The sequence below is a fragment of the Cyprinus carpio genome, chromosome A12 (assembly GCF_018340385.1).
Source record: "Cyprinus carpio isolate SPL01 chromosome A12, ASM1834038v1, whole genome shotgun sequence".
NCBI lineage: Eukaryota > Metazoa > Chordata > Actinopteri > Cypriniformes > Cyprinidae > Cyprinus > Cyprinus carpio.
In genome coordinates, this window is record NC_056583.1 from 9689035 (window position 1) to 9761123 (window position 72089).

Sequence of the window (72089 nt, forward strand, 5' to 3'; positions counted from 1 at the left end):
CCTTAAAGTTTGTGATTAGTAACATCTGTTATGTGGCTTTTCACTGGGTGATCTTTGGACTTCACTTCTTTTTTTAAAAACTCTTGTGGGAAACATCACTATATTGATTCACTGAAGAAGGCTTGCTGCCAAAATGTCTGATTGTTGTTTGCTCTGTTGCAAAATTAAAATAAATTGAAAGTGATTAAGAAGATTAAGCAAGTGCGGATCCCTTACTAGAATATGATGTTGCTGATTGATCTACACACCCAAGACTAAAGTTGAGCGCAATGAATTTAATTTTTTCAGGATTTTTACAGTTACATCTTTAAAATAAATAGTCATAAACTTTTAGGTAAGATATGGTTTCAGGCTTGTAAATGGGGCAAAGTCCTGGGGTTTCAGACAAACAAAATGTTTGAGCAATATCAATATAGTGCTGCCAAGCAAACATTGTAGCAAGCAACACCCTAAACACACCCACACACCAGAAGTCATTCTGAAGATGTGACAGGAAGAAAGATATACGGTATGTGGGAGAGGAGGACACAGAGGAGTTAGAGAGACAACAATAAGAAACAGCACAAACCCACAGGTGACCTTCATACCTCACAGCATGTTATAAAGATAGATCTGTGTTTTGATTGAACCTGTTATGCCAGTCAGTTCTAATCGTGTCTGTCATTAGGTTGTGTCTTAATTTCTTGTTCCTTTTGTAAACATGCTGATACTTCACAGCTACAGAGCAAGGTGGATATGCATGATATGTTCGACAATTCCTTGTATATGGTTAGAAAAAGAGCTGAAGACTGAACGTGTTCAGTGAGTGACTGTGTATGGGTTTGGGTAAATACCATGAATTGGTTTAATTTTGTTGAACGAGGGAAGGATATGTCTTAACAGTAATATATTTCTGGTTCACCGATGTAAGCACACAGCCAGCCCTGTCGACATCCCCTCTCTCCTTACACTGCTGAAAGCAGGAAGATGAATGTTGTAATACAATGAAACCTATAACAGTGTGGGGCTCATTTTAACAGCTCGTAAAAGCACGCCAAGGCCTTTGGGGAAAGAGAATTTCCCTCACTGGTGAGGAAAGGAAGTGCAAAAATAAAGGCAAATAAAGGAAGTGAAAGACCTTGAAGGTCGCCTGGTTAAAATAACTGAGTGAATGAGAAAGGCATCTGTAGGCATAAAGGAAACTGATCTTTGCTTAAAAGAGCACAGTTATAGACAAAAAGGACATCATATCTGATAATCTGAAATATAATTTACAAGTATAGACTACCGGTGAATATTTGGAATTATTTTTATTTTTTTGATAAAAGTTTCATATGCTTACCAAGGCTGCAGTTAAAACAGACACACTGAGTATCAAAGTTGATAACTGAGCACCAAATTATCATATTACTGGCATTGAAGATTGAATTAATGGCTGCTGACAATTCAGCTTTGCCATCACAGGAATAAATTACATTTGAAAATATATTCAAATAGAAAACAGTTATTTTGAATTATAATATTATTTCACAATATTGTAATGTATTTTTGATCAAATAAATGCAGCCTTGGTGAGCATAAGAGACGTTTTTCATAAAAAAAAAAAAAAAAAAAAAAAAAAAAAAACTAGACGTATTCCAAACTTTTGACCCATATTATTGTAACTATTATTATATTATCTGTAAGATTATTACATTAAAATTATTTGTGCATATAGCATTTTAATATAATAATATAATGTATTTTAAAAATAGCAAATGGTATGACAGCAAATCTATATTTACATATTCATTAATATGAATATTATGTTTTTATTACTGTCGTTTGCTATGATTATGTTCTATGAATATATTACTTTTGAATTACATTTTTTAACAGCTCTCAAAGCATTCTCATAATATTCTGTGCTATTTGTTGGAAACTAGAAGAAGATAATCAGCAGAGATAATCTTCAGCAGGACTCTTTATTGAGAAAGCGCTGTGTGGCGCTGCAGTCATCAAAAGTCTAACCAAAGCAGTGATACTTTGGAGTTTATATACATTCAAGGGGGAGGGATACATACAGTAGAGGTGGAGACAATCTACACAATAAAATACAAACGCAATACAGGAATCATCCAGACACGGGCATTTTCCCAGCCTTGATCTCATCAGCACCAAATGCATAGGTGCTAATCCAATCAGTCTGACAGTATCGCCATACCTTAACATTACCATAGAGACAAAGGCACAGCTGTGCCTTGAGTTTAACAAGCCAAATTGTCAGGAAAAGCATAAAGACAAAAGGTCATTAGCAAGACACCTGGGCTTCCTGATTTCATCTTTTATAAATGTCATCCTTCTTTACCTCAAAATTTAATACACAATGTACATAACTTTTTGTTTATATACTATTACATTGGAACCTAGATTTAACATTTTATAAATTTGTAATCCCACAGTTTAAAAGTCAACATACTGCACTGTTTAGCAAGTGAGGCATGAACTGTTACTGAGTATCTCAAAATTAGCTCAAAATACTTCATTTGAAATAGACTAATGAAAGGTCAGGCCCTCAGATGCTTAAAATACAGCTGTGACACAGATCTAGCTTGATTTGCTCCTTCGAGACCTGTGAGGAGATTGATTTAAATGCAGATTAATTCTCTTTATGCTTAGTTCCTGCTGACTTATCATTCCCTCCATAAAGTGACATGATTTTTCCACATCAACAGAAATGAAACACACCTAATGGCTTGGAAGATGATATATACTATACTGATTCAAGTAAAATTGAAATTTTCCTCTGCTACCTCTGTGCTACCTCTTCTGAATTTGAGGTGAGGTGTCCAAAATTTACTAAAATTGAAGAAAGACACCTGATACACATTTCTTGTGTTTTGGCAGGATGGACAAACACATAGCCAGGGAGAATCTACAATCTGAAGATAATTTGAGATAATCTTACAGGATCAGCTCTCAGTCACTTACATCAGCTAAGATATACGGCTGGAAAATTATGGCTGTAGTACACCATCTATCTACTTGCATGTGATTTAGGTCTCCATTTACAGGGAGTCACAACAAACATGCCATAAACTGTGAATAGTTTTGTTGATTGTTCAAGTATATATTTTTTGTAGATTAAGATTTGCCCTGAGATACTCCAGATGACTGTAAATTGTTGCAGTGATTCACTTTAATTGAGCTATTTACTCAATTAAACGTTTTCATGTATTTTTAGTATGTGTATGATTAACTGCAATGCTGCTTGGTCTTGTTTGATATCATAATAATAAATTGTAATGATGTCTTGCAAAATGTTTTTGGGTGAGTTCTGTGAGAATTTTGTTTAATCCTAAATTTCATAAAAAATAAAATCCTAAAAAAACTACAATGTATCATTTAAAAGTTGGTAAGATCTATTTGAAAGAGGTATCTCAGGCTGTATTAAAAAATACAGTAAAAAAAAAAAAGTAATATTGTGAAATATTTGAATATAATTTAAAATGTCTTTTGGCAAAGCATTACTCCAGTTTTCAGTGTCACATGATCCTTCAGAAATCATATGCTGATTTGGTGCTCAAGAAACATTTCTCATTATTATCAATGCTGAAAGCAGCTGTGTTGCTCAGTATTTGTTTAACTATCATAATTTTCTTTTTCAGGATTGATAGATATTTCAAAAGAGCAAATTAAAAAAGATTTTATGTAACAGTGTAAAATTTTTACTGTCACTTTTGATCAATTTAATGCATTAAATTGCTGAATTAAAATATTAATTTCTAACCAAAAAAAAAAAAAAAACCTAGCATTGCAATTCTTAATATCTAAATGCCACTGGGGATATAGTATGATCTAATGAAAGGACAACAAAATGGTTAGGGGGAAAGAAAATTATGACCCAGATCCCGATTAGTATAATCTGCAATTTCAAAGGATCCACTTGTCTCACTTGTCAGAAAGATCATGTTAAAGTGTACGTTTTTGTTGCTATTCTAGTTTTCTACATGTGTACTACAAATGCATTTTATTATGAAAAGTTACAAACACTAGGTTTTTGATGTAATAAGTACAAAGCTCTGTCCAGATTCAGCGGCGCTGCCGACCAGCTCTTGCCATATCACACTGAGCATCATTAGAGGAGAGAGAGAGGAAGAGGACCAGTGGGGGGATGGTGATAGAGCAAGAGATTGAAGAAGGGAGGGCTGAAGACTGTATGTGAGAGCGAACGAGGGAGGGGGAAGTAAGAACCGAGACAACTGAGCCACTGTAGCAGGAATCGCCACAGAGATGCCGAGGGTCTTTCCATGAAAGCGGAAACACTATCACGCACGTACGGGCGGTGAAAGGTAAGACATACGGGGGCGTTCTCCCTTTTGCATGCTGGGTGTATAATCCTCTCTGCAGACAGAGTGAACAGCAGGGGGAAAGGATTCAGCACTTAAAAGGATCTCAGCATCCAGTGATGCATTTTTCACTGGCCACATTCTGTGACGGACAGTTTCGGAGAGACTCTGGGATGCATGTCCACTGGAATGAGGTAGAGGGATGCTGGGTATACCTTAATATTTCTCAGATTCCCTTTAGTTTGTTACAGTAAATGCATTCAAAGAGCATTACTGAATTAGATGAATGGAAAAATTGTGATTTAAATGTTGTATTTAGTGTTTCCTAAGTTGTTTCTCCCGAGCTTCTGCTTTTAGACTGTTTCGCGCCTTTTTGAAGGTATTCCCTTGCACCTGTGATTTGTTTTGTCATGACTGTGTGTGTGTGTGTTTGTGTGTGTGTGTGTGTGTGTGTGTGTGTGTGTGTGTGTGGACCAGATTTTACCTACATTATGGGTTTTAAGAAGGAAAATGGCTCAATAAACATACCAAATAATGACTTAGTGATAATATAAAAATGAAAAATGGTTTATATAAGATGTAGGGGATAGAAAATATAATGTGTTCTGTATAAAACCAGCAGAAGTCAATGAAACGTCTACAGCATGTGTGTGTATGTACAGGCAAGATCATATGCAATATTGTGATATGTTTTTGATTTGATGGACAGGCTGTTTTCTGATAATCTGCTAAATTGGAATGAATTAGACTCTATCCCATAGGGCTCACTGACTCCTGCTGATGTCATTTACGATAATCTTCTCCAAAGAGATTTAATTTGATGTGTTTGTTTGTACAAGCATTTATATATAATGTGCTCACACATACACATACCAAAAGAGAGCTAGAGCTGTCAGCACTAATTGTGGCCTTTAGCAGTGCGTGATAGTGAAAGAGACAGATGGTGGCAGAATGGTGGCTGAATGACCTTGTCCCCCAGCAGGGCATGTTTTCAGCCTTACTTGAATCATTCTGTAAGGGCGAGAACTGGGCAAAAGATTCCCTGTTCATCTGGAGAAAGAAAGAATGATAAAAGGTCAGACAGAATAGGCCCAAGGTCTTCGGACTGTAAACCAAAAGAGACCATTGGCAATTTGGCATTTGTACCATTCAGGTTTTGTGTTTGGATGGAGGTGGGGTGGCATTTTCTATTTCTCCAAAGGTATTTTCAAATGGTAAGCTTGGCTGCAAAGTATTAGTAAGATTACTCTGATTTGAGCATATGTCTAGTGAGAATCTTCACAATGCAGCTGCAGCATGTGAGGAAGATGGAGGGAGACATAGAGCAACGTAATCTTTCCATCACGCACATCATAATCAGTTCAAAAGGGGCAGAGAAAGAGAGAGATACTTCTGGGCCTTTGAGAGAATCAGCATGGATTAGAGGGCTTTCAGAAAACCAAAAGTCTGTAGTAAGGTTACAGCTGGTCTGGTACAAGCCGTATCAAAATTTCAGATCATGACACCCCTCAATATATCTTCTCTTGTACTGAGGGGTTTAAGCCACTGTGTGTGAATTATACAAAATTCAAAATATATTTTATTGAATTGAATGTTTAGGGCTATTTTGTTTGAGTTGTATAGCCCTAAATGATTTAGCCATACACTACGCTTGCAATCAAACTAAAAATCAGCATTTTTAGACTAGGTTAAAGGGAACTTCTTTCTTTAGTGCAGAGTATACTATTTCTTGTGATGTCTCTCTGGATGAAAAGCAGTGATAAAGTATTGATTGTTGTTGCCATGGGGATTATTTCCTGGGGGACTCATTTTCGAGTGAAGTGATCATATTTCTACTTACTTCACTTATTTACTGTGAACTGTGCAGACCACCAGAATCTTTATCCACTCTAAAGAGAGATGCTTTTACCTACATTCTATCCTGATTAAACTGAGATGACTTAATTTAATTTAATTTAATTTAATTTAATTTAATGCTATGTCTAATGACTATTGTCATATCTTTCATTCTCCCTCTCTCTTCTCTCTTTCTCCATGTTTTGTTAACTGGGTACAGTCTATTTTTGTCTCATCTTTTTTTTAAAGCAAAATTCCACTATTAGGGGGTTTGCTACTTCATAACACAGCAAACTTCACCATGCAAACAGCATTGATATTTAAAGCCATTTCAAATGAGCATAAAATATTATTACCTTCTAATTGTGTCATACAGGATTTGCCTCATTGATTTGATGTGTCAAATCATTATTGAACAGCTATTAAGGGAACAGTTATAATGTAGTGTTAAGTGTTTCCTAAAGTTGGCTTGTGTGATTTTTTTCTAACAGGCTTTTCAGATGAGCCCATATTTTGAGTGACCCGAGAGAAGAGGAGAACCATTTTCCTGCGTCTCTGTCTGTCTCATGAGCAGCCATGCCTGTTCTCTCACCTACCACAGGTACGTCATTAATTAGCTGTGATTGTAAATTGAACTCCCTTGATAATCATAATAAAGAACAGTAATTTCATCCTCATTAAAAAAAGAAGTGTAAAGAAGAAAAAAAAATTGTGTACCTATTAAAAGCTGTTTTACATTGGAAAATGTTGAGAACACATGATCAATTGAAAATTTTTGTTTTAATTTTGTTTAATCCCCTCTTATGAAACATTATATTATGAAGCAGTTTTGCTGACAGAATAGTTTAAATATTATTAAAGCCTTTTTCAATACTATTAGTAAATTAAAATCTTTGTTTTTATGTGCAACAACATTCGCACTAATAGGTGTCAGTAAATCCTGATGTGTTGGTCAATGCGACATCCTTATATTATTTATGTTTCAAAAAAGTATACAGATAAGGAATAACTTATACGCTGTATCATTTGTAAAGTATGATTTTATAATATAATAATTTTTTATAATTTTATCTTGCAGGTTTACATGAGATGCTAGCCCTCCTCACTTCCCAGCTGCATCCAGATGCTAATCATAAAGAGGACACGGTTTTCCTCAGGGAGGTCTTCAGTGAGAGGAGCCTCAGCTATCTTATGAAAGTGCGTAAAGAAATAGATAATGTCTAACATCCTAATCATTTTTTTTTTTTTTTTTTTTGTGAATGATTTTCCATATGTACTGACCTTTCATGCAGATCCATGAGCGACTCAGGCAGTTCCAGCTCCAGAGCCCGACCCCAGTGCTCCACAGCGCATCCTGCCTGGCCGAAGATGTAAGTGGCATCTCTACCTCAACGGCAAACAATTAAATCTTCATCATATATCTCATTTATGACTTAATACTATATTATATATATATTATATATCCATTCAAAAGCTCTTCAAAATGTTGGTAGGATTTTTTTAATGTTTCTGAAATATTTCTCTTTTGCTGACCAAGACTGCTTTTACTTTACGAAACAGATCATCAAACAAAAATACAGTAATATTGTGAAATATTTTCATATTTTTTAAAATAACTGTTTTCTATTGTAATATATTTTAACATTTTATGTATTCCTCTAAGGAATAAGCTGAATTTTCATTCACCTTTTTCATTGTCATATGAGCCTTCGGAAATCATTTGAATATGCTTATTCGGAGAGCAAGAAACATTTCATATTATTGTCAATTTTGAAAACAATCACACTGACCCTAAACTTTTGAAGGTTAGTGTATATATAAAACAGAAACATATTTTTAAGGCTAGATGTGTATAATGGAAAATAAAAACAGTGATTAAGTGTATGTGGTGTGTTTTTTTTTTAGTTTTTTTTTTTTTGGGGGGGGGTGGTGTTGTTCGCTGTACTAAGAAATGTTTCGCATTTTTAATGACATTGGTCTTGTGGTTTGAATTGACAGGTCATAGAGGAGCTACAGAACGGACCATTGGAAGAAGATGAGCGAGAACTCTTAACACTTCTTACTGCTCCACATGTGAAGGTGCACAATTCACACTTGTGAAAATACATTAAAATTCATTTTTTATGATATTTTTAGAAATAAATTCAGATGCACATTAAATCTTAATAACCTGTCAATTTGAAAGCCACAGCATCAGTATGTAAATTCTATAAAAGATATGATGCTGACACAATAATTACTGTTAAATCAGTATTTAAAAGAAATTTGAAGTGATTAAGCTTAATTAATTTCAATTTGATAGTGTGCAGCATGACAAAATAGAATTAGATGACATTTTACCGCCTTCTAATTAAACTTGCTAATTTCCATGATGTGCCCCAGGCATCAGATTTCTCTTCTCTCTCTTTTTTTTTATTATCATTCTCTGTCAATCTGTCTATGCCTACATGCTAATTCTCTCTCTCGCTCTCTCTCTTTCTCTCTCTTATACACGTGCACATTCTTTCATCCACAGCACTATTGAGTCATCTTGTCAACTGTTGTTGTGATTATTCTCTCCATGACCTATCAGGCAGTGCTAACAGTACATGACACAGTGGCGCAGAAGAACTTTGAGCCTGTGCTCCCCCCTTTGCCGGATGATTTAGACGATGAACTAGAGGAGGAATCAGTGAAGATTGTGCGTTTGGTGAAGAACAAGGAGCCTCTTGTGAGTTTTAGGATTGAGCTGTTTTGTCTAAAAAATGGACTAATATTCTTAATGTACTGTCCATCATCAAGACATGCAAAATATAGGGTTATATTTAATTTCTGCAATCAATTTTGTCTCTTTAGGGTGCAACCATCCGCAGGGATGAAGTAACTGGGGCGGTAGTGGTTGCTAGGATAATGAGGGGTGGGGCTGCAGACCGCAGTGGTGAGTGGCAGCCTGATCCTTCCCCTTGTCAGCATAACATTTTTTTTTTTCTCTGTGCAAGTGTTTTTTATTTTTTTTTATTTATATTTTTTACACTGTGGGTGGACAACAACAAAATCTCTCTCAGCAGATTTGATGTAACATAATCTGTGATGATGCAATCAGGGACCATCCGAGTCAAAAAAAACTTGAATCTGAATAAAACCTATGACAGACAACTCAATTCTCAATAGAGAGATAAAGAAAGGAAGTTGAATAACCATTTATTCAAATGTTATGCAAAGAATTTACTGAGAATCTCTCCTGTTAGAGATCCAAAATGACATTTTGAAAATTAGACGTCAGCAACAAGGGGAGACTGTAATCACAGCAAAATCATTATTTTTTTAATATCAATAGCATTCTGAGCAGCGGATTTTTCTTATCACAAGCAAAATATTGACTAAAATCCTTGAGATTATGCTTTGCTTTGGGATTATAGATTATACTGGAAATATACAGAGCAGATTTCATGGTTGCCATGGAAATTATGTTGAAATAGGACATGTGCTTTGCAAGCTAGGTTGTTCTATTGTATAATGACTTTAGTATGCAGTGTTATACAGTACATTCAGAAAAGGTTCCTAGCACAGACACTAGACACAGCTGGCAGCTTTATCAATAAGTTTAAAATGTGTTGTACAAGAAAACCTTGTATCAGAGAGTGTTGAAGAAAAAGTACAATATCATCAAGGGAAATAAAATGTTTAGTCAGTGCAACTGAGAAAAACCCTCAATTTAATAACTATAACAAAGATTCAGATCAGTGAGAAAAAAAAAATGCTGCGATGTTCTGCAAAAAAAAAAACATTTCCACCATCAGGGCAATAATTACGAAATTCCAGTCAACTGGAAGTTTTATGAATTAGCCGTGTGTCTATCTTGTTCCAACGCACTGTTAGTAGGATGGCTAGAGTGACCAAAAAGTCTCCAAGAATATCAGCTGGAGAATTGCATAAGTGAGTTGGGTTTTGCAGTCAGAAAGTCTCCATAACTACAACTCGACGTCACCTTCATCATCACAAATTAGAAGGGTTTCAAGAAAAAAGCCTCTACTCTCATCCAAAAACAAAGTCAAGCGTCTTCACTTTGCCAGACTTTACTGGAACTTCAAAAAAGATCTGGTTCTATAGTCAGATGAAACCAAAATAGAGCTTTTTGGCAATAAACACCAGAGGTGGGTTTGGCGCACACAGAGAGATAGCCATATGGAAAAGTACCACGGTTAAACATGGTGCTAGGTCTTTAATGTTTTGGGGCTGAGGACTGTGACATCTTGATAGGATACACTGAATCATGGACTTTACCAAATATCAACAGATATTAAATGAACACCTGATTGCTTCTGCCAGAAAGCTTAAAACGGGCCGTGGTTGGATCTTCCAGCAGGACAATGATCCAAAACATACATCAAAATCAGCACAAATAATTTACTGACCATAAAATCAAGGTTTTGCCCTGGCCATCCCAGTCCACTGACTTGAATCCCATAGAAAACCTGTGGAGTGAACTAAAGAGGAAAGCCCACAAGCGTGGACCTCAAACTCTGAAGGATCTGGATAGATTCGGTATGGAGGAATGGTCTCAGATCCCTTGCCATATATTCTCCAACCTCATCAGCCATTATAGGAGAAGGCTGAGTGCTGTTATCTTGGCAAAGGGAGGCAGCACAAATTATTGACTAAAAGGGTATCAGTAATTGTGGCTCACATATATTTAGCAAAGATATTTGTTTTTTGATGTGATGTGTTCAATGAGATTTTTTTTTTTTTTTTTTTTGAGCAAAAGATCAAATGGTTAAACAATAAAGACATTTTTTTCACAGCCTTCTTTGCTCATATCTACCAAGGGTGCCACTATACAGTATATATATATATATATATATATATATATATATATATATATATATATATATATATATATATATATAGTTATTTTTTTATAAATATTTTTTTTAATATATAATGTATATAGTATAATATTATAAAGGTAATTTGTCATGTAAAATATAATATTAAAAGCATATGAAATAGAAGTATTTTCACTATAGGAACCCCCTATTTTGAATGCACCATGATTACTGTTTGCTGAATTCTTCTTCAGGTCTAGTACATGTTGGAGATGAGTTGAGGGAGGTCAATGGAAATCTAATTATACACAAACGTCCTGAGGAGATCAGCCAGATTCTGGTGTGTTCACTCTTCCTTGTTGTTTTACAAAAGCTGAGTCATTCCCATAAGATTCCTTTTCTATAAAAGGCACTTACCTGATTTAGTGTCTTTGATTGTTTATTGTTTATTGGGCTGCAGTCTCAGTCTCAGGGCTCGATCACTCTGAAGATAATCCCTGCCATTAAGGAGGAGGACAGATTCAAGGAGAGTAAGGTGAATGTAATCACTTTATTTGAATGTCATGGGACAGAACAGATAGCAGCTGCTTCATAATATGTATGCAAAGTTATACGTAATGTTATTTTATTTCTGTCTTTAGTCTATTTAAGAGCCCTGTTTGATTACACACCATTTGAAGACAAGGCCACACCCTGTCAGGAGGCAGGACTGCCTTTCACACGTGGGGACATCCTGCAGGTGGTGAGCCAAGATGACCCAACATGGTGGCAGGCCAAAAGAGTGGGAGACAGCAACCTGCGTGCTGGACTCATTCCTTCAAGACAGTTCCAGGAGAGGTACACGACAAAAATCATGTCAACAGTTACCTTTTATTTACCCTTTTTATTGCCATATAGACCAGATATCTCTAATATGCAGTGGTGGTATTTAAGGGAAGGCTGATTCTTCAGTAAATTGCATTTGTTTGGATACATTAATATTAAGTTTCTTTACTCCTTTTATGTAAATTACATAAATGTTTGATGACGTATTAAAATGTAAATAAAACTGGTTTCAATATTAATTGGCTAATAAAGGAGAAGGAAATAAATTCTTGACCGAAATTATGTTGCATTATTTTCATATCCTTTCTGATTGGTCTTTATTATTATTATTATTATTATTATTAAATCAGCCTCTTCCTCCAGCGTTTAATGGGCTGACATATTGAAAGAAAAAAAAAAAAAAAAAAACATTTTTTAAATGAGTGCATCGGAGTTATGAATGTTTGTAGGTAACATAATCATTTCATTTTGGATCAATTTTGAGAAGGCTCAGCCTTGTCTCCCTGTGACAATCGACCCCCACTACAGGTCTTCTGAAACAAAGTGTTTGATTTCTACTTATTATAATTGTATTTTGACTTGTCCTAAATCTGCAGACGACTGTTGTATAGGATGAAAATGGGAACACACCAGAGCCCTAAATCAACTAGAGCATCACCATGTAAGTTCTTTGCAGCTACTGGGTAGCTAACAGAAATACAGTACCTACTACTTAACTATAGACATGATCTTCTTTACAAATATTTAAACAAACGCTCTGTAAATGCAGAAATTATTTAGCAGACAGCTGAATATCTCACAACGAATATAAGAATAGATGGGCCTATCGGTATAGAATAAACAAAGATGGCCAATGTACAGTGGAGATCAAAATTAGGGAACAACTTACAATTTCCTAAATTTCAAGGTCACTGCTTAGTCCTATTTGAAGTTATCCTGACAGGAGTAGAAGGGGAGTTTTTTTAAGCAGATTTCATAAATTAATTGAAAGACAGTATAAAAAAGCTTAAATGAGATATGTGAAAAAGAACTCTGATCAAATTAGAGAATTACAGATACCTCCAATTATTGGTGTTTATCTGGCACCTGGTGCTAATTTTCTTAATTATATGACAAACCCTATTTAAATGGCAGCATTCCTCTAATTTTCACTGAGATTGCAAAATGGTAGGCTACTCTAAGGTGACTGAAACCCTTCAACAGCAGGTTGTCCGGATGAAGGCCAAACGGATGACCCTTTCAGCCATCGCAAGAGAAGTTGGTTGTTCCAAATCTGTGATTCCTTGAATATTGCAGCTTTACAGTTACACTAATTCATTCAAGTCCCCCTAAAAGGCTGGTCGTCCATGTAAGACAAATGCACAAGAAGACAGGACAATGCAGAGACTCTCAGTGGGGAATCGGTACAACACTGCTGGATTTGCTTTGCCTGTAAGGAGCTGTCTCACCACGTTTAAGAGAAGTCGGACTGAAAGTGCACTCTGCATTGACGAAGCCACTCATCAGCAGAAAGAATCAAAAGGCTAGACTAACCTTTGCTGAGGAGCATGTTGTGTGGACAGAGCAGGTCCAAAGTTCACTTCAGTGATGAGAGCAGATTTAATTTATTTGGGTCAAATGGGAAACATTTGTTTGACATCAAACTGTTGAAAGACTGAACCCTGAGTGTGTAAAGAAGTCCATGAAAAGTGGAGGAGGAAGTGTCTTGGTTTGGGGGATGTTTTCTGCAGCAGGAGTTGGGCCTCTTAGATAGATACATGGCATGGTGAATGCATTATGTTTATCAGAACCTCCTTCATCAACATGTGGTGCCTTCCCTGCAAGCATCTTCTAATCAGACTGCAATTTTCATGCAAGACAATGCCTGTCACACTGCAAAACAGGAAAAGCAGTTCCTTGAAGCTAAGAACACTGAAATAATGAAATAGCTGGCCCACAGTCCTGATCTAAACCCAATTTAAAATATCTGGAAAATCCTTGTTGACAAAGTTATGGCTAAGAAACCCACCCCAGTTACCGAACTGTCGAAGAGACTGGAAGAAGAGCGAACAAAGATCACATTAGCGCAGTGTGAGAAACTAGAGATGCTGAAGTTATTCAAACCAAGGGCCTCTACACTTCTAATTTCTGACAGCTGTAACCCTCCAAAATTTTAGTTGTAATCTAAAATTAATCATGCTACAGTGGTTACTGTTCTCTAATTTTGATCACTGTGTTTTCCACAAAATCATTAATTTTTGTTGTTGAAATTCTCTGGTTATTTTGTAAAATATGTTAGTAGAACATACCACAGATAATATTCCTTCAAATTTTTGAGTCATGAAGAATAACAATATTTCAGAAAAAAATCTCTCAATTTATAGATTGTTCTCTAATTTTGATCTCCACTGCACATATTTTACCCAGACCTATCACAAATGACAATACTTGCAAGATTCCATATTAATTTGCTTTTCATACTTATTCATGTTTCAGCAATTGTGTTTGTTTCCTCATTCTGCTTACCTCAGGTGACCAAACTTGTGAAAAAGGTAGGTGATTTAAAAAAAATAATAATAATTACCTATGAAATAAATAAAAGGTAACACTTTATATCATAGTATCCTTGTTACACACAGTTAGTATAGTAGTAACAGTAAATTATGCATAATTAGTACTCCATTTCCAAAAAAAAAAAAAAAAACTCTTGAATCAAAGAAAATGTGCTTTGTTTAACTGACAAAATTATGAATATAAGAACTAAGAATGTTTTCACTGACCAACTTAATTGTATTTTGTTAATATAACCAAATTTTGATTTTGGTGGCAACACATTAAAAAAATAACTGGGACATAGGCAAAATAAAAGCGAAAAGATTATAAAGCAGATGAATTGGTAATATGTGAGGGTCTCATGATGGGTATAAAAAGCATCCACCAAAGTCTCAGTGTTTGCAAGCAAAGTTGGATCTTGGCTTACCACTTATCAAACTTGTTTAGTTCCAAGGTTATTTTAGTAAACGAAAACTAAAAAAAAAAAAAAAACAAAAAAAAAAAAAAAAATAAAATAAAACAAAACTAACAAAAAAAATTCAAAATTTTAAAAACTAAAACGAAACAAAACTAACAACAGTTATTGAAAAACTAACTTAAGTAAAATAATAATTAACAAAAATAAATAATTGTTTTTGTAATCATTACGTTCTCACCCCTTGACGAAAATATTATTGAAAATATTATTATTATTGAATTTCATTAGTCCCAGTTATGATTTATGCACGGCTGTTCACAGAAAAGTGAGCAAGACACGACAGTTACAATATCATGATTATGGTTAAGAGAAAAAATAAATAAATCATTTCCCCAAATTAGGCTACATTTATTTTAATATTAAATATCTCAACACAGCATTAGATATGACATTAAGCGCAACTTGTGTAAATTTATTTAGTAAAAAGGCTTGACTAGTTCCTTTGGTGTACATTTGTATACTTTTACCATCTAATCCATCTCAGCATGCGTTAATTGTGTTGCTAAATGTTTGCCTCACTAAGGTTAAATTATGCCTACATCTTTCTTTGGCCTTCGCTCTGGATCTGTTGATTCTGCTAAACTTGAATTAAAACTGAAACTAAACCTGAAACTAAACTATATAAAAACTAAATAAAAATGTGTTCAAAAACTAAAAACTAAAACTAACAAAAATATTAATGAAACTAATAAAAACTTAACTGAATTTTATAGCAAATTTGAAAACGATATTTACCAAAACTTTAATAACCTTGGTTAGTTCACACACACACACACAAAAAAAATGACATTATTTACTCACCCTCAAGTTGTTCCAAACCTGCATGAGTTTCTTTATTCTGTTGAACACAAAAACGATATTTTGAAGAATGTTGGTAAGCAAACAGTTGATGGTAGCCATTAACCAAGTCAATGGCTACCAGCAACTGTTTGGTTACCAATGTTTTTCATAACATAACATAACACAACATATAACATAACATAACATAACATAACATAACATAACATAACATAACATAACAACATATAACATAACAACACATATAACATAACATAACATAACATAACATTCAATTTTGTTCTGTTTCGATTTAATTTTCTGTTCCCATTTGCCTTCCTGAGTTTCCTGGTTTGTTTCTATAGTTTCTAATAGCCACACAACCGTTTCAGTTACATTTGATTACATTCCTTTTGTATTTAAGCCCTCAGTTTCCCTGTGTTCCTTGCCGGTTATTGTTTATGTTAGGTGTTGTGCTATGCTTACTCCAGCGATCTCCTGTGTTTCTTCTGTGTGGATTTATAATTAAAAGACTTTTGGAAATCTACTCATTTGTCATGAGCTTTTATATAGCACCAACACATTACAATAATATAATATAATATAATATAATATAATATAATATAATATAATATAATATAATATAATATAATATAATATAATATAATATAAAATGCATACAGGTTTGGAACAACTTTCCCTTTAATGAGAAAATTGTAAAACCAAAAAAAAATAATAATAATTTATCAGTGCAAGACTGCAAAGAAGTTACGTCTTAATATTTTATATTTCTAATATTTTATACATAATATTGTGAAAAGATTCAGGGAATCTCAGTCCATATAGGGAAGGTCAGGAAACCTCTGTTCAATGTGCATAACCTTTAAACCCTCAGATGGCACTTCATGAGAAGCCATGTGTTAAATATAGCCACATGGGCTCAGGAGTACTTTAGAAAAAACATTGTCACTTAACCAGTCACAGACCAATTCTATGCAGGGATGCTGTCGAGTTCTCTGGGAATGTGAAAGTGCGTGCTGTTGTCACGTTTTAGCTTATTTCTGGGAAAAACAGACATTGCATTGCACGTGCAACAATACCTTGGTATTGTAGACACCATGTAGATGTGCTTGACTGGCCTGTCTGCAATCCAGATCTGTCTTCTATTAAAAATGTATAGCGCTTCATGAAGAGGAAAATAAGACAACAATGACCATGAACTGGTGAACAGGTAAGTCTTCTATCAAGCAAAAATTCCACTTGCAAATCTGCAGCAGTTAGTATCATCAGTTCAGAAATGATTAAAGTGCAACTAAAAGGAAAGATGACATAACAGTTGTAAACATGCCTTTGTCCCAACTTTTTTCAGAGTAGGTTTCAGCCATTAAACTCATAGTTTGTTTATATTACAAAATACAATAAAGTTGGTGAGTGAAAACATTGGATTTTTTTTTTTTTTTTTTTTACTTTTGTCAGTTAAATAAAGATTAAAAAAGAATTAACAAAAGACAGATTGTTGCATTTTACAAAATGTCCCAACTTTTAAGGGAATAGGACTGTACAAGCAGCGAACCATAAACCAGGGGTGCCCAAACTCGGTCCTGGAGGGCTGATGTCCTTCAGAATTTAGCTCCAACCTGCCTCAACACACCTGCTTGGAGGTTTCTAGTATGCCTATTAAGAGCTTGATTAGCTGGTTAAGGTGCGTCTAATTGGGGATGGATCTTAACTCTGCAGGACACGGGCCCTGCCATAAACCCTAACACTATAGTAAATATGTATTGTTAACTAATATTACTCATTACTTATCTGTACTGTAACAAGGACACCTTAAAATAAAGTGTAACCTAATGAAATCAAAATGTTTGTAAATTATTTTCAAATTATTTCATAAATCTGTAAAATGGGTATTTCAGGTATTTGTTACTAATTATATTCATGTCTAGGGAATGATAAGAACCATCTAGGTTACGAGACATAACTTTTAGTGACCGATAGATAGGGAATGTCTTGGTTACGTACGTAACTCTCATTCCCTGATGGAGGGAATGGAGACATTATGTTGAAACAAACGACTATGGGGTCTCACTTGGGAGGCCAATCATCTCTGAGTTTACAAGAAAATGCCAATGAAAATTGGCTAGTGGATTTTGCATGCTGTGCCACTACCCGTGCCTACGAGTATATAAGGCGACAGCATGCATCCACTCATTAGGTTTTATGCTGAGGAGCCGAGAATGTGTCCCGGCAACAGCGAATGGTTCAAGGTTGTGGCATGGGGACATTATCTCTCTGTTCCCTCCATCAGGGAACGAGGGTTACATACGTAACCGAGACATTCCCTATCTATCGGTCACTACAAGTTATGTCGAACAACATATGGGGTCCATGGAAAATGCCACAACTTGAACACTGTCACAACCCTGTGGCACTGCGATTGTAGACAAGCCGCAGCATGTCACAAAAGCAACGCTAAGGTCATAATCTTCCCAAAGCCCCAGCGCAAATTCACTGGCCTTGGTACCGAAGGGGACCAAAAGGGTGAATACATTGCTGCTGGAGAAGGCCATGCTGCTGTTCTGTCCACAAAAATGTTTCTGGAAGGGATTGCAATCTTCAGTGAAATATTGATTCAAATCTTTCTTTTTTGTTCTTTCGGCCTGGCAGAACGATGGGGAAGCAAGTCTTAAGGAAAAAGGTCACTACGGAGACCACATCCTACCCATAGGGAGGTGAAGTGGAGATTCTGACATGGACTGACCCAGGGGGCAGTACTACATATGGAATGGGTCTCTGAGGCAGGTCCTACCTTAGAGTAGGGATGGAACAACTGCCAGAAGAGACTGACAGAGCGGGTCTGTCAAGGGAAGACACAGGTTTACCGAGAGGGAAACATTACCATGGAAGAATACACATAAGGGTTTACCAGTAGGGAATCAAGCCATTTGGGATTGGTACATGAAGGCGATGGCATCCACTATCCAGTGGGTCAACCTCTGCTTGGAGACAGCCATCCTTTTCTGCTGGCCTCCAAAGCAGACAAGGAGCTGCTCAGAGCTTCTGAAGCTCTGGGTGCGGTCCACGTATATGCACAGTGCTCTTATGGGACACAGCAAAGCCAAGGCTGGATCTGCCTACTCCAGGCCGGGGTCTCAGGACAACATGAGAGTAGGCCAGCCCGAACACAAGGCACTCTTCACTTACCGAAAATGCTTGGAGGTACCCGAACCTCTTGATGGAAGTGAGTGTGGTCAGGAGCACTGTCTTGAGAGACAGGAACTTCAGCTCAACTCACTCAAGCGGCTCACAGGGACCCCTCTGGAGTCCAGCAAGGACAACAGAGAGATCCCAGGAGGGTATCAGGGTGACCGAGCAGGATTCAACCTTCTGGCACCCCTCAGGAACCTAACAATCAGGTCATGCCATCCCAGAGAATGGCCGTCCACTGCATCATGATGCGCTGCGATAGCAGTGACATACACTTTCAAGGTTCAACCTTTCTTGCAGGAAAGAAAGCACAACTCTGACTGAGCATCTCCGGGGGTCTTCTTGGTGAGAAAAACACCAATTCGTGAACAGACTCCACTTCAAAGCGTAGGCCTGCCTCATAGAGGGAGCTCTAGCTTGAGTGATATTGTCTATTACCGCTGGTGGTAGGTCACGTAGGTCTGTCACGTCCCATCCAGAAGCCACACATGGAGGATGCGGGTGCCATATGGTGCCCAGCTCCTGAGAATGGAGGTCCCTCCTCGGGGGGATGCGCCAGGGAGGGACTGTCACAAGGAGCATGAGTTCTGAAAACCAGGTCCGGGTGGTCCAGTAAGGTGCAACCAACTGGACCTGTTCCTCGTCCTCCCTGACCATGCACAGTGTCTGTGCAAGCAGGCTCACTGGGTGAAATGCATACTTGCGTAGGGCCCGAGGCCAGCTGTGTGCCAGTGCATCTGTGCCAATGGAGACCTGGGTCAGGGAATAGTACAACTGGTAGTAGGAGGACTCATGGGAAGCAAACAGGTCCACCTGAGCTTTCACAAATTGACTCCAGATCAGCTGGATCGTCTGGGGATGGAGTCGCCATTCTCTGGGGAAAGTGAGCTGTCATGAGAGTGCTTCGGCTGCACGAATGAGCTCCCCCGGAATGTGGATGGTGTGCAGCAACTTGAGCCATGTCTGACTCCAGAGGAGGAGATCACGGGCGAGTTGAGACATGCGACATGATCGTATACTGCCCTGTTGATTGATGTAAGAAACAGCCGCAGTGTTGTCTGAGCGGACCAACATGTGCTTGTCTAGCAGCAGCAGCCGAAACCGCCGCAAGGCTAGATGCACTGCCAACAACTCCAGGAAGCTGATTTGCCAAAGCAGGCGACGTCCTGTCCAGGACCCCAAAGCTGCCTGCCCATTGCACGTAGCTCCCCAGCCCGTGTTGGAGGCATCCGTCATGACAACGACATGCCGGGACACTTTTTCTAAGGCCAACTCGGGCAGTAGAAAAGCAAGGTCCCACCAGGGGCTGAATAGGAGGTGACACATCGGTTTGATTGTGACATGATGTGTACCGTGGCGCCATGCCCATCTCAGGACTCGGGAGTGTAACCAGTGTTTAAGTGATCTCATATGAAGCAATCCAAGCGGCATGACTGTGGCTGCGGATGCCATATGCCCCAGGAGCCTCTGAAAATGTTTCAGTGGTACCACTGTCCTGCCTCTAAAGGAACTCAAGCGGTTCAGCACTGACTGGGCACATTTGTTGGTGAGACACGCCGTCTTACTCACCGAGCCTAGCTCCATACCGAGACATGAGATTCTCTGCACAGGGGAGAGCTTGCTCTTCTCTTGGTTGACCCAACTGGCTGAGGTGCCGAAGCACGAAGTACCTGTGATCGCACAACTCCGCTCTGCGACCGGGTCATGGTGAGCCAGTCATCGAGATAGTTAAGGATCCTGATGCCACTTCCCATAATGGGGCAAGGGTGTGCTCCGCTACCTTCGTGAAGACACGGGGGGACAGGGAAAGCCCGAAGGGGAGGACCATATGGTGCCATGGCCACCCTATAACGCAAACCAAAAGAACTGTCTGTGACGAGGAAGGATTGATAAAAGTACGCGTCCTTCAGGTCGATCGCTGCAAACCAATCCTGGGCTTGAACACATTTGATAATACATTTCTGCGTCAACATCTTGAACAGGAGCTTGTGAAGGGACCGATTCAAAACTCGCAGATCCAAGTGCGGTTGTGAGCCGCGATCCGCACCGAGAAACCAATCATCCAGCCGTGAGCGCTCATTGCTGGGTGGTGAATTCACCTTCAGCCTGATGCTCACTGCTGCCTGGGCAGGCATGGCCGACAGCTCTGGGTCCAATGTAAATGCGCTGTAACACCAACCAGGAACAGTCCTCCGAACAAAAAGATGAATGGCTTTGTAGTGAATATATAACATCAACTACTCGGCTCTGAAACAAAATTCTAATGAGTGGATGCGCGTTGTCACCTTATATACCCGTAGGCACGGGGAGTGGCTCAGCATGCAAAATCCAATCGCCAATTTTCATTGCCATTTTCTCTTAAACTCAGAGATGATTGACCTCCCGAGTGAGACCCATATGTCATTTGACATAACTCGTAGTGACCGACAGATAGGGAACCTTAAATTGTGTAACTACAAGACTCTGAATACCCAGTACAGATGCTGAAATCCCTGTGCTCAGTGCTTGCTGCTTTATTTTGCGGTTGTGGTTCTCTTAGCCTCTCCAATAACTCTTTCCTATGAAATATCCTTGTAAAGTGTGATACCCTCGATTCTCCTTTTCTGACTGTACCCTTGCATCTTTGTGTTTTCCTGACAATCCCACCCACCCTCCAGAGGACTGTGACAGTGAGGGCGGTGTCAGTGGACAGCACATAGGTGAGAGCTGACACCTTACACACTGAGTGCACTCCACATGGATTTGGCTTTGGATGATGCTTTTTTGTGTGGTGTGGTGTGGTGCGCTTTATATATCATCTGGTTTTGTTGTGAGTTCTTCGGTACACTTCAGCACAGAGCTTATGCGCTTGGCACATCCTAAGTTCCCAGTCATTGGTCACATCTTGAGCCCACTGCTCTGCTGCTGGCTTCGGACAACTCCCTCTTTGAGTTTTAGTCTCAGTGGTTTTTAGTGTGCTTTTTGCTAAGAGGAAGATTGCCAGATTGATGCACTTACTGTTTGTGGCGCTTACTGCTTAAAGGGACAGTTCACCCAAAAATGAAAATTCTGTAATTTACTCAATTTAGTTGTCTCATGTTGTGCAGTTGGGCCTGTATGACTTTCTTACTTCTGTCAAACACAAAAAGAGAAAAACTGAATTATATGCTAGCAGTTTTCTGCATATTCAAATTTCAATGATTTGTCATGTTATATTCACATAAACCTGAGACATTGGCACCATATTTGCATTTTTTTTTTCTTGACAGCCCCAATCCCCATTCATCTTTCATTTTATGGAGAAAAAAAAAACTGCCAGCATTTCTCTTCTTCTGGAAGTGCATTTCCACTACATAAGAAACAAGTTAGAATTATGACATAAATAGTCAAAATTATGAGAAGTCATAATAATTACATAATTTGAAATTATGGGCATAAAAATCATTAATATGACAAAAGTAGAAAATATAACAAGGTTGAAAGTATTAGATAAAAAGTCATAATTATGACAAAATATTTTGACATGTTGACTTATGACAATTTTTTGTCATAATTTTGATTTATTTATATTAATTATTTCTTATCTCAGTTATGACTTTGTATCTAACAATTTCTATTTTTATGTTATAATTTATATATATATATATATATATATATATATATATATATATATATATATATATAATATATATATATATATATATATATATATAAAAAAATCTCATAATAACAAAGCATGATTTTTTCTTTATGTAGTGTAAATAGGCTTTTACAGTCCAAGGAACTTATGTGGGTATGAAACTCTTTTTGGAGAACTTTTCCTTTAAGTATGAACAACAGGTGCACTGCTATAACCAGGGTACCATTGCTTTGGGCTAATGGCTCACACAGGCTTTGGCATGGTGAATAGCTTGTGATGGTCTCAATAGAACTATGCTGGATGTGTGATGGTCTAACATTAGTTGTAGTTTCTCCAAAGTGTAAGGCGGTGGCACCGTCCTGTGGTCAGGCCTTTTCCTGGGAGTTTTACTCAGGTACCATGTTTCTATCATACTTGTAAGGTGAAAAGATGCATTGCTGCTTTAACGTATTCACTGCATATTAAACTTTACAAAGCAGATGAACAGCATGTTGCTATTTTCCCCTGAGATGCAGCTGTTACATAGAATCGGCAGCAGTGTGAGAGACATGATATTTTTAGTCTGGAGGATGCACCTCTTTCCATCCTTGTCTATTTGTCTAATCTTTGTGTTTGTGTAATTCAGTCATGTCTATTTTTGATCTTCTCTATGTTTTTAGATGTTCTTTACCTATGTTGGTCTTTTGGAAAATCTTTCTGCTCTCACAGCTGGTCTAAGGAGAAGCTTCAGACTGAGCCGCAAGGATCACCAGGATTTGACCAAAGAGTCTCGTCCAGCGGAGTCCACAGAGAGTGAGTTTCTCATATATGAAGAGGTTACACTATATCAGATGAGACCCCAAGACAAACCAAGACTTGTGGTGCTGATAGGTAAGATTCAAGGGATGTCAGTACTTTCTAAATGAGTCATTCTTTTATTGGCCTTCAGAATCTCATCTCTTTTTTTTTTCTCTGCAGGATCTCTTGGTGCTCGAATCAATGAGCTGAAACAGAAGGTGATTGCTGAGAATCCTCATCGGTACGGTGTCGCTGTGCCACGTGAGTTTACTTAAGTCCAACATTAGAGACTGTGACTGTGGAGGTCCTGGCTGATACTGTATATCAAGAAGATAAATCAAAGTAGAACTTACTTTTGGTTCAGCTTGATGACCTGAAGATAAAGCTTCTAATTTTTTTTTTTTTTATTCTAATAACTACATAAAATGTAAAATCACATGTGACATTAATTGGAAAGCTAGTATAATTTGTGTATTCATTTTCTAACAGACACAACAAGACCCAGGAAAAGCCATGAAAAGGAAGGTGTAGAATACCACTTCATATCCAAGCAAGCCTTTGAGTCTGACATCCAATCGAATAAGTATATCAAATGATTTTAATATCTATGTTGGGTGCACTTTTTCAATATTGTAACTCATCTGTGTGGCATTTTATTAAAGGCATAGTTCACCCAAACACTTAAATTGACTACCATCTATTGTAACTGCATGGCAGTTTTCTTCTTATGTGTTCTGAGAAAGAAAAAAAATCATACAGGTTCGGAACAACATGAGGATGTGTAAATGATGACAGAGTTTTCATTTTAGAATGAATTATCCCTTTAATAGTGTTATCAAATTTAAGTTTACTGTTGTTTGTATTGACACAAAGCATATTGTGTATACCCAGGTTTATTGAATATGGTGAATATAAGAATAACCAGTATGGGACAAGTCTGGAGTCAATCCGGAGTGTCCTGGCGAGAAATAAAGTCTGTCTAGTAGATGTTCAACCTGAGGTAAATAGAACATTTTGCCATTGTAATTATTGTCAGTATTGGCTTTTCTCTGTATTTCTAATTCTGAGCTCTGGTTATATGTGATATGAAGTAATACATAATTCATTTAAATAAATGAGTAATTGCACTGAAGTTGTGATCATAACGAATTTTCTGTGCATTGAAAAGAATAGCTTTGATATTTTGATGTAAAAGCTCCCTTTGTTTTACATGGCAAAATGTCATACAGGTTTACAGATTATTTTATAAAAGTCATTCGTAAGTCACTTTGGATATAAAAGTTTTTGCTAATATATAAGTGTGTAAATAGTGGTCTCTCTTTCTGTTCAACCTAATCTGGATTTGAATCTACAACGACATCAGTAGAGACATTGTTCTTGATTTTTGTTGAGCACATAATTGGAAACCAATGCTATAATCTTTATATTTTTTACTCTAATTCTCAGGCCCTGAAAATCCTCCGTACAGCAGAGTTTAAGCCCTATGTGATTTTTGTAAAGCCACGCATCCCTGAGATTCGTCTGCAACATAGCTCCCCTACATCACCAGGAAGGAGTGACAATGGACACATCACAGTAAGACTGGTTTATATCACCATACTACACAAATGCAGTACAGTCAACATAGAGTCAACAAAATCTTTTTTTTTTTCTTTTTTTCTCTGTTTCTCGAATTCTCTCTCCTGTTGTGAAAAGGATGAAGACCTGCAGGACATGAGGCAGTCAGCCGAGCAGATTGACCAGCAATATGGCCACCTAGTGGACAGGGTACTGATAAAGGAGGACTCTGCTAGTGCCTGTGTAGAGCTGAGGAATATTCTGGATCGACTTGAGAGGGAGCCAAAGTGGGTGCCTGTCAGCTGGGTCCGATCTTGAACCTCCCTCCATACTAAATTCTAACGCTCACATATGGTGTAATGAAAACATGTAATGAACTTCTCTGCCTCTTTCTGAGTCTGCTGTCTGCCTGTTTCCATTTCATCCTGTTCGAAAGTAATACAAAGTAGAATACAAGTGCCATCTGACTTGTTGAAACTGGGTTTGTTGTACTGCGCTAGTGGTGAAGATTTCTGTTCAAAAGACTTTGCATGAAAGTAGCATTGACAAGAAGAAATGTATCATTAATAGCTGAAAGAATTTGTTTTCTGTGGAAAAAAAATGGTTGTCCTTAGTTCTGTCGAGTGAGCTGCACACACACACACACACACACACACACACACACACACACACACACACACACACACACACACACATTGTTATATGTGGTTTATGGGGACTCTCCATAGGCGTAATGTTTCTTATTCTGAACAAACTGTATTTTCTATTGCCCTACCCCAACCCTGCACCTAAACCTACCCCTCACAGGAAAAATTGTGCATTTTTGGATTTTCAAAAAAACTCATTCTGAATGATTTACAAGCCTTTTGAATTACGGGGACACTGAAAATGTCCTCATATATCACCTCCTCATTGTAATACCTATGTCATAACCATGTCATTATCAGATTTGTGTCATCATAAACCACATAAACTTGCTCTCTCATACACACACACACACACACACACACAAAAAGAACCTTCAGATGAGGACAGGTTCACTTGAATGAGAGGACAAACACTGACTCAGGTTTCTCTCACTTTGTCAAAGCTGGTTTCTGCCAGGCAAACCATCTAGTGTGAAAGTCTCTTGTTTTGTTATCTTCAGCTTATGCTGGCTGTGTATATTTAATCAAATGTAAATGGGAATGATGTAAAATATTATACTGTATATTTGCAAACAATTTAAGTGTTTATACTTGTGTAAAATAAAATTTCGTATTTGGTCACAGCCTGTCATAATTTAGTTGTAATTGTCAAAGTTTTTGTATCAAACTGAAGACTATGATGTCTGTGTAATGTATTAGACTAATTCTACATTATAGTCAAAGAGCATAAGGCATGTTAACATCTTTATGGCCATATAGTACTGTTCAAAATGTTATGATTGTGTACCCTTTTAGACTATATGGAGTATTTTTGAATGTAAATTGTTATAATAAAAATTACAGACTGCATCTCTCTCTTTTAGATTTCTGTTTTATTATAGAGAACATGACTATTAAATATTATTTAAATATTTATATTATATATACACACATATTGCTTCTATAACTTTGAATGTTTGAGCCAACAAACCTTGAGCATTACATCATGTGCTCTAGATGAATTTTCAGTGACTGGTGATACAGCCACCCAGCAGCAGATGGTAGTAACAGGCTTTTTAGTTCTATTTTTAAACCTCTTAAAACAAAACAGGCAGAGGATAAGGAGGTAAAAAAGGACAATTTTACATAGGCCTACCCTTTTTTAAAATGTTGAAGAAGTTTTATTTTTTCAAAGATACCAAATTATCTTCTGTCCATAAATAAGAGGGATTGTTCCATCTGAACTGACATTAGCGAGATCATATGAAACCAACATTTATTAGCATAAAATACCATTTAGAATTCATGTCTAACATTTTGGGCTCATGGACTGCAGCACATTCTCATCTGATTTCACTGGTTGATTCGCTAAATACTGATATTCTTGCAATTGCTCTGTAAATATTGCCATAATATGCGAAACTGCCCACATTTCAGCTGGTCAAAGTCAGGTCTACTTCAGGTAACTGAGGAAGTGACACATAAAAACCTTAGACCGTAACACAGTTGTTTGTCATACTTGACAATCATATCTGTGCACAGTCAATGCAAGTAATATTTTTATTTTATTTTTTAAATGGAAAAAGTCACACAGAGAAATTAAGAAATCCTTGCAAGTTCTGTCTTGTTCTGTACTCTCCTCCTTTAATACATTTGCATGACTGCTGATATCAAGCAAACACACCCTGCATTGTTTAACCGACCTCAGGAAATCATCCATAATCAAAAGCACTCACTGTGAAAACAATAATCCTATGTCTACTGTCAATGCAATACTCAAAATGTTAAACAAAACACCTAACATTGTAAATATAATATTGTCCTGCTTATATTAAACTGCATATTTTAACAATCTGTAATTGCACTAACAATTTGAATTTTGCAAAACACCTGGATTAAACGAAAATCAAGCATTTCCTTGGTTCTAAATTATAGAGGTAAATGAATTCTCACTGACTATCATGGACCATCATCATTAACAGTCTAAACAGAATGTGATTTGATTAGTGTATTTTGTATCATCGATGGCCAGCTGTAGCTACATTGATCGTGCAGGCTGTCCGTATGCTTCCTGTTTTGCAAGTGTGGTTAAAGGGGTCATATGATGCGATTTCAAGTTTTCCTTTCTCTTTGGAGTGTTACAAGCTCTTGGTGCATAAAGAAGATCTGTAAAGTTGCAAAGACTAAAGTCTCAAACCCAAAGAGATATTCTTTATAAAAGTTAAGACTCGTCCACGCCCTCCTAAAATGCCTTGTTTAATCATGCCCCCACATGTCTATGTCACGATATGGGAAGATTTGCATAATGTCGCCCAAATGTTCAAGCAAAAAAAGAAGGCGTAAACTTTGATTCTCGCTGTTGCCGTTGTGAAAGCAGAAATACTTTGTTTGGCCTTCCAAAAGAGGACACAACTAGAAATCAGTGGTTAAGTTATATTTACAACACTGTTCCAGAACAGTTCAACCCAAATATTCAGGTGTGTGCAGCACATTTTATGGAGGATTGTTTCCTGATCCTGGGAGAGAAGGCTACAATGTAGGCTGTTCTGACCCACAGTCTGTAAGTATGTTTACATATGTAGCAGCGGTTATCGATTCCAGACTTTGCGCCCCCCCGGCTCTGCATATTTTGTATGTTTCTCTTATGGCTTCAGACGTTTGTTCTATTCTAACGTAAGTGCCCTGCGAAGTGGACATCACAGGATATTCCGCCATGATTCCACTTCGAAGCCAACATATATGTTCCATTCAAAGTGCATTAAAGTGACATCATTGACATCATATACCCCTGTATTTATTTACAGGGGTATATGATGTCAAACTTGTCCGTGTGTGAAGACGTTGTGCAGCGCAAATCCGTGAATGAATGTTCTGAAGTGAGGTAAACTTCAACAGATTTCCCCTGCTCAGGGAGTATGGAGCAATGAACACTGTGTAGGGACCGTGTCAATGGGAACACAGTTCATGCACAGAGCTCACTTCTAACGAGCTGATTATCTGAATCAGATGTATTAACAAAGAGAGACGTGCAAAATATGCAGAGCTGGGGGGCACGAGGACTGGAATTGAGAACCGCTGGTGTAGAGTAGAGCTTGTTGTTTGTCGTTTCTCCAATCACAAATGCAGACATGGATTTATGTTTGCACGGTGCAATGCAACGCATAAAAACACAGTATAAGTCATTAAAATCCGTAATTGTGTCCCCACTGGATGCAACAAATGGCTCGTTTGTAATGGGTTTTATTATTTTTGTCTTGTGGCGCCGGTGTTCTGATCACACGCATCACAGTATAGACAAATCCGGCGAAACACGGAAGTACAGCAGCGCCGCCATTACTGCGTGCCTTGCTGCTAAGGAAGTAGCAGAAGTAGCGTTAGTCCCGTAGGCGGCTGTAGCAGATTATAGCTGTACGAAAAGTTATTTTTATTTAGTTTTTTTATTACGTATGCTGTCCAGTGATGCCGAGAAGAGTGTGTTGTGTGTTTGGCTGTTTTAACAACAGCACAAAACTACAGGCATGGAATAAACCCGTTTGTGAAATCCACGAACCTTTGTTGCACATTGACTGCCCATGTTCACGGCCATACGGATTACACAGAGTTCTTTACTATTAGCTAGAGATGATCAGTTCAGGTGCCGCTAGGGATCTGTCGCGTCACGTTTACAAGCACCAAAACAGTATTCATTGTTTGAATTTCATAATAAAATTGACAGAATCTTAGAGCTGAGATTGTCGGTCTCCGTGTCCTCTTTGCTTCGCGATTTTTCTGTGCGTGAGAAAATGGATGTGTGGTGTGAGAGCGTGTGAAAAGCGTCAATTGCGTGTGTCTCACATTTTATTGCATTTGTATTAGCTTGAAGAGTAAAAAAAATCTGTGGGTCTTAACGCAATTACAATCGGCAAGTCGGTCGGACAAAAAGGGGAAAAAAATAATTAATTGGGTCAGTCCTAAATTGACAGGGTCGGTTATGGCAAACAATAATATTTTTAAGGATGGCCTAATAGTTATTTGAAACTTGTGAAGCTTGTGAACATATTAACAACACAGCTAGTAATGACAGCGTTCGGTTTTATTGTTGTCATCAATTAATACACTTCTTAATTACAATACATTACATATTTATACATCATTACATTATGTTGTAAATAAATTACCTTTATCAGTAAGTTTTGGCCACTGCCTGACATCATCTACCCAATTTTCCCTTTCACCAGACATTTTCTTTAATGAGCAGGATCCGCTTTCATTGAAATGTCATTATAGGGCACCGGCAAGTGTCACACCGTCACACTTCGCAGGCACGCAGTAATGGCGGCAGGCAAGATGGCGGCGCCCATAGAGTTTGCGGCGGATTTGTGTATAGTAAGGGCATAACATTTCCATCACACGCTTGAGGCATTCGGCCAATCACAACGCACTGGATAGCTGGCCAATCTGAGCACACCTCACTTTTCAGACCAATGAGCTTTGTAAAAAAAAACGGGGCATAGAGGAGAAACAATAATGTACACTATGTGGAAAATAATGTGGTTTTTGAACCTTAAACCACATAAACACATTTCATTAAACCAAATACACAAAATAATGTTCTTTTTAGCCACATCATATGACCCCTTTGAACCAATAGATGCTTGAAGTTTCCACTCTTGAGATACAGACTAAAGTGTTAAGAATAGACTTCAGCAAAACAAACTCAGGTGTCTCAAAACGAATAGAAGACCTTATTAAAAGGTAAAACTATATTATTTTGAATATGCTGAGAGCGCATTCATGAGTATGCTTTATGTGAGTATGCTTTGTCTTTTCTGGATCCTGAACTTATCCAAAACATATACATTTATCTATAACAAAAAATATTCACTATGCAATAAATATTTTCTACAGATGTAAATTGCCTTCTAAAACCATATTATATTTGTTTACATGCAAGTTTTAAAAGTGCCCTTACCTACATCATCATCATTAAATATGGTTAAAGTATTTTACAGTGTTTTGTGATGATCATAAATGCATTAAACATTTTGTAAAATGTTGCAATAGGAATCTTGCTAATGTAGGTCACATTACTCAATAGGCTGCTGTCATTGCAACATATGGCATTTTGACCGTCTACTGTAACACCAATAGAGCATGACAGCTTCATGAATGTTTAACACGCACAAATGACAGCTTGCAACTGGCATGAATACTCTGTGGCAATGACTTGATCTTGCAATTATGAATAATGTTCCTACTCATTTTGATCAATGATCTTTCATGCTTCCATGCAGACATTCATGATAATGTTTTTATCATTTTAAAGCGATTGCATTCACATAAAGCAATTTCTAGCACAATTAGAAAATGTCGAAATCACTAGGCTATAAATAAATACATAACCACAACATTTTCCCCCCATTTCCCTGGACTGATATTTTTCCATGAAGATTTCGACCTGTTTAGATTATAGGTTTCTACAAAAGTGTCTGTAAGTGTTTAAAGGATAGCGTAAACCTGATTGAAAGATGAGCGAGCAGAAATGGGGCATGACACAGGCTGGTTTCAAACCTGCTTCTCCATAAACTATTTTTATAATGTGAACACCTGAATTGCCCACTGTGCCACAACTCAAGAACAAGAAGTTTAGTTTTTGTGCCACAAGTAACCTTAGACCACGTGCCTCAAACTAACAACCTCATTATAACTGAATAGTTAAAATTTTACAGTGACACACTCAAGCCTCTGTATTATTGATAAAGAAAAAATTAATGCAGAAAAGAAATTACGCGTCACAGATTCGTCGGAGGTCTACAGACAATCTAATTTTGGTTGACGCTTTTCTCCTGCCTCTCTCTCAGCTCATTGCTGTGCTGTTCTAAATGCACGCGCACCCAGTGTTGCCAGATTGGATGGACGATTTCCAGCCCAAAAGCTCACAAAAACCCGCCCAAAACTTTAACTGTCAAAATAATGTTATGTAATATGTAAATCAAGGTTGATGAGGGCCATTTTAACTCCTTAAAACAAAAAAATATAAATAGGCATAACTTTAGTTAAATTTCCCAGGTAAACCGAACAAATCGGGGCAAATAGCCTACATTAAAGAGAATTAGGCTACAGAACATAAACAAAATATGCAAGCAGACACTGTCAAAAGGGACATTCTAAAAGGCTTAACGTGACTTAATGTAGCCTAAGACATTAACAGACCAAACTCACTAAACGTCATACTAATACAAAAAATAAGATGAACCATGAATATGAATGCAACGCGTATAATAACACGTTAAGCCTTTTCCTCCCATAGAAAACCATAGAAAAACACGCTTAACGTGGCTTAATGTAGCTACAGTACTTACACTGTTTTCTACGGGAGGGAAAAGGCTTAACGTGTTATTAAACGCGTTGCATTCATATTCAGGGCTTATCTTATTTTATATATACTTTATTAGTATGATGTTTAGTGAGTTTGTGCTGTTAATATCACTAAGTAGCCTACATTAAGCCACGTTAAGCGTTTTTCACGTTAGAATGTCCCTGCAAAACGGCAACCAAGAAATACCCTCGAAACAACACGCATAATTTTCGATGTCAGCAGTCAGTCCAATTTAAAATCCAATTTAAACGCAAAATGTGCCCAATATAAGTGATAGGAAAAAGCTCTAAAAAAAACTTAATTAGCAGCACTCTTCATGCACACACCATGACAGTCAAAACTGTCATTCATTGATACTGATACGTACTGAATCCAACAATTAAAAAATAACAACAATGCGCTTACCTTCGTGTCGCTCTATAATTTAACACAAAACTAGAGGAATGTTGTAGAACATAAACTAATCAAGTCTAGCAGTTTTCAAGGATTTATCAATCTGAACCATTTAAAAGATACAAGACAGAATCATAAACCGACAATTTTAGTTTCGATTTTGATTAATTAATTCAAATGTGCTTTGATTTCGGAGTTGCAGAGATAGAGCCTTCGTGTCATCTCACTCAATAACTCACGTTTTGAGAGTCACTCTTCACTCTTTAACTTATATTAAGGCATTGTGATTACTTGAATATACAGTCATACTACATTGAAAATCAGATACGTTATAACTTATCACGCTAAAAACTTGTCACTCATCAATCATAACTTCGGTCTGCTGAGCCCTCGTGAGTCGTGATAAGTGCGGGCTGTGCGGCTGTCGACGTTTAAACCAGCACGCCAGCACTTCTGCAGTGAGTGTGTGTGTGTGTAGTAACGTCGTGATGACTGATTGGATTAAGTAAACTCATACTTGTTCTTTAAACAAAAAGCAAATACAATATACATGTTTGAAAACCGAAAAACTCAAAACACACCCCAAACCAGCCCAAATTTATTCGAACCTCCCAAACCAATCTAAACCCACACAAACCTGCCCAAAACCGCTCCATTGGGCGGGACCTCGCCCAATCTGGCAGCACTGCGCGCGCCCCGACTGCGTTCTTTCCTGCATACTGATTGCTCGAGCGCCTCGATCTCGTGCTCTCCCATTGGCTGTCAGTATAGGTTCCTGTGAACCAATGCGCGCAGAGGCTTGATGTACCGGCTGAACGCTCTTGACTTTTGCAGTACAGCTGAACCGCGAGGGGGGCGCGCTGCAGCAAACGACGGGTCGTCAGCGGGTTTTTAGTTATGGTGGTCGACACGTTGTTAAATTAAGTTTAAAAGCACGTAGGGGAAAAACTGTAATTGTTAATCTATACCAGAGCAAACTGTGTCTGCCGTTTTGGAAACAAACCTCGGGTTTCAATGAATTGCACCAGGTAAGAATACAGAGTCTGTTACATTGCATCGAGGGGGTTTATCACTGCTCACCGTGTGCTGGAAAAGTGTAAAGATGATCTCTAAATATTGAAAAATGGGTTATATTTAGTTCCATTGGTTTTGCTATTTTTATTTTATTTTCTTTCTTTTTTTTGCCAATGAATTCTTTGAGGTTAAAGTTCTACTAGTAACTGTTGTATTAACTGTTACTGGTACTTATTCTGTAGTTACTACTAGTCTCTGTTGTGGATTTACAGTTTTTGTATTAGATAATAGTTCTTATTTTTGAGACACTGCTATCCATCCCAAATGTTATTAGTAATATTGCAGTAAAGTAATTTTAAAATATTCTTTACTTGTTGTACTGAATGTATCTAATGACTAGCCAGTCATTACATATGTACAGATTGCTTACTTCATAGGTAAAATCTTAATAGTAGTACATTTTTTTTTTAAATTCCTAGTAACAATTGAAATACACAGCAGTGTCTATCAGGGTGAATTTTAGTGCTAAAAAGACTGGAATATATATTTTATAATTTGTTGCTTTTAGATATATCCCAATATAATATGGAAGTATAAATATTATTCATAAAAACTGATAATTATTATAATTTGAAAAGCCTAAACCACCAGCTATGGCACCATAATAACTGTACTGTAAAATAGCTCAAACTGGGTGAAACTATAGTTTTGTTAACCACTTTAATCTCTAAATTCTGAGGAAAGTATTTCACGTCTCCTGCTTAATTAGTCACTGTAGTATTCTTCATTATTGCCTCCATGACAGGGTTCTGCAGATACTGAACCCCAGGCCAATGCCAAGTCCAATTATGCCTGTGGATGTGGCAATGAGAATTTGTCTGGCACACTCGCCGCCTCTTCGCAGTTTCCTCAGTTCATATAAGGACTGCAAGTCCAGGAGCCTAGTCAACCAATACAAACCTCTGAGATCCTGCATCAGCTCCAAAACAGATGTGGAAACTGATAATCTAGGATGGAAGAGTCCCGACACCAAAGCTAAAAAGAAAGTGGTTTTTGCTGACTCCAAAGGCATGTCTCTGACAGCAGTCCATGTGTTCAAGGAATTTGAAGAAGACCCCATGTTAGACCTACAGTTTGAATTATCAGACCTGGAGGATGCCATTGTGGGCCTGAAAGCGGAGAAGGAGAAAAAATGGATTCTGGATTTCCCTCAGCCTGCTGCAGACTATTTGGACTTCCGGAACCATCTAAAGAAGAACCTGGTATGCTTGGAAAACTGTATAATTCAAGAGAGATCACTCACTGGCACAGTCAAAGTAAGCAATATAAGCTTTGAGAAAATGGTCTATGTGCGAATAACATTTGAGTCATGGAAAAGCTATGTTGACATTCCTTGTACATACATGAATAATGTTTATGGATGCGAGGACGTTGACACATTCTCATTTTCTATCGACCTTCCAAGTTATGTGCCCCCACACGAGCAGGTGGAGTTCTGTATATCTTACAAAACTCAAGATGCCACATACTGGGACAATAATGATGGGAAAAATTACAAGCTGGTACATGCAGAGAACAACCCCAGCCAGACCAGTGTAATCCAAAAGATGACAACAGATTTCAAGAATCAAGGCAAACGGCCAGAGATGGAATTTGATGAATTTGGGAGCCCAAGAACATCTAATGGATTCTTCCCCGAGTGGCAGAGCTGGGGTCATATTGAGAACAACACTCCTTACTGGTGACAGTTAAAGACTCCCGATAAACTAGAAGTAAATGCTATAACAAGGACAAATGCAAATGGTTTCAGAATTGACTTTTGAAAAGTCTGAAGATTAGAAATGAGCAATGATGTCCTCAAAAGTAAACCCTTTTGGCCATGTGTGTCTTTGATACTGTCCAAATGAATTCAGTGTTGGTGTATGTTTTTGAGATACAGATTTAGCTTAATACGAGATGTCTGGGCTCTGAAATTATGCAAAGTTAACCATAATGGCAGTTACTCATAAAGAAAAATGTTGGTTTATGTTATTTTCAAATTTTGTAGCACACTACATACAATATTTTGTAGATCTGACATGGGATAAACCAATAATTTTCATAACATAGATGCCTTCCTTTTCTGTTATTCTGTGAAAAAACTGTAATACAATGGTATTGTTTTGGATATCTTTCCAAATGTCCTTGTATGAAGTGAACAACTAGCACTTGCTCTGAAATAGATTCTTCAGTGTACTATTTTGTTACCTTGAAGTGTAATAATTTTGTTACTCCATCTAAAGTCACTGTATTTTGGGAATCCTACTTCTGAAATTAACTTGACGTTAATATGAAATAATTTAAGTCATGTTTAAAGAGATAGTTCACCAAAAATGAGAGCTCTGTAATTTACTCAGCCTTCGAGACATGTTATTTAATTGTATGGACAAAATAGTTCCACTGAAGAAAAAGTTTAAAACCACATGAGGATGAGTAAACAATGACAGAAATTTCAATTTTGGGTTAATTGTCCCTTTTAGAGCAGATGGACCTGCACTGAATAAAATGTGTGTAATTTTCAGAATATGGAATAATCTGGTACAATATGAGATTGCTTCATATTGAAGTTTTGCAACTCATTTTATAGTACCAGTTTATCTGTCACTTTATAGTGAATGCACTAAGCGTAACACATTATAAGGGAGTCCATGAGAGATAATAATGCCCATTAAGTGCTAAATCCCTGTTGTTGCACTTCAGATTTTTGCCTATGTCTGTTCTACTTTTTTAAAGCTGCACTTTCCTAAAACAATATCTTTCCTACAGCATTTTTGCTGCTATGGTACTGTGCGTGGTTGTGTGTGCTGCATTGTGACTGATGACCGGTGGTGAATGGAAACTCTCTAGAGTTATTTGGAGGATAGAAGATGATAACTTTAATTTTGTATGTAACTTTAAGAAGGTAGTAGTAAGTCAGGAAGCTTTGCTAAGGTGAAGGATAATATTGAATGAGACTGTTTTTCCCCTTTCTGCTGCAATAGTAAAACAGGTTGAGGCCTTAAACAAAGGTGATTGTGGACTCTGATGAACTGCGAGCTGCTGTAATTTCTTAGAGGGATCATGTAGGTTGAATGTAAAAAGGGGCCTACACAAGCCACAGTGTATGCCTACATATTTTTCTACTGCAAAGAAAGATGTTTGTTTGAAAGAATGTTGTACTATACTCCATGTTCCTGTTAGAAATAAAACCTAATGTTTCTATGAGTGGACCTCTGTTTTATTATGAACATGTCATTTTATTTCCACTGCTTCACACTAAAGGGATAGTTCACTCAAAGATGAAAATTTCCCCATGATTTACTCACCTTCAGCCATAGGTGTGAGGTAGGAAATTTCAGACAAATACAATCAGAGTTATATTTAAAAATGTCCTGGCTCTTACAAGCTTTATAATGGCAGTGAATGGGTTGTAATATTCAATAGTACAATAGTAGGTTAATAAAGGCCTCCTGAAGCAAATCGATGCGTTTTTGTAAGAGAAATATCCATATTTAAAACTTTATAAAACGTAACCTCTAGCTTCCACTAACAGTCATACGCACATACACGAGAGAGTCGCGTTCCAGCGGATGACGTGGGCATAGCGTAAGGTCCGGTGATCATATGCTAGTCTTGCGAGAACCAAGGTTTGTTTACAGGAGCAAAGGAAGCAAAGTTTCCTTTGTTTAGCAAAGGTAACCAGTCTCCTCTTGGCTTACACTGAAATCCTCTGACATTTTTTTTTTTTTTTACAAATCGTCTTTTTGTTCGTTACCATTGTTTTGTTTTGTTTTGTTTTGTTTTGTTTTGTTTTGTTTTGTTTTATTTTATTTTGTTCTCTCCTCTGCGCTTCCTTGTTTGTCACTTCCCACCGGAGCTGACGCTACACCTACATACTAGGTCCCTATGCTTAGTCCTATTGGATGCTCTCATAAACGCAGGTACGACAGTTAGCGGAACCTAAAAATTAAGGTTTATAGCGTTTTAAATATGGACATTTTTCTAACAAAAACAAAAATTAACCCCCCACATGTCATATACTTATTAATGTAAATTCATGTTTTGCTTTGGTTTGTATCTGCCTAATAAATACCTGTTAAGAGTTAAAAATGTGGCTAGTCAGCAGGCGACCAATGGGCATATTTCCAGTAACAGAATAAGTTCTGTTAAGGTTGCTGACAAATATTTGTTCCCATAAATAATACACAATCATTTAACAGATGCTGTATAATGTGTAATTTTTTGTGGGCAAATTTTGTCAGTATGCTGTTTAGTCAAATGTTTCTGTTCAATTTTGTTGTTAGTGTTCAGTAGTTTGCATCTTGTTTGGACATGATTTGCTTACTAATTTGTAATGTAATTTAAAATGTAATTTAAAAACTAAAGTTTTTAGGCATGTCCTCATTCTACACATTAAAAATTATATACCTAGTGGAAATATATACAGTAGAGTTAAAAAGAATGAGAGCATATTGAAAATGGTATTCAAAATATAAATCTAGATATAAACATTTTTTAAACACTAGATATAGACAATTTCCTGTTCCCCTTATCAAATAAGTGAATTTGTGATACTGATTATGTCTCTTTGTACAGTCAGATGTTCTTCCATTGAAGCTTTCTGAATCATTCTCAAGTCATCCTGAAGAAAATAATCATCAGGTTTTTCACAGACTTGTTGAGTGCAGCTTGGGTGCTGCTGTTATTAAAGCAAAAGAGGGGTGAAACAACTAAGACATTATTCATTTTGCAGTTCAGCATTTTACTCAAATTGTAATTATAACATAATTTCTAATGAAAAAATGCTTTAAATTGGAAATACACAAAATCTTCCACATGCATCACCTAGCAAATCTATAACTATAAATTTGTAGCAATCTATAAGCAAAGTCTGTGATGTCAGGAAGTACGCACTCTGATAAGTATTATTGTCAATTGTATTATCATTCTTGGAATAAAAATTAAAAAAAGTTGCAAAGCTGTATAATAACATTGTGAAGTCACAATCCTAGAGGGTTACAGTTCTAAAAATGGATCTAACCAAATCGCAAACTAGCAGCAAAGCATTATTCCACAATCATACTATTGTGTTCAGAGTACTGAAAGTGATGCTGTAATTCAAATTGTGTGTTACAAGAAAAGAACATTAGAGAGAGGAAGTCTATGTGGCTTCTTCCATTAGAAGCATCACAGCAAACCAGACTTTAGCCATTAAACCAGAAGCAGCTGAATCCCCTGATGAAAAATCATTAAACCTCTGTCACAAGACGGAATAATAATAGTTCCCTTATAATGCACATAAATAAGAGGGAGGCTTATAGATTATTAAGGTGCCTTAAGGTAACTACTTACAGAAGCATGGCTCACATCCTGATTAATAACAACACACACTTCACATTACATTTCATTACATACTTTAATTCCAAGATCGATACTATAAGAGAAAATTGTAACCTATAATTGTGAAAAAATAAATATAAAAGAGAAAATTGTGCACTATAGATCCCCTGAGGAACAATTAAACTCATTCTCTACAATAGGAGAGGAAGAATTTTATAAACTTGTTAAATCATCTAAACCAACATGTATGCTAGACCCTATTCCATCTAAGCTCCTAAAAGAGGTGCTTCCAAAAGTCAAAGATCATTTTCTGACTATTATTAATTCATCATTGTCATTAGGATATGTCCCCAAAACCTTCAAACTGGCTGTTAAGCCTCATTAAAAAAACACAACTTGACCTCAAATATCTAGTTAATTACAGACCGATCTTCAATCTCCCTTTTCTGTCAAAAAATAAATAAATAAATACTAGAAAAGGTAGTATCCTCACAATTATATTCCTTCTTAGAGAAAAATGGTATCTGTCCAGTCAGGATTTAGACCGCATCATAGTACTGAGACTGCTCTCATTAGAGTTACAAATGACCTGCTCTTATCATCTAATCATGGTTGTATCTCTCTCTTAGTGCTATTGGATCTTAACGCTGCATTCGACACTATCAACCACAACATTCTTTTGAATAGACTAGAAAACTTTGCTGGCATTAGTGGAAGTGCATTAGCATGGTTCAAATCGTACTTATCTATCTGCCATCAGTTCGTAGCAGTGAATGAAGAGGTATCATATCGATCACAAGTGCAGTATGGAGTACCTCAAGGCTCAGTACTAGGGTAGTTACTCTTCCCATACTTTTACCCTTACATATTACCCTTGGGAGATATCATCAGGAAACACTGTGTTAGCTTTCATTATGTTATGCTCATGACACTCAGCTCTATATTTCTTTGCAGCCCAGCGAAACATACCAATTTGAAAAACTAACAGAATGCATAGTCGATAAAAAAACTGGATGACACGTAATTTCTTACTGCTATATTCTGAAAAAACAGAGGTGTTAATTATCGGACCTAAAACCTCTGCATGTAATAACCTAGAACACTGTCTAACACTTGATGGCTGCTCTGTCAATTCTTAGTCATCAGTTAGGAACCTAGGTCTGGTATTTGATAGCAATCTTTCCTTAGAAAGCCACGTTTCTAGCATTTGTAAAACTGCATTTTTCCATCTCAAAAATATATCTAAATTGCGACCTATGCTCTCAATGTCAAATGCAGAAATGCTAATTCATGCGTTCATGACCTCAGGGTTAGATTATTGTAATGTTTTATTGGGTGGTTGTTCTGCACGCTTAATAAACAAACTCCAGCTGGTCCAAAATACAGCAGCTAGATTCCTTACTAGAACCAGGAAGTATGACCATATTAGCCCGGTTCTGTCAACACTGCACTGGCTCCTTGTTAAACATCGTATAAATGTTAAAATCCTGCTAATTACTTATAAAGCCCTGAATGGTTTAGCACCTCAGTACTTGAGCAAGCTCGTATCGCATTATAGTTTTCCACGTCTGCTGCGCTCTCAAAACGCTGGCAATTTGATAATACCTAGAATATCAAAATCAGCTGCAGGCGGCAGATCCTTTTCCTATTTAGCGCCCAAATTCTGGAATAATCTCCCTAACACTGTTCAGGAGGCAAGCACACTCTGTCAGTTTAAATCTAGATTAAAGACCCATCTCTTTAACCCGGCTTACACATAACACACTTACACATTTCTATTACTCAAACCCATTAAAGTATTGTTAGGCTGCATTATTTAGGTCAACCGGAACTGGGAACACTTCCAATAACACACAATATACTTGTTACATAGTAAGAAGAATGGCATCTACGCTATAATTAGTCTGTTTCTTTTTTATTCCAAGGTCACCGTAGCCACCAGATCCAGTCCGTATCCAGCCCAGATGGTGGATCAGCACCAACAGCCCTGAATTTCAGCGGAGACCAGGACAACTAGATCCCAGAGACAGATCCCCAGTGAAGACCATGTCTCCTAGACGGCCATCAGAATAAGACCACAGAACCAGATGAGCCCTTTGTACAATCCAACTTTGCTGCAGTATGGATCAACCTGCAGGTTCGTCTGGCCAGAGGAGAACTGGCCCCTGACTGAACCTGGTTTCTCCCAAGGTTTTTTTTCTTCATTCTGTCACCGATGGAGTTTTGGTTCCTTGCGGCTGTCGCCACTGGCTTGCTTAGTTGGGGAAACATAATTTCCAGCGATATTGTTGACTTGATTGCACAGATACTATTTCAACTGAACTGATGAACTGCCTTTAACTGAAAATTGAGTGTTTACTATTGTCCTATTACACACTATTTTCCTATTTTGATACTGTAAAGCTGCTTTGACACAATCTGTATTGTTAAAAGCACTACATAATCGTGACTTGATTACATCCACTAGTCCTGTCATTCTAGTCTTTGTTGATACCCTGATATAGTATTTTGGGTATCTTCCTGACAATTTTACAGATCTGTCAGATTGTTTAAACGGGTCATTGGATGCCCATTTTCCACAAGCTGATATGATTCTTTAGGGTCTTAATGAAAAGTCTGTAACATAGTTTGGTTAAAATTTCTCAGTTGAAGTGTAAAAAAACATCCCTTTTACCCTGTCAAAAACAGTTATTTTTTCAGAGCAAGCTGTTTTGTAGCATTTTCCTTTAAATGCAAATTAGCTCTGCTGACCCTGCCCCTCTCTTCCGAGCAGTTTTCTGAGAGACTGTTTACTTTAGCCACATTTATCATGAAACTTGCAAATTAGCACATTATTAGGAAAGGTGATTTGCAAAGATTTTTTAAAAAACCTTATACTTTGTCTGTTGGTGAAGCTGGATCACAAATGATTCGCGTGAACATAGACGCATTTAGGTAGATTGGGGATGTCTTCAGCGGCTCAAATGTTGATATTCGCGAACCGGATATCACTAAACTGCAGTGTTGTGAACGCGCTCATAACAGACCCGGAAGAGAAGACAATGCTGAATAAAGTCGTAGTTTTTGCTATTTTTGGACTAAAATGTATATTCGATGCTTCAAAAAATTCTAACGGACCCTCTGATGTCACATGGACTAATTTGATGATGTTTTTATTACCTTTCTGGACGTGGACAGTATACCGTACATACATTTTCAATGGAGGGACTGAAAGCTCTCAGACTAAATCTAAAATATCTTAAACTGTGTTCCGAAGATGAACGGAGGTCTTACGGGTTTGGAACGACATGAGGGTGAGTCATTAATGACATAATTTTAATATTTGGGTGAACTAACCCTTTAAGAAAGGGGAAATAATTTAATGAGATTAAAATAAAAACACTGGGTGGATTTTTATCTTTATAGCATAGTTGTGTACACACACTGCCAACACAGATTTCAGTTCAAACAACTTGTAAAAGTGCATGTAGCATCTGATGACCCCTTTTACAGTGAAACACCACTAGCATCAATATGTAGCTGAGCCTTTTTATTACCATGCATGTTTGGTTTATATGTACAGCAAAATATCGATCCATATAATGTATGCTAAGGTATATTAACATGCTAATAGGTGCCTGGAGTCCAAGCAACTATAATGTCAACCTCTCACACAGTGTCTCTTATATAAAACAAGTCTTAAACTTAATGTAGAGATACTTTGGAAGTATGCCTTTAAAACTGACAGCATTGTGGCTGTCTGATTGAACAAGACACATTGGCAAACAAGTGGCTGATTAAAATTCCAGCTTTCATCATGCTGTTGTCTATCATAAATAATTTCAAGTAAACAAGTCTATTTCTTCACTGGGAGAATGCATAAAAATGATAAATCATTAGAGACAGCTTTTTTTCTAGGTCAACAGCAGTACACAATTGTCTAGCCATTTGGCTACTTTTGGTGAGTTTATTATGGAGATGCTAAGGACACACGGTGACAGAAAATAATATAAGATGAGACTGAATAAATTATATTTCAGTGTTATTGCATTTACTCTTAAGTTTTTTTGCTCCCCGAGAACCTTTGCAAAGAAAAAAATTGAGTTAATAAATTGTGAGAGAATGCAAAACTGGTGATGCAAATAATATGAGATGAGAAGAAATTAAATTTCAATGCTTTTGATACTGAACACAATTTCCTGGGGAAATACAATGCTTTTGCGAGAGAAAGTGAAAGTTTTGCAAGCAAACAAGTTCTCAAGCTTCACATAATTAAAGTTTCTACATTATATTTTGGAGTAGCTTATCAATGGTGATTATGTCAAGACAGGGTGACCAAACGTGCCATTTTCCCAGGACACGTCCTGGCCAGGATTTCTATATTGCCTAAAATATTAACGTTTTGGCTTTGTTTGCACTGCGCAGACCAATTGTTGTATGACAAAGTACCATGAGAGCTCTAGAGAGCAGACGGCTTCTTGTGCTTTTGAATCGCTCTCACGGTACTTTGATGTCATACACCGATCGGCATGCTTAGTGCTGTACAATGATGTACAGTGTCTGCATGTTATTGGTCAAATGATCATTACCTTCATTAAGTATAAAAACAGGAAACCAAAGCCAAAACCTGGGTATTTTAGGCAATATAGACATCCTGGCCAGGACGTGTCCTGGGAAAATGGCACGTTTGTTCACACTAGTCAAGGTGATGTCCAAATGGCAGAAATGTACCATAAAAATAATGCAGTTGGTTAATAAAATGTATTCAAACAAATGTTGAGTTCTATTAACAGCAATTATTATATGTTGAGATCAAATTAATAGCAAAATTTGGTAGTTTTGTATGATGGTTCAGGGCTGTTGTCATCTGAGGTCCTTGGAGGATTGGCATCAGCTCTTCTTGGGTGTTCAGTCATCTCAGATCTTTGTAACGGTTGGATCCAGACTGAAGCTTGTGTAATTCATAGTTACCTAGGGATGCCCATCCCTTGGCAGAGATAGAGAAGCAAACAGAGAAAAATTTGCATAGCTGCTGTTCAAACCAAGCAATTTATGTGTTCAAACCAAGCAAAGAATGATAATGTGCATTTGATCAGATATAATTGAAGTTCAAGGTTATGAGATACATTATGTGAATGCTTGGCTAAAGAGATGTGTCTTTAATCTAGATATAAATAGAGAGAGTGTGTCTGAACCCCAAACATTGTCAGGAAGGCTATTCTAGAGTTTGGGAGCCAAATACGAAAAAGCTCTATCTCCTTTAGTGGACTTCCTAGGTACTATCAAATGAGTTTTGCGACCTTAGGGAGCATGATGGATTGTAGTGTGATAGAAGACTAGTTAGGTATGCAGGAGCTAAACCATTTGTGACCTTATAAGTAGTAATATTTTGTAACTTATATACAACTTAATAGGTAACCAGGTTAGGTAATGTAAAATTGGGGAATATGATCATATTTTCATGACCTGGTAAGGACTCTAGCAGCTGCATTTTTGAGTACATGTACTGTATCTTGTTTATTGAAGATGCAGGGCAACTACCTAGCAGTGCATTACAATAATCCAGTCTTGAAGTCATGAATGCATGAACTAGCTTTTCTGCATCAGAAACAGCTAACATGTTTCGTAACTTGGCAATGTTTCTAAGATGGAAGAATGCTGTTTTTTTTACATGTGGAATATGACAGATAAGTTGCTCTCTGATATAACACCCAAATTTTTAACTGTAGAGGAAGTAACAGTACATCTGTTTAGATGCAAATTATAATCCAATCTCTGTTTTATCTGAATTTAATAGGAGAAAATTATTGGTCATCCAATCTTTTACATTTTTAACACTCTGTTAGCTTAGATAATTTAGAAGTTTCATCTGATCTTGTGGAACTATATAGTTGTGTAACATCCACGTAACAATGGAAACTATTCCTGTATTTTCTAGTAATATGAGCAAAGGGCAACATGTATATTGAAAATACCAAGGGGCATTAGACAGATCCTTGTGATACTCCATACTTTACTGGCATTAATTGAGATGATTCCCTGTTTAAGTAAACAATATGATAACAGTCAGACAGGTAGGATTTAAACAGGATCTAATCTTAAAGCCTGCCCTTAAATACCCATATAGTTTTGTAATTATCTACGAGTATGTCATGATCTATAGTGTCAAATGCAGCACTAAGATAAAGTAAAACTAGTAATGAGATGCAGACTTGGTCCGAAGCAGGAAGCAAGACATTTGTAATTTTAACAAGTTTATTTTCTGTGCTATGATGGGGCCTGAAATTCTTCATAAATATATATTTTTTTTAAGCTGTTCCCTTTCTGTCAGTCACTCTCGACGTCACATTGGTAATGACCGACGAAATGGGATCTTGCTTACAGAGAACAATCCACTTTGAGTGTAAACTTAATGAGCCAATGCACATTGGCATGCGATGATTGCATCCAGCTGCCGATGATCGCAGCGCAAGTATAACTAGGCAGCAGGTGCAACGTATACTCAGCTTTTCGCTTCAGAGCCAATCGATCACATCATTTTGCTCCCAACTACTCTACTTAGAGAATGAGACTGAACGTGTTCAGCACTCACTTTGGAGCTCTTGGTTTTGTCGGTATGACGCTTCAGTGGTGGTGGTTTCCCGTGTCGAGTAGGTTGCACACATCAGGCTGCACTACCCTGTTTGTGTTGCAGGCGGCCATCTCCTCTGTGCACTTTAGCACGCTAAAAGAACTTTTTACCTAAAAGAGCATTCATGGTGTGTCTTTTTAAAGACGACGTTGCGCCTGGTAAACTCAATGTTACGTCTTTGTAAAGAGGACGTTGCATCTGGCTAAAGACAACGTATCACCCATGCATTCCTGGATGCGGTCGTTACCTGGTGTTGGGTGATGGTCACGATCATTGCCTCACATGTTTGGGCATTAAGCATGCTGAGGTGGTGTTCGTGGATGAGTTATGTTATCAATGCAGGAAGATGACCATCTCAGAGTTGCGGGCCAAACTCCATTACCTCAAAAGGGGTGGCGCTCCATTGCCTCTGCCTCAATCTAGTTCTCGTCATGGCGGCAGTAAGGCGGGGGCTACTTCAGGCAGTAGCATGGGCGTTCTGAGGATAACAGTGATGGCAAACCCCTGCAGGGAACCAAACCTCTGGGGACCATCGCTCCTCTTGTATTCCGCAACCAGTTGAGCTCCCAAAGGAACATGTTGGGCCTTCTACAAGGAGCGGACCAGCAGTGTCATTCGGAGCTCCTCCTGATGATCTGATGTCGATTGCTGCATCGGAGAGTGAGCCAGAGCTTTCTGGACAGTAAGGTTCGGCTGCGCTGCTGCCCTCGGGGACTGTACCAATGCCTGAATCATATCTGGAAATGATGGCTATGCTTTCCTAGGCCGCCATGAGGGCAGGGCTTGAGTGGAGACCTCCACCATGTCCCGAGCCCTCAAGGTTGGACAATTGGTTCTTCGGGGTGACCCGCACTTGTTCTCAGTGCCCCGCCCCGGTGCCATTCTTCCCGGAGTTGCATTAGGGGCTTACCACGTCCTGGAAGGCATCTTTTTCTGCCAGAAACTGACCCACTCTCAACAGTGGTGCAGCTAGGGGTAAACCAGGGTTCCCCCAGTGGAGCAGTCGGTTGCGATGCACTTGTGTCCTAATACCGCCTCCACACAGCAGGGCAAACCGTGCCTCCCCTTACGGGTCTCTAGGTACTTGTCTGGTCTGTCCAGTGATGTTGCCTGTGGGGAAGCTGCCCATGCCTTACATGCTAAGGCGTTACTGCAGGTTCTTCAGGCTAAAGCACTGAGGGACCTGCACAAGAGTGTTCACGATCCAGAAGTTCTGAAGTTCTGAAAAAGCTCTGAAATGCAACTGAACTAAACAGACTGAGGGCAGCTGCTGCCTCCACCCATCCGCTGGCCGCAGCGCCCCAGCCTGCTCGTCGCCGAAGGTGGCCCCCTGCATCAACCCCCACTCCAGCACCACATCCCCAGCAGCATCGAGCAAGCAGAACTCTGGAAACAGACATAGACAGGCAACCCCACCCATCAAAACACCCAACAAACCTCTCACTCCGCAGAAGAGCAAGAGGCCCAAGGACGGGCAACAGAGAGAGAGAGGGAACTGCTCTTTGGGGGATGGTGAATGCACCTCTCCCTCCCCCGGAGGAGGGCCGGGTGGAGAATCTGCTTTCCAAAAATCTTGACAAGAGAGTTTTTCTGAGGTTTTCTCTGTCTCTGTGTCCAAAGAGAGCATGGAGAGTCATGGACGAACCAACACCGGACCACACTCATCCTCCTCTCTCACCAGCAGGCAGCAGCAGGTGGTTCAAGAGCATCATCAAAAGCCCTAATCACGCACCCTCTGCCAAACTGTGGAACCAGGTAAAAGTTGCACACTCAGACCCCTTTTCAGGCCGCTGCATTCCACCTCACTGCCCCACCGCGGGTATGTTGGTGGTCCCGCTGATCCAGCTTGTACATTGTCTTAGTGCCTAGCTACCAAAACCATCCCACTGGCTCCTGCGGATCATCAGACTCGGCTATGCGATTCAGTTCTGCCAGCGTCCCCCCAGTCCTACTGGCGATGGACATGATATAGCCAGTCCCTCCAGCTGATATGAAGACGGGGTTTTAGAGCCCCTACTTCATTGTACCCAAGAAAGGCAATAAGTTATGACTGATCTTGGACCTGCGTGAACCGGGCCCTTCATCAGTTGTGTGCCAACAGGAGTGCCCATGGGAACAGGTCTCCAGGCATGTTGTGGTTTACACAAATGCCTCTACCACTGGCTAAGGGCTATGTATGACGGTCATGTAGTGTCGGGGGTTTGGACGGGCCCCCAACTGCACTGGCACATCATCTGCCTATAGTTGTTAGCAGTACACCTTGCCTTAAACCATCTCAGAAGGTTTGTACAAGGTAAGCATGTGCTGGTCCAAATGGACAACACTGTGACCATACATCAACAAACAAGGTTGTCTACGCTCACTTCACATGTCGCAACTCACCTGCCACCTCATCCTCTGAAGTCAGAAGCTTCTGAGGTTGCTTTGTGCCATTCACATTCTGGGTCTGCTCAATTGTGCAGCCGATGACCTGTCAGGAGCTGCACTCCCCGGAGAGTGGAGACTCTATGCCCAGACGGTCCAACCTCTCAATGCCAGTTGTTTTACTCCCTAACCGAAGGAACACTCAGCACAGATGCACTAGCACACAGCTGGCCGCGGGGCCTGCACAAGTATGCGTTTCCCCCAGTGAGCCTTCTCACACACACCCTGTGCAAGATCAGGGAGGACAAGGAGCAGGTCCTGCATACTGTAGACCCTGTTGAGCTCCTTCATCCCCTTGGCAGCCAGACGTGGGGGAATGTCCGGCACCAGGCCCTCACTCTGTGAATCTGTGAGAACTGGTAGAGGGCTGGGTTCCATATGCAGAGACCTAAGTGGATCTCATATGTGTAAAGTCCAGCTGATGATTACATCATTTTAAATGAGTCTACCACCCAAGATTACTGTTATAAACATGAGCCACGTCCAAAAGGTAAAGGGGGAGATGTTCCTTCAGTTTATAACAATGTTTTCAGTATTTCTCAGAGGGCGGGCTTCAGGTATAACTTGTTTGAAGTAATGGTACTTCATATAACATTATCCAGAGAAACAAATGTTAATGATAAATCCCCTGTGATGTTTGTACTGGCTACTGTATACAGGCCACCAGGGCACCATACAGACTTTATTAAAGAATGTGCTGATTTTATATCCAAGATAGTGCTGACTGCAGATAAAGTTTTAATTGTTGGTGATTTTAATATCCATGGTGATAATGAAAAAGATGCATTGGGATCAGCATTCATAGACATTCTGAACTCTATTGGGGTTAGACAACACGTCTCAGGACCTACTCATGGAATTGATGTTGATGGTGTTGAAATTATGCAGTCAAGCGATGATATCTCAGATCATTATTTAGTTCTGTGCAGACTTCATACAGCTAAAACTGTAAATTCTACTTCTTGTTACAAGTATGGTAGAACCATCACTTCTACCACAAAAGACTGCTTTGTAAGTAATCTTACTGATTTATCCCAATTCCTTAGCATATCCAAAACCTCAGAACAACTTGACGATGTAACAGAAACTATGGACTCTCTCTTTTCTAGCATTTTAAATACAGTTGCTCCTTTACACTTAAGAAAGATTAAGGAAAACAGTCTGACACCAAGGTATAATGAGCACACTCGCACCCTAAAGAGAACAGCCCAGAAAATGGAGCACAGCTGGAGGAAAACAAAACTAGAGGTATTTCGTATTGCTTGGCGGGAAAGTAACCTATTCTACAGAAAAGCATTAAAAACTGCTAGATCTGATCACTTTTCGTCTCTTTTAGAAGAAAACAAACATACCCCCAGGTATTTATTCAATACAGTGGCTAAATTAATGAAAAATAAAAAATAAACAAGTGTTATGAAACCCTCCAACCACAGGCCAACCACATTAGTGCGAAAAGGAATTTATGTCCTCTCAGTAATTTTCAGTGAGAAGCTGAGGTTCCTCTCGAGCAACCAATATTGTGCAAAATTAGTGTTCAATAAGATATCATTCGAGGTTGCTATGGTTACCTCCTCGCGAACGCGAATTCTTCAGCGTCTATGTAGTGCGCTCTAAAAACCTTGTAACTTTTGTGGCAACTGAAATGTTTACAATGTTTTAAATTTTCCAACAGCACAGCAGTAATGACTTTATGAACTTCTAAAATCGATACTATTAGAGATAAAACTGTAACCATGCAGCCGTCAGCTATATTATCGCATCAGATAGCGTGCTATAGATCGCCTGAGGAACAATTCCACTCATTCTCTACTATAGGAGAGAAAGAATTGTATAAACTTGTTAAATCATCTAAACCAACAACATGTATGTTAGACCCTATTCCATCTAAGCTCTTAAAAGAGGTGCTTCCAGAAGTCATAGATCCTCTTCTGACTATTATTAATTCATCATTGTCATAAGGATATGTCCCCAAAATGTTATTAAGCCTCTCATCAAAAAACCACAACTTGACCCCAAAGAACTAGTTAATTACAGACCGATCTCGAATCTACCTTTTCTGTTCAAGATACTAGAAAAGGTAGTATCCTCACAATTATATTCCTTCTTAGAGAAAAATGGTATCTGTGAGGATTTCCAGTCAGGTTTTAGACTGTATTATAGTACTGAGACTGCTCTAATTAGAGTAACAAATGACCTGCTCTTATCATCTGATCGTGGTTGTATCTCTCTATTAGTGCTATTGGATCTTAGCACTGCATTTGACACTATTGACCACAACCTTCTTTGGCATAGACTAGAAAACTTTGTTGGCTTTAATGGAACTGCATAAGCATGGTTTTAAATCGTACTTCTATGACCGCCATCCATTCATAGCAGTGAATGAAGGGGTATCAAATTGATCACAAGTGCAGTATGGAGTACCTCAAGGCTCAGTAATAGGGCTGTTACTCTTCATGCTTTACATGTTACCCTTGGGAGATATCATCAGGAAACACAGTTCAAACTTAAACTGATATGAATACAATACTCTGCTCTATATTTCTTCGAGGCCTGGCTAAACATACAAATTTGAAAAACTAGCGAAATGCATAGTCGATATAAAAAATCTGGATGACAAGTAATTTCTTACTGCTATATTCTGAAAAAAAATCAGAGGTGTTAATTATAGAACCTTAAAACTCTGCATATAATAACCTAGAACACTGTCTAAGACTTGATGGCTGCTCTGTCAATTCTTCGTCATCAGTTAGGAACCTAGGTGTTATATTTGATAGCAATCTTTCCTTAGAAAGCCACTTTTCTAGCATTTGTAACACTTCATTTTTTCCATCTCAAAAATATATCGAAATTATGACCTATGCTCTCAATGTCAAATGCAGAAATATTAATCCATGCGTTTATGACCTCAAGGTTAGATTATTGTAATCCTTTATTGGGTGGTTGTTCTGCACGCTTAATAAACAAACTCCAGCTGGTTCAAAATGCAGCGGCTAGAGTTCTTACTAGAACCAGGAAGTATGACCATATTAGCCCGGTTCTGTCAACACTGCACTGGCTACCCATTAAACATCGTATAGATCTTAAAATCTTGCTTATTACTCATAAAGCCCTGAATGGTTTAGCACCTCAGTATTTGAACAAGCTCTTGTTACATTATAGTCCTCCACATCCGCTGTGTTCTCAAAACTCTGGCAATTTGATAATACCAAGAATATCAAAATCAACTGCGGGCGGCAGATCCTTTTCCTATTTAGTGCCTAAACTCTTGAATAACCTACCTAACATTGTTCGGGAGGCAGATACACTCTTGCAGTTTAAATCTAAGAAGACCCATCTCTTTAACCTGGCTTACACGCTCATGTTTATAACACACTAATACGCTTCTAATATCCAAATCCATTAAAGGATTTTTAGGCTGCATTAATTAGGTAAACCGGAACCGGAATACTTCCCATAACACCCGATGTACTTGCTTCACCGAAGAATGGCATCTAGGCCAAAATTAGTCTGTTTCTCTCTTATTCCGAGGTCACCGTAGCCACCAGATCCTGTCTGTATCCAGATCAGATGGTTACTGCAGTCACCAGATCCAGTACGTATCCAGACCAGATGGTGGATCAGCACCTAGAAAGGAACTCTACAGCCCTGAATGTCAGCGGAAACCAGGACAACTAGATGAGCCCCAGATACAGATCCCCTGTAAAGACCTTGTCTCAGACGACCACCAGGACAAGACCACAGGAACCTGTTGAGTCCTCTGCACAATGTGACATTGCTGCAGCCTGAAATTGAACTGCTGGTTTCGTCTGACCAGAGGAAAACTTGCCCCCTGACTGATCCTGGTTTTTCTCAAGGTTTTTTCTCCATTCTGTCACCGATGGAGTTTTGGTTCCTTGCCGCTGTCGCCTCTGGCTTGCTTAGTTGGGGACACTTCTTTTACAGAGATATCGTTGACTTGATTGCAAATGATTGCAAAGATACTATTTAAACTGAACTGAGCTGGATGATGATATTAATGAATTCAATGATGAACTGCCTTTAACTGTCATTTTGCATTATTGACACACTGTTTTCTTAATTAATGTTGTTCAGTTGCTTTGACACAGTCTGTTTTGTTTAAAGCGCTATATAAATAAATGTGACTTGACTTGACACAGTATAGCCTCGCGAAGGATGGGGCTTCCGCAACGTTCCCATTCCAAGTGGTACAGGTATGTTTTCCCATTGTTATCCAATCTCACTGAGTGGGTAGTGCTATGACAACAGTGACCGGCCTTCTTGTTGCGAGCCCTGGCCTACACCGAAAAGGAGGCACAGGAGGCTCACACATGACAATGGAAAGGGCAGCATCCATAGCATTTTGGTAGGGATCCCAATTTGTCGGTCATTACCGACGTGACGTCGAGAGTGACCGACTGAAAGGGAATGTCTTGGTTATGTATGTAACCCTCGTTCCCTGAAAGAAAGAGCGTGTACGGAAATTGCATAAGCTTTGCCTTTGTGCATGCATGACATAACTTATGTAGAAGTGCTATCTTACATGTTATAATTTACCAAATTTATAAAAACAAAATAAAACAAAATAATAACATAAAACCACAGAGATACATATATAAAAAAATTAAAATAGTCAGTTTCTATTATGCTTATGCTCACATTCCAAAACAAATTTCAAAATAAAATACCTTTAAATGAATACAGTTTTTACCAATTATTTCAATAATATAGTGTATCAACATACATTCATCACATCCACCCCCACTGTTTTACACTACATTATTGAAAAGGCCAACCACTTTACATATCAATGACGAAATTTCACATAACCCAATATAGGCTATACAGCTGGAAAGCTCTCTCTTTAGAGATTTAGATAAATCAAAGGTAGCTAAACCCAAATCTACCATTTGAAAAACCATGCCATGTATATAGTCTCAAGTATGACATACACTAACAGTCACTCTCTATGCTTATTCTTAAGCAAACTCACATATCAAAGATCATAAAATATCCATCCACCTATGGGGAATTGACAGGTGTCAATCAGTCAATAAAATAAAAATTTCGGATACAAAGCCTTCATTCTGAAAATCTGGTACAGGTGGTGTCTCATCATTTGATGTAAGGCACAAAGACACCGAAGCATTAGACATTCTTTCAGAAATGTCCTGACACTCCATCCCTTCATCTTGTTCAGTTTGTTGCCCCAGCTCATGTTCACGACTTTCAGTCACATCTTCCAATTCACCATTAACCATTCCCGCAACCTCATCTAAATCAGCAACCCATTGAGAAATTCTGTCTGCAGTATCACTTTTCTGACAGTCAGTATGTGACGAATCACAGTTTGAACTTAGGACACACTCTGAATTCACTTAATCATCCCAAGCAGGCAATGGTAAAAAGTTCACAGACATTAACAAGTTCTGATGGACAGTTTTGACACGCCCTGTAACAGGGTGACGGATCTTGTATATGTATTCAAAGAACAGTTCTTACTCATTACAACATACACTGTGCTTTCCCAACATCGGCCAATTTCCTTTTTCCTTTCTCCCCTTTGTTTGCCTAGAGAACTCTTATCACCAAGTTCCAATGAATGACCCTTGCACATACTCTTTGTTCTACATACTGTATTTTTAGACATACGGTAAAGTATGCCTAACTTGATTGTGAATTTCCCCCATTGTCTGAGTGTTCATACAGTTTCTTTTAACTCATTACCTTTTTCTCTCCTAGAAGGCTGTCTACCTTGATCTACAAAGAACCTCATCCTACTTATGACTGGATCCTGACATTGTCAACAAGTCTGCATGGGTAAGTTTACTGAGTGGGCACTGGAACACATTCTCCAAACACTGCTGCTGCTGTTTTGTGATCGTAGCTCCGTGTAGCTTTGTTTTTCTGTAGAATCTTTATCTTACTATCACTCTCTCTTGTTTTTTAAGTGATAAAATATAACTTAATTCCCACCATATTTCTGATATTATCTATCAATCTAATCTGATTAATTTGATCGTTCACTTTTATTTTAAATCCGCGAGTGCAGTGCACCTGCATCGCGTTAGCACTCGTTAGCTTGTCATTAGCGTTTCCATTTGTGCCTATCGCTGTTTTCTTTTCTTCTCTCCTCTCTCTCGCTGCTCTCTCTCTCCGGTTTTTCACAAGTTCCTCAAACAACTGTGGTAAGAATCTTTCATCAAGCACGGTGAGTAATGGCTTCTCCTGCTATTGTTATTTGCACTGCTTGCCACATAGATAAACTATACATCTCTGTTGGTGACTAGGGATTCACATGTGATAAATGCAGGGAAATAGTTAGGCTGACAGAGAAGATTTCGGAATCAGAGACACACATTCAAACTTTAATTGAGGACAGTAAGAATGTGAGGGCTCTAGATACAGCTTTGGATGCGTCTAGCTCAGGGAGTCCTGTAGATTGTTCGGTTCCGGTAACAGCGCCTTTGCAGCAGGGCAACTGGGTGACTGTGAGGCGGCATAGTCGTGGGTCTTAACACCAATCTTCTGTTCCGATCAAAATATTAAACAGGTTCTCTCCACTCAGTGAAGCACCCACTGAGAAACCTGATGAAAGTGCTCTAGTTATTGGTGATTCTATTGTACGGAACGTGAAAATAGAGACACCAGCAACCAAAATCCAACATCAAACGTCATGAAGATCACCTGACACTTAGCAAATTTAAAAGTGCTGGCTAATGCTAAACGTAAATACAGTAAGATTGTTATTCACGCCGGCGCTAATGATGTTCGACTTCGCCAGTCGGATATCACTAAAAATAACATTAAAGAGGTGTGTGAACTTGCAAGCATGATGTCAGACACTGTAATATGCTCTGGTCCCCTCCCTGCTTACCGTAGTGATGAGATGCATAGCAGATTGTCATCACTTAATGGCTGGATATCTAAGTGGTGCCCGCAGAATAACATAGGTTTCATAGACAATTGGACGAGCTTTTGGGGCAGACCTGACCTGTTGAAAAGAGATGGTCTTCATCGCTCCTGGGGGTGTGCCGCTCTTCTCTCTAGAAATATGGCACATAGTCTTAGAGTTTGTACTTGACTAACTGGGGCCCAGGTCAGGAAGCAGACAGACTGGCTAAACCGACCGTCTGCTAGCCGCCTCCAGTCACAGAAGTCAGTTAATTCTCAGCACATAGAGACTCTTTCACCTAGATATCACACTATAGAGACTGTGTCTGTTCCCCAGGCTAGAAAATACAAAAAACGTCCAAAACAATTTAAGAGCAACAATTTAATTGAGGTTCAACAAATAACAAACAGATGCAATACGGATAAACAAATGATAAAGCTTGGCTTATTGAATATCAGGTCCCTTTCTACGAAAGCACTTTTTATAAATATAAACAATTATAAAAACCAAGATTCACTCTATAAGACAGAAACCTGGCTTAAACCTGATGATTACATTATTTTAAATGAGTCTACACCCCAAGATTACTGTTATAAACATGAGCCACGTCCAAAAGGTAAAGGGGGAGGTGTTGCTTCAATTTATAACAATGTTTTCAGGATTTCTCAGAGGGCAGGCTTCAAGTATAACTCGTTTGAAGTATTGGTGCTTCATATAACATTATCCAAAGAAACAAATATTAATGATAAATCCCCTGTGATGTTTGTACTGGCTACTGTATACAGGACACCAGGGCACCATACAGATTTTATTAAAGAGTTTGCTGATTTTACATCCGAGTTAGTGCTGGCTGCAGATACAGTTTTAATTGTTAGTGATTTTAATATCCATGTTGATAATGAAAAAGATGCACTGGAATCAGCATTTATAGACATCCTGAACTCTATTGGGGTTAGACAACACATCTCAGGACCTACTCATTGTCGAAATCATACTCTAGATTTAATACCGTCACATGGAATTGATGTTGATGGTGTTGAAATTTTGCAGCCAAGCGATGATATCTCAGATCATTATTTAGTTTTGTGCAAACTTCATATAGCTAAAACTGTAAATTCTACTTCTTGTTACAAGTATGGTAGGACCATCACTTCTACCACAAAAGACTGCTTTGTAAGTAATCTTCCTGATGTATCCCAATTCCTTAGCATATCCAAAACCTCAGAACAACTTGATGATGTAACAGAAACTATGGACTCTCTCTTTTCTCTCTCTCACTGCAACACACATTCTTACTGTCCTCAATTAAAGTTTCAGTTCATTTTTAATTTTCCTTATCACAACAAAGAGTCCCTAGAAGTTGGAAGCATTCTATTATTGTGCCTATAGCCAAGTGCAGCTCCCCAAAATCCTTGAATGATTTTAGACCTGTAGCCTTGACCTCATTGGTTATGAAAAGCTTTGAGAAAATTATCAAAGAGGCTGTCCTACTGCAGGTTGGAGATCAGTTAGATCCACTGCAGTTTGCATACAGGTCTGGCAGGGGCATGAAGGATGCTGTGATCACACTACTGCACTTTATTTTTAGCCATCTGGATAGAGCAAAGACTCATGTCAGACTTTTATTTGTTGATTTTACTTCTGCTTTTAACACCATTCAGCCCTTTCTGCTCGCTGAGAGACTGATTGCGGATTTTAACCTTGATTTGAATTTGGTGGGCTGGTTATTGGATTTTTTAACAGACAGATCCCAGAGTGTGAGGGCCAACAGCACCCTACCTGAAGTCAATTTTACATCCACTGGTTCCCCTCAAGGTTGCTGTCTGTCTCCTCTCCTGTACATCCTGTACACAAACCAGTGTCGCAGTTTGTACCAGGATAGATACATACTTAAGTTCGTTGATGATTCTGTCATTGTCAGCCTACTATCAGGGGATGAGCGGGACCATGGGCCAGTCCTCAGTGACTTTGTAGAGTGGTGCGATAGTTCCTTTTTACAGCTGAATGTATCTAAAACTAAGGACATGGTCATTGACTTTCGCAGGACACCACCTCCCCCTACAGTCACGGTTATTAAAGGCACGGACATTGAGCTCGTGGAGACATACAAATATCTTGGAGTCATTTTAGACAACAAACTGTGTTTTGAACCTTTAGTTGACGCTGTCTCAAAGAAAATCCAACAAAGACTGTACTTCCTTAGGAAAATAACCACTTTTAATGTTTCTTCAGAAATGATGACTGTGTTTTATCATGCTTTTATTGAATCAGTTTTATCTTTTTGTATAGCTGCTTGGTTTGGAAGCCTCTCTCTGACAAATAAAAACAGACTTGGTAGTCTGGTCAAAGTGGCGAGTAAGATTTGCAGGAGAAGTCAGGCTCAACCTGGGGAGTTATAAATAAAACAGGTCCAGAGGAAAGCTAGAGTCATAGCTCATTCACAGGATCATCCCCATAGAACAGAGTTTGAGCTTTTGCCCTCTGAGTGGCGCTATCGAGTTCCTAGCTGCAGAACAAAGAGGATGCAAATATCTTTTATTCCGTCAGCTGTGAGGCACCTTAATGGCACTTAGCACTTTATAATAACTTGCACAAGTTGCATTTTTGCACTTGATCGTGTCCTGCATTTTATTTATTTATTTATTTGCACATTATGTACATTGGGCTTTATTGTGAATTCCTTCTCTGCTGGTTGGTCTTTGTTGGTGAGTGTTGTTGTATGTTTATGTGTTTTATGTGGAGCATTTGCTGCAAATCCAATTTCCCCTTGTGGGACAATAAAGGTACTTTGACTTTGACTTTCTAGCATTTTAAATACAGTTGCTCCTTTACGCTTAAGGAAGGTTAAGGAAAACCATCTGACACCATGGTATAATGAGCACACTCACACCCTAAAGAGAGCAGCCTGGAAAATGGAGCGCAGCTGGAGGAAAACATAACTAGAGGTATTTTGTATTGCTTGGAGGGAGAGTAACCTATCCTACAGAAAAGCATTAAAAACTGCTAGATCCTGATTACTTTTCGTCTCTTTTAGAAGAAAACAAACATAACCCCATGTATTTATTCAATACAGTGGCTAAATTAAAGAAAAATAAAGCATCAACAAGTGTTGACATTTCCCAACATCACACAAATAAAAAATTTATAAAAAAATATACTAAAAAAATAAAAAAAATTAGACACAAAATTTTAACCATGCAGCCGTCAGCTACAGTATCACATCAGACAGTGCACTATAGATCCCCTGAGGAACAGTTCCACTCATTCTCTACTATAGGAGAGGAAGAATTGTATAAACTTGTTAAATCATCTAAACCAACAACATGTATCTTAGACCCTATTCCATCTAAGCTCCTAAAAGAGGTGCTTCCAGAAGTCATAGATCCTCTTCTATTATTAATTCCTCATTGTTTTTAGGATATGTCCCCAAAACCTTCAAACTGGCTGTTATTAAGCCTCTCATCAAAAAACCACAACTTGACCCCAAAGAACTAGCTAATTATAGACCGATCTCGAATCTCCCTTTTCTGTCCAAGATACTAGAAAAGGTAGTATCCTCACAATTATATTCCTTCTTAGAGAAAAATGGCATCTGTGAGGATTTCCAGTCAGGATATAGACCGTATCATAGTACTGAGACTGCTCTCCTTAGAGTTACAAATGACCTGCTCTTATCATCTGATCGTGGTTGTATCTCTCTATTAGTGCTATTGGATCTTAGTGCTGCGTTTGACCACACCATTCTTTTGCATAGACTAGAACACTTTGTTGGCATTAATGGAAGTGCATTAGCATGGTTTAAATCGTACTTATATGACCGGTATCATATCGATCACAAGTGCAGTATGGAGTACCTCTAGGCGCAGTACTAGGGCCGTAACTCTTCACGCTTTACATGTTACCCTTGGGAAATATCATCAGGAAACAAGGTGTTAGCTTTCACTGTTATGCTGATGATACTCAGCTCTATATTTCTTCACGGCCCAGCGAAACATACCAATTTGAAAAACTAACAGAATGCATAGTCGATATAAAAAACTGGATGACGAGTAATTTCTTACTGCTAAATTCTGAAAAAACAGAGGTGTTAATTATAGGACCTAAAAGCTCTGCATGTAATAACATAGAACACTAAGACTTGATGGCTGCTCTGTCAATTCTTCGTCATCAGTTAGGAACCTAGGTGTGCTATTTGATAGCAACCTTTCCGTAGAAAGCCATGTTTCTAGCATTTGTAAAACTGCATTTTTTCCATCTCAATAATATATCTAAATTACGGCCTATGCTCTCAATGCCAAACGCAGAAATGTTAATCCATGCGTTTATGACCTCAAGGTTAGATTATTGTAATGCTTTATTGGGTGGTTGTTCTGCACGCTTAGTAAACAAGCTCCAGTTAGTCCAAAATGCAGCAGCTAGAGTTCTTACTAGAACCAGGAAGAATGATCATATTAGCCCGGTTCTGTCAACACTTCACTGGCTCCCTATCAAACATCGTATAGATTTTAAAATCTTGCTTATTACTTATAAAGCCCTGAATGGTTTAACACCTCAGTATTTGAACGAGCTCTTGTTAAATTATAGTCCTCCATGTCTGCTGCGTTCTCAAAACTCTGGCCATTTGATAATACCTAGAATATTAAAGTCAACTCCGGGCGGCAGATCCTTTTCCTATTTAGCGCCCAAACTCTGGAATAACCTACCTAACATTGTTCGGGAGGCAGACACACTCTTGCAGTTTAAATCTAGATTAAAGACCCATCTCTTTAACCTGGCTTACACGTAGCACACTAATATGCTTCTAATATCCAAATCCGTTAAAGGATTTTTAGGCTGCATTAAGTAGGTAAACCGGAACCGGGAACACTTCCCATAACACCCGATGTACTTGCTACATCATTAGAAGAATGGCATCATTTTGGTTCCTTGCTGCTGTCGCCTCTGGCTTGCTTAGTTGGGGACACTTAATTTACAGCGATATGGTTGACTTGATTGCAAATTATTGCACAGATACTATTTAAACAAAACTGAGCTGCATGATGACATCACTGAATTCAATGATGAACTGTCTTTAACTGTCATTTTCCTAATTAATGTTGTTCAGTTGCTTTGACGCAATCTTTTTTGTTTAAAGCACTATATAAATAAAGGTGACTTGACTTGACTTGACTTTAAATGCTGTACATAAGCAACTGCTCTAACTGCTGCACCTTCCTCCCAGTGACGGTGAGAACGGAGTACAGCTGACATTTCGTCACAGGAGACTGTCCCCACAGCAAAACTCTGAACAGTTAAGGATGGCATCAATATTGCCATATGAATCTGAGCTGGTCTTCCGACCCCGAGAATATTGAACAAGAGGATGCGCAGAACCTTTGCACGCTCAGATAATATTATTGTTTTTTTTTTTTTTTTTTTTCTTTGGCTAAATCACATTTTAGATAGGATGTCAACAACTGCTTAAAAATAACTGCATTTACAGATAAGTGCATATTAATTATGTTTATTGTTCTTTAACCCTTTGAGCGGTAAGGTCCCATATATGAGATTTTTATTTCCGTGGCCATGGGAGTATAATCCCACAAATGGGATTTAGAATTTTCAGTGACAAAATAATTGCCAAATTCAAACTGTGCTTGTGCGCTTTAGCTGGCGCTGGGCCAGAGAGAGATGTGCACTGCGTTTGCCATATTATCACAACTATGTAGTGTACTTAACCACATAATGCATATTTTAGGTTTCAGACGTTTAAATACACATAAGTACTAGTAAAACAATACATAAAGAGCTTGTGAAATACACACAGATGTTTATGGGAGCAGCAATAACAATCCATTCAAATTTAATTTGCCGATGCGTTTTATTCATTCAGATATACATAGTGTAAGAAATTAGGGTAAACGTACCTATTAAGCTCACGTACCCATTAAGCACACTTCCATTTTTGAGCTCAGATTATAAAAAGAAAAAGTAATTTATTATCCTACTTGATGTCTTATCCAATTGATATGTTTGTTACTATATACCTCCTATAATTTCTGTCTGGCGGCCATTTTGAAAGCTGTCTAAAAACTTTCACCAAAAGAGGAGCCCCTTAAAAATGGATTTTTTTTTTTTTTTTTTTTTTTTAGATATTTAAGTCTTTATTTGGGGTAAATTTCACTACTTATTGTAAAATTAAGAGCTTAATGTTCAGACTTTTGCAAATTATAACCAAGAACTTGGATGTGGGAAATAATTACATTAGATCCAAAAGATAGTTTTAGCAACATAACACAGATGCTACAGAATACAGCTGACTAGCTGTATAAGATTGTGTGCTATGCTAATATATTAATTCACAGGCATTAGTGGCTTGTACTTTTAAATCCATAATATTATAAATTGAGTTTATTGCTGGTCTGTCATTTTACAGTGCTGTAATTTAATCAGACTGATGAAGAGCCTGCGTACTCGAAACGTCACATACGCTATGTGATAGTTTTTAAACAATAATTTTTGATACCTTTGGAGCTTTGTTGTTGCTGACTTTTCTAATATTTTTTCTGCTTATTTTTTGGTCAAGCACCCAGTTTAGATTGATGTGCGTCCTTTTGCCTCCTTTTATTATCATTAAAAATTTCCCTTAAAATAAACAAGAATTTTTAATAAAACATGATGTGAGCTTAATGGGAACAGGGGTGTGCTTAAAGGGTACAAAAATGTACCCATTAAGCACAGCCAGACTTTTTGAATTAAATGATGTATATCTTAATTGAAATGCTTTTGTCATTTAAAATAAAATTAAATATTTTTGTGTGAGAGATTAATATTTTATTTTAATATAATTTTTTTTAAATGAAACCAATATCTTGTGCACTAAAAATGTGTCAATGTAGATTTTGGTGAGCTTAATAGGTACATTTACCCTGTAAAATTCACTCTATTCTTCACCTAGTTCACCGGCCACTTATTACTTCACGATCAAGATCATTTTCAAGATCAGAAAGGTTTTTAAACTACAAAACACACTCATTTACACATTTTTTGTGAATCGGAATATCAGATTGTTCATGACATGGTACGCAAGTTTGTGAAAATTTGAAATAAAAAAGGAAAAACAAAATAAAAGTGATCAATCTGTCATAAGCCCCTTCCACACTACATTTTGGTCCCGGAAAATTGCTGGAGTGCCTTGTGAACGCAAACATGTTCAGCAGACTAGTCCGGATTGATTCCGGGATCGTTCCCAGGTTTTGGACCTAGTAACATTACCGGGTTCAGTCCTCTAACAATCTCTAAGTCAAAAAAACCCATAACACTAAAAAATAAGTTTTGAAGGCAGATCAGCGTTTGTGACGAAAAAATATGTGCAAACTGTAATGAAGCAGAGATCAGGTAGTTCCTCACTATCCACACTGAAGTTGTGATTGTTCGCCAGCTTAAGTGAAACAGAAAAAGTCACATTACACATCATATCATAATGTCACATGTCTTTATGGGATGTGTGTGAAGGTGTGAACGCACACACAGATTCTGGAAAATCACTGGCAGTGTAAATGTACCAAAATCAAATGATCACGGGACAAATCCCGGGACACATTATCCGTGTATTTTCCGGAATTTCTGTGTGAAAGAGGCTATACAGTGTTATGACAAGCATGACACATCGCCATGGAAACAGTAAAGTAACATGAATTGCAGTGAAACTGTTATACGGTTGAATTTTTTTATACTATAGTCCAAATAGAGTCTAAGTCTGTTTCCCACAGACTTAGACTCTATTTGTGGCGGCATATATATGCAAATTCATTCTCTTCCAACAGGAGGCGCTGTTGGAGTGGGAGAGATCGAGGTTTCCCCAGTAACGGCTGTAAATAAAGCAGTGCTCCTAACAAACTCTGCTTTATCAGACATTACATGCAAGATGAAATGAAAATGACAGTCTGAGGACAGTCAGTTTCCTTTAGAAATACAGTGATATAAAATCGCCCGCACTCAATGTATGGGAAACACTGTGGTCTCATAATTGTAGTGTAAAAAACTCCTGGTACAGGACTCCAGCTTCCCTCAGTTGAGGCACCACGTTGTCACTCAAAGTAGTCTCCATGGAGCCACTGTCCAACATGCTCCTCAGATGAACTTTGTCCTGTACCAAAACACTTGTATAAAACAGGCTATCATTCTGCGCAGAAGGAATAGTATTTTGAAAAATTACACTTTTGTCTTTGTTTACATTCACACTACAAAACGAATAGACAGACTCAACATCAGTATCCCAGGAGGAACTTCCATTTTGCCCCACATTGCCCTCCCCCCAATGGAGGCTCTCTAGTTTCCCTGAGATGCTTCATCCCCTTGTCTGCCAGTGATTTCCCCTGTCTTCTCACAATTGTAACTTATGGGCCCAGTTGAAAATCATTTGATTGTTATACATCTTGCAATGAGCAGTGGTGCTGTGATCTTTGTTGCAACAACTCTACATTCACGCTTTGTCTGTTAGGTTTCTTGGGGCAACCACCATGCACAGACTGGGCATTGCACACCAGAGCCTTTTCCAACATGGTCAAGACTTTGTTCAGAGTGTCAGAATCAGCTTCTGGTGCAACCATTTCTGAAATATTAGGAGAAAAGGAAGATGAATCTTTCATAGACTCAGACACTTTTGCAATTTGTTGTCACATAGCTTGCCTTACTGCCTTCTGCTCCCTCAACATCTCATCCAATCTCTCTTGGACCTCAGTAACTGTCCATAACCATGCAGATTTGCTTTTGAACACTAAAGACAGTTCTTTATCAGTGTTGAATAAACATTACAACCAGTTCTCTCCCAAAGGACTCTCATTGGGATAAGGTTTCACAGAGTAGAAATCAGCTAAAGGCATTACTGAGCTACTGAAAATTGCTGAAATGGTGTCTCAAAACTTTGAACACTGCATCTTCAGTTGGGGCTACTGTCCTATTACTCATCCAAACCTTTATTATGTCCCTGGCCCTCCCCATCGATCTGTTCATCACTTATTTCACCCTTTTTCACAGTCTTCTACTTCTTTTTGTTAAGATACACTCAAATTAATTCTTCCCATTCCATCATGGAACACTTATCGGTACAATCTCCATGATAATATGGTGGTGCAGTTACCTCGGATTTCAGTACCAACTTCAACTTGGTCGCATCCATAATGGTTGCATTTAATACTTTGGTGTCAGGAATGTTAGTGGTTTCTCCAAAACGATCGTTAGATGGTGGACCTGAATGTCCAGTCTGCAACAGACTGTTCCTGATAGCTTCACCAATTTCAGATCCAATTTTGTCTAATGAGGTTACTCATTTGCATTAGTGAGTCCTGATTCAAACTTTGTACACTCTGGTTTGCCAGAGTACAGCACGTCAGGTCTAGTATCATTTGGCAATCTAAGTGCTCCATCCCTCCCTTTGCTTGCATACTTAGGGCCCAAAAACTGAAAACTTCTGTCAGGTGTGGCTGATAATGCAGCCCTTCCTCTACTAGCTGACATTACATGGTGTTCAAAAGTTAAGCCTTCCTCTTTACCATTTGCCATAACTGAATTACCTAAATTTTCTTAATACACTAACAAATAAGTATGAAAATAACTTAAATAATAAAATAACTTAATAATTTTAAATGAAATTACAATCAATTAAATTTCTGTAAATCATTTGAAGGAAGAAATTACCCATCGAAAAATCAAAAAGAAATCAGAGTCCAAACCAGTGACTGATGAACCACTCCAGTCATGCAGATCACCAACGAAGATGTCAACAGAGTCCCAGCAGATGTTCACCTTTGCAACGTCATAAGCAGTCAGCAATAAGCAAACCAAACGATGGGTCACAGCACCAATCTGTAATGGGTGTTCTTCTGCATTGTGTTTTGTGGACGATACACGATAATCATTTCAATAATCTAGTGTAACAACAGTCAATCGTCACACTAGCTACTGTGCTAAATAAAAACCTTGAATAGGTTTGGTTATTTTTCCTGGTCAGAACACTGGTGCGACAAGACAAAACCAATAAAACCCATTACAAACGACCCATTTGTTGCATCCAGTCGGGACATAATTACAGATTATAATGACGTCTTTTTACGCGATGCGTATAAGATAACATAAAACCATTCTGCATTTTTTGATCAGAGAAAGACAAACAACAAGTGCCTCTCTACACTGCTCAAAACTTGTGTTTGAATCATCAGTGGCAAATCCTTTACATATGTAAACTTACTTACAGACTGAGTCAGAAGAGCCAGCATTGTAGTCTAACATACTCTCCCAGGATCAGGAAACAATCCTCAATAAAATGCACTGCGCACATCTGAATATTTGGGTTGAACTCTTCTGGAACAGTGTTGTAAACACAACTTAACCACTGATTTCTAGCATTTATCCCATCCAGAGTGCACACACACAGCAGTGAACACACACACACAGAGCAGTAGGCAGTCATTTTTTCTTGCGGCGCCCAGGGAACACCTCAAGGGCACCTCAGTCGTGGTATTGAAGGTGGGAGAGAGCGATGTACATTCACTCCCCCCACCTTCAATCCCTGCTGGTACGAGACTCGAACCCGCAACCTTAGGGTTATGAGTCCGACTCTCTAACTGTTAGGCCATGACTTCCCCCCTTTGCATGCACATTTGGGCGGTGTTACGCAAATCTTCCCACATCGTGACGGACATGTGAGGGTGTGTTTAAATGATGCGTTTTAGGAGGGCGTGGACAAGTCTTAACTTTTATAAAGAATACAGTATCTCTTTGGGTTTGAGACTTTAGTCTTGTCAACTTTAGGGATCTTATCTATTCACAAACAACTTTTAACACTCCAAAGAGAAAGGAAAACTTGAAATCTTCTTGAAACGTGAATCTTGAAAATGTGAATCTTGTTAGACCTTAAAGGGCTCACACATAGTTCCGCCCAGTCTTCTGCTAAGTCTTCTGCAAAATCTTCTGATTGCTGCCCATGTAGAGAGCTTGAGCCGATGCGTGCATGCCCGGTGGGCTCCAAGACATAGCCCTTCAGTCAGCAGTTCTGTTAGATTCCGAGAAGATGAGGATGTGAGCTGCACCTTAAGTCTGCACCAGGCTTCGGCCTTGTCTTTACATTCACCAACAATCCTTGGATCTCAGACGTCTCTCTTAGCTCTTCATCATCTACATCTGGGAGAAAACTCTCCTGACCACCGCAGAGTCAGAATAACATCTTGTTGGAGTTCATTACTCTTCATACTCAGAAGAAGGTGATCTTGACTCCTACACAACTGAACCATCAAGGCTTCCATCCGAGACTGCATTCAGATGCTCGTTCCAGGCCAAGGCAATGCAAGTAACGTACATTTAACTAAACGAAACAGAGGTTTAGTTAAAACAGATTTTCATCCATCAAGCCTCATTTGCCCTTTCCCACACTCTCAGAAAAAAAGTTACAAAAGCTGTCACTGGGGTGGTACTTTTTCGAAATGATTGTTTGTTTGTTTGTTAGACTAGTTTGTGTTAGTGTTTAGTTAATAAAACTCTTGTGCACAAATTACATGAGCTTCTGATTCTGCCTTGCAAATGAATATCCCTTTACGATTTTGATCCTTGCTACATGCTATACTGCATTATTAGGCTACTGAAAGAAGGTTGTTTTCTGTGGCCACGAAAATATCCTTTCTTAGAACTGATATGAAATTACACTAAATGTTCGCTGGCAATGGCAATGTAATTCTGCAACAGTTACTACTGGTAGCTCATATAAATAATTGTAATTAATCATAATAAATTGTAATTATTTATATGCATTTCCCTTTTAAGCTAATTTTCTACAGGTCCGTCTAGATCAGGCTCCTGAAGTCCCTCTTCAGAATCTCCGTCTGCCGCAACTTGATGTCGTTCACCACCCGGCATGAAGCATGACAGCTCAGATGCTCTCATCACCATTCAAGATTGCGGGTATCTGCACAGAAGATACATGCTATAAAATAGTAGTGGATTCAGGAATTCAAAATAAAAATAGTGAAAACAAGGTTCTCCATTTGTTTTTGTTGTAGGATATGATAGGGGATATATTCACACGTTACAGAAACGAAAATGATGGAATATAAAATTTATTTTAAGATTAAGAAATAGATGGTAAATAATTAACTTGACGGAGCTCCAAACTCAAAACACTCGGTAGCAACAAACAGGAAGTGACGATTTTCCCTTCATGAGATATTACTTCATGGTTCATAACAGTACTAGTAAAATTCATTAATGAGAGGAAATGGGTACATTTAACACAAAATAGCCACATCAAGTACAGTAATTGGCTGAATCTTGAGCATTTTCTCATTAGTGATCTTGAATATTCTTGTCTTAAGTGTTGCACTGAACATATAATGGGTATAGAAAAGAATCACCCCCTTTAAAAAAATCACATTTTGTTGCTTTGCAGACTGAAAAGAAGATGGAAAGAGTTTTTGTTTTATCCAGCTGTATTTACTCAGTGCCACTTATAACTTCCAAGTGAAAGATATAACACCAATGTGTCAGAAAAAAAAAAAAAAAAAATAAATAAATAAAATCACTGAGTTGGAAAACGGATCAACCCCATTGTGTCAGTATTTTGTTGGACCACCTTTTGCTTTAATAACAGCCTTTAGTCTGTTGGGATACGTCTCTACTAACTTTGCATATCTAGTCATTGCTATATTTGCCCAATCTTCTTTGCAGAACTGCTCAAGTTCATTTAAAAGTGATGGTAAATATTTGTGGACTGCAGTTTTCAAGTCATTCCACAGATTTTCAACGGGGTTTAAGTCTGGGTTCTGACTAGACCATGCAAGGACATTCACCTTTTTTACCTTCAACCACTGTGTGGTCTGTTTTGCTGTGTGCTTTGTGTCATTGTCACGTTGGAAGATAAACCTTTTTCCCATTGACAACTTTCTGGCAGAGAATTTGACAGTTTTTTGCCCCATCCATTTTTCCATCTATCCTGACAAGTGCTCCAGTCCCTGTTGCAAAGAAACACCCCCATCACAGGATATTACCACCTCCATGCTTTACTGTAGGAATGGTGTTATTTGGATGGTGAGCTGTACTGAATTTCCGCCAGACATATTGTTTGGTGTTGAGGCCAGATAGTTCAATTTTAGTCTCATCTGCCTCAGAATCTTCTTGCAACCCTCCCATACAAAACAAATTTGTGGAGAGTTTGTGATATTGTTGTCACGCATACAATGACCACATTATTTTCAGTAAATAAGGTTGCTATGACATCTATGACAAGCAGTGCAAGTCTAAAGTATTCAGCTAACAGCCTACTACGGTAATTGCATAATTGAATGTAAAATAAAACAGTATACTCTTCACTGTAAGTTGAAGAATTAAAATTCCTTTGTTTCTTAAAGCTATAAAAACAATCCTCAAGAGCAGTGAGTGATTTCGTCTTTGTGTTTTGTTGTTTGATTAATATTAAGCACAACGTCAGCAGCAGGAATATAGCCTGCTGTCACTTTAAGAGCAACACGGATTCAATTTACTGTTCTGCACCTTTTTTCATTCTCAATGTTTACCTTCACATTTTACATAACCGATGACGGTTTATGTAAACAATTACCAAGTGCTGCATTTTGACACATTTTTGCATGTATTTGACTGTTTAGTCATGCACCTTAAGCTAAAAGTTGACTTTACATGTCTGTGTTCTGTTCCGTCTCTGAGCACATGCACAGGAAGCCTCCTGAGGAACAGCACAAGGTCTCTTTCATGCTTTTAAAATCATTAATAAATCTAATAAACTTTGATAAATCAAGCACGTCCCATTTTGCCAAAGTCACGTTACATGATTTTACTGATTTGCACGTAAAATTGGGCTTTTAGGGGGAAAAGCGCATTGCTGGAATGATGGCGGAATGGGGTGGAAAAAAACATTTTATCTCGATTATTGTATTTTTATAATTGTTGGAGGCCGAAATTGAAACTGTATTTCGATTAATTGCACAGCTCTAAACAAAATGTGATCATTTTAAAGGGGGGGGGGGGGGGGCACTGAGCCCAGTATTACTCGGCACTTGAAATCCTGTGCATACGAGTAACACCGATTGGCCTACTGGGTAAGTGTTTGCGTAGGGAAAGCTGGAAACCATTCCTCCCTGTAGATCATATCTATTTTTAGTTCCTAAGTTCATGCCTTTTGTGCTTCACATGCCAGCAAACTGAACTAAATGTCAAGCACCTTTCATGATATACAGTACTACAGTATCAGTTAATCAGAGATACTTTCAATGAATGCAGGACTCTATACTATGTATATCGACCAAAACAATCAGAGGTAGGTGACAGGCTGGGAGGTGACACGCATATCATAGATTTGGATGATTAAAATTAAATCAAATAGAAGAGGAAAATGATCTGGGTTTAACTGCTTGTCATCTGAGAACTTTGTGGGACACATAATGTTTGAAACAAGTGAGCATGGCTGCAAAATGAAGAACGTGCATTTTTAAATTCTATAGTGAGCGCATGCTCGAAAAACTTGGTGTATTTAGCCATAAATCAGATGAGAAAAATCTAATTAAACTTTATTTCATTCTGTGGTTATGCAGTGATGATTAGAGTTTATAAAGGGAGGTTCTGACCACAGTGGTATTTGCCATAATATTTTTGTGTTTGAATTTAACAGAGATGACAGGCATGAACAGACACGTCTGCTTGAATACAGAGCTGCTGATTCTCACAGTGAGTCAGACAATTCTACAAACACATACCAATAATTTCACATACACAGCACATCAGCTGGTATTCATTTTCTCAGAAAAAAAAAAGAAAATGCAAAAACAAACAAATAAAATATACCTTTAAAGATTTTTTATTTCTTGCTGAGATCAAAAATAATACATTTGATTCCAAAATGTTAGAAATTTTAGCAAATGCAGTGGAGTATTTGTCAGTTTGTCATAAATTGACTGTCACCTCATGTAATTGTGAAAGATTACTGTGGAGTAAAGAATATAAATCAAAAGCCTGCCAATGATCTTTGTTTAAGTTTCAGTGATGATCCAGGGTTCAGTAAAGTTTCAATCAATTAAATCAACATGACTCTGACCTGTCAGGCAAATGTTGCTGTATTTAGCTAAAACTTACAGTATCATTATCTATTTTTTTTTTTTTTTTTTTTTTTTTATAAATGCAAAAGGTAAATCTGTATTTGTGAAATCAAGAGATCATCTGCTCTGCTGTATAGGAAGAGATTAAATATAACACATGACAGTGGGACGGGCCTCTAAAGTAGGACACATCCAGGGATTATTATGGCCAGTGTTTATCTCCCTAGTATGAAGCCTTTATGCTCTGACCACAGTCACAGATGAAACGCTGCACAATTCAAAGTTGTATACAAGCACTGCTTTTTCATTGCAAAAAAAATAAATTATTCTGTATTTTTGTCATGTTTTCCAGTAAAAATATCCTTAAAGCAAGATACTTTTAGAAGTAAAATAGGTCAGATATTAAAAGTTGTTTGCAACGAATATACCCTGAAGTAATCAATCAATATTATTTTAAGCATAAACCTTACTGTATTTTGTTAAATTTATGGTTAATACAAGAAAAAAAATTGCAAATGTGGCAAGAAATATAAGCTTCTGATAAGCAGTTTATTTAATACATTTTATTCCTCAAATTATTAGATATTTTTATTGTAAAAACAAAATACCATTGTTTGTACATTTTTTATGTATTGCATTTTTATAAGATCATTTGATACATCTTGACCTGATACAAGTTGTATTTTCTTACTAGAAAATTGTGCGTGAGTCCATCAAGTCAAGTCAAGTCAAGTCACCTTTGTGTATATAGCGCTTTAAACAAAACAGATTGTGTCAAAGCAACTGAACAACATTAATTATGAAAACAGTGTCAATAATGCAAAATGACAGTCAAAGGCAGTTCATCACTGAATTCAGTGATGTCATCATGCAGCTCAGTTCAGTTTAAATAGTATCTGTGCAATTATTTGCAATCAAGCCAACGATATCGCTGTAAATTAAGTGTCCCTAACTAAGCAAGCCAGAGGTGAAAGCGGCAAGAAACCAAAACTCCGTCTGTGACAGAATGGAGAAAAACCTTGGGAGAAACCAGGCTCAGTCGGGGGGCCAGTTCTCCTCTGACCAGACGAAACCAGCAGTTCAATTCCAGGCTGCAGCAAAGTCAGATTGTGCAGAGGACTCAACTGGTTCCTGTGGCCTTGTCCCGGTGGTCATCTGAGACAAGGTCTTTACAGGGGATCTGTATCTGGGGCTCATCTACTGTAGTTGTCCTGGTCTCCACTGACATTCGGGGCTGTAGAGGTCCTTTCTAGGTGCTGATCCACCACTTGGGCTGGATACGTACTGGATCCGGGTGACTGCAGTGACCATTTAACCTGGATACATGGATCTGGTGGCTACGGTGACCTCGGAATAAGAGAGAAACAGACTATTATTATCGTAGATGGCATTCTTCTAACAATGTAGCAAGTACATCGGGTGTTATGGGAAGTGTTCCCGGTTCCAGTTTACCTAATTAATGCAGCCTAAAAATCCTTTAACGGATTTGGATATTAGAAGCATATTAGTGTGTTATGTGTAACTTGCAACATCACTTGCAGGAACTTAGTTTAATGACATCTGTCAATAGCCGACATCCTCACAACAACCTCTCTCCCCTCCCAGCCTAAGCTCCTCGCCTTTCATTACGCAATCCCCTTATTCCCAAACTATTGCGAATATCACAATTCATTCTTTGATATAATCTGTATAAGCAGTCAAGACCCCCTCAGGGTTGATCTTATACCACAAACACTGTGCAACCAAACTATGGAGGTAAAATCAGAGACCAGTGAGAAGAACAAATCCCTGAAACTTAACCCGAATTACTTGCTTTTGAAAGATCTCAGTGAAACCTGCATGAAATTGACTTAGAGAATCCAACAGAATGAAATGCTCTGGGCGTAGTATATGTGTATATATATATATATATATATATATATATATATATATATATATATATATATATATATATATATATATATATATATATATATATATATATATATACTATCCCTACTGGTACCTTTCTTGTGTGTTTAAATATAATATTATTTCCGACTTTAATATTGAGGTTATAACCAGGGCATGTGACCAGAGTTCATAACCATAACAGCATGGCTTTAATAGAAAACACATGATTCCTTCACAAACACAAACATTTGAAGATCCTGAAAATGGCCAGCCAATGTAATCTTTTCGAGATGAGAAGGAAATTGAAAAGTTCAACCGTAAAAGTCTTTCCTGAATTCTTGTCTTCTTAGCTTCCAAAATCCTCACTTTAAGGTAACATCTCTCTCCATTACCCTAGTATTTTACACATAGAGCAACACAAAGCCATGCCAAAGAATAGAACCTGATGATGGCAGGGCATACAGAGGTCAAACTTTCTGCACCTGCCCCAAACTTTGTTGTTCTTGTAAACTGACCAAAAAATTTGATAACTGAAATCTGTCTCAAAACATACTTCACAAAGAGTGCTCTACAATGTCCTTTTGTTTTCTCAAGCATATCAAGGACACTGTGAACTCCTAGCCAGGGAATAGCATGAGACAGCAGGACTTGACCAAAACAAAATGAAAGATTGTTTATTGTGAACTGGGGCATAAGGCAACCTCTCTTCTCATACCTCCTGCATATA

General features: G+C 38.2%; 2 protein-coding genes across 5 annotated transcripts; both read left to right on the forward strand.

The window, feature by feature from the left end:
* The first annotated feature begins 4122 nt into the window (after nucleotides 1-4122).
* LOC109078863 (MAGUK p55 subfamily member 3-like) lies at nucleotides 4123-26216 on the forward strand. 4 transcript variants are annotated; one of them, XM_042767414.1, is made up of 20 exons: nucleotides 4123-4310; nucleotides 6635-6744; nucleotides 7222-7340; nucleotides 7436-7513; nucleotides 8142-8222; nucleotides 8716-8853; nucleotides 8979-9060; nucleotides 11203-11288; nucleotides 11409-11483; nucleotides 11589-11785; nucleotides 12370-12434; nucleotides 14284-14304; nucleotides 21425-21466; nucleotides 22715-22780; nucleotides 23095-23256; nucleotides 23344-23424; nucleotides 23653-23746; nucleotides 24055-24163; nucleotides 24610-24738; nucleotides 24859-26216. In XM_042767414.1, exons 2-20 carry the CDS (start codon nucleotides 6720-6722, stop codon nucleotides 25036-25038), a joined length of 1830 nt encoding a protein of 609 aa, XP_042623348.1. In that variant the 5' UTR covers nucleotides 4123-4310; nucleotides 6635-6719; the 3' UTR covers nucleotides 25039-26216. The 4 variants fall into 4 exon arrangements, with proteins under 4 accessions (XP_042623348.1, XP_042623350.1, XP_042623351.1 ...); XM_042767415.1 differs by lacking the exon at nucleotides 4123-4310 and adding an exon at nucleotides 4336-4501; XM_042767416.1 differs by lacking the exon at nucleotides 22715-22780 and having other exon boundaries at nucleotides 4126-4310.
* Nucleotides 26217-32892: 6676 nt separating this feature from the next.
* On the forward strand, nucleotides 32893-36354 carry ppp1r3cb (protein phosphatase 1, regulatory subunit 3Cb). Its single transcript, XM_019096834.2, has 2 exons — nucleotides 32893-33125; nucleotides 33917-36354. The coding sequence occupies exons 1-2, from the start codon at nucleotides 33112-33114 to the stop codon at nucleotides 34854-34856; spliced, it is 954 nt and encodes a 317-aa protein (XP_018952379.1). The 5' UTR covers nucleotides 32893-33111; the 3' UTR covers nucleotides 34857-36354.
* The last annotated feature ends 35735 nt before the right edge of the window (nucleotides 36355-72089 follow it).

What these genes read in the sequence shown, in the direction of transcription:
- LOC109078863 (XM_042767414.1), top strand. Translation starts at nt 6,720, where the DNA reads ATGCCTGTTCTCTCACCTACCACAG. An exon ending in CATCCTGCCTGGCCGAAGAT is followed by an intron (nt 7,514 to 8,141) that starts GTAAGTGGCATC and finishes TTGAATTGACAG; the next exon opens with GTCATAGAGGAGCTACAGAA. An exon ending in TGTCAGTGGACAGCACATAG is followed by an intron (nt 21,467 to 22,714) that starts GTGAGAGCTGAC and finishes CATTAGTTGTAG; the next exon opens with TTTCTCCAAAGTGTAAGGCG.